Genomic DNA, 72,089 nt, shown 5'->3' on the forward strand with positions numbered 1-72,089 from the left:
GCTGGTATCAGCTTATTTTCTAACATTTTTCTCAATTAAGGAGAAAGTCTTTAGTAACTGGAATATAGTACAGTGTTGCTTCTTATTCTCAGAAAATATATGTGTGCATACATAAAAAAACAGTTCCTGAAAATGAGAATTAATTGTATTCCGATACAAATAGTGGATGGGGAACACTACACAACTTCTTATGCCTAACCTTATTACTTAATCATATTGGTTGAGCTGGAAATGCCTCTTGTGTATGTATTCAAGATGATTAGACTTGCAGCAAAATATTGACTGGGAAAATTACAATTTATGAGAAGTGAGCTTTTGCTGGTTTCTTTTTTCTTGTGAATGAACAGAAAGAGCTGGCCCATTCTGTTTGGATTTCTCTGATGCTGTTCATATCACATGGTGGAGAAGATGTCATAAGCCATGAATTTATCTGTATTAATTTAAGGATTTTTTAAATTATAAGACTTTAGTTTTCTCCTTTCCATCTGTATTAATGTGATTTATTTCACTAGGAACTAAAGCAAATCCTGCTTAAGAGATTTCAGACTATGTTCAGTCTGTTCCTTTGATCAAACTTCTGGATTCAACCCATACTTTGGGATTCTGCCAGGTCTAGCCTGCAGGAATCACAGAACGGTTTTTTTGGACTGTCTGTCTTATTCCCCAATCCCTGGTATCCTTCACTATCTTCTCCTGAAAAGAAACTCTGATATTTTAGGAGAGTTAGTGACTTTGGCTTACACTGTCCTCTTTTAAGTTTAACTTTAAATTTAGCAATGCTGTCCTGTGGAGGAACGGAGAGAGGACAGGAGGCACAGATAGGGACCAGCAGCCCTTGCCTTGCAGCGACCTGCTGTATGTCAGAGAAGCACTGAGCACATGAGCACAACTCTTGTGCATTCAAACACCCACCTGCCACTGATGTCACCTGGGCTGTTGTGACCAATGTTCTTGGGAGTCAGAAGCCCAACACTTGTGCATGTGAGTGGTTTTGAAGATATTTGGAGATTTTATCTGTCCTGTATGATATTTTGAGAAGACACCTATAGTTTAGCTCTCCATGCTTCCAACAGCACCAAAAGCCTAATTAAATTTCACCCCATCTCTGCCAAAACTCTTTATGACATAGAAAATATATGTTTTCTCTATGAAACACATATTATAACAAGTGCTAACAAACTCACACACACACACACACACCATTAGGCCTGAGTTGATATTCTGAAATGTTAACTGTTATGTTTATTTGCTATTACATATGATTGGAGCTGATAGTCACAGCTGAAGCTGAGTTTCAAAGAATGAAGCACTGCACTGGAACAAATAACAAGAATACAATATGGCTTGGAGTTCAGAGGGAAAACTAAGGCATGTAGGGGTTAGGTGTCCTGCCTAAAGACAGAGCAGGGTACTGGCAATATTGGAAACAGAGCATACTCACACCAGCTCCACATTCAGTGCTGTGACTTCTTGACTCAACTTCCACTTTTGCTCTGTGTGTCTCAGAACCCTGCATGAATCAGTACAACCTTCACTGTTTGCATGTCTCCAGGCTGAATTTCTGTCTCAAGAGAACAAATGCATCAGGCAGAATTGATTGGATTTCTTCCCTGCTATGAGATTTCTGTTTGTTTTTAATGTGAGGTAACAAATGCCTGATTGGGAGATTAGGGGCAGATTCTGCAATCATGAAATGTTTTATCTTCTCTAGCCCAGAGCATTGTCTGAAATAAAGCTCCCCAGTTAGATGAAAGCATATGTCTGAGGTGAAGAATTCAGTGTAACATCATTTCCAAGACAATTCTTTCCCATGCTTTTCAACAAAGGAGACTTTGGAAGGAGTAATAAAAAGAAAATACGGTAAATATGATTATTTAATCAATGTGAGGTTCAAATAGCCCTTTGCTTTCTTTTCTTATGCAGTAGGTAAAGAAGGTGCAGTACAAGGCAATAATGATGTATAGGATGGGGGGTTTTTCCCCACTGCATGTGTACAGAGAACAGATTGTCAAGCCAATCAGTGCAATCTTCACAGTGCTGTAAAGAGCACAGTGACTGGGATGTTTCTTCTCTGAAAAGTCTCATTCCTTCCATTTATATTCTCAGGAGATCCTGAGCTCAAATAGCTCAGTTTCTTGTCACACGTGTTAGATATTAGTCAGATCTGTGGCTGAAATTTTCCTGATGTGTAATCAAAGTTGTGAGTGACTTTTGACAATTTTTCAGAAGAACTGTTCTGAACAATTCAGAATTGTTCATCTGGAATAATGCAAACTTGCAGAACACAGAGTACAAATTCAAGCAACTGAGTGGAGAGAGGGCATAGACATCCACTATCTGTTGTCTCTTGCAGTACAATAATTATGTGTGACCAAATGCAGGTAGTGGGAGCAAGGTACAAACCAAGAGAATAGGGGACACTTCTTGCTCACTGCAGCAGATCTGTGGAATTCTTCCACAACTCGTATTGGCCCCACCACTCATTTCTGCTGTTGGCTGGGACACCTGCAACTTCTGAGCAGCCTGTAAACACATTGTCTTCCTCACTGACTCTTTCCCACCGGTTACACATCATCAGGCTGGTTCTTGGCCTGCCTTTCCACAGTAACACCTCTTGGATTACTGGTCACGTCCATGCATATGCTGATATTTATGAAAAACCATTTCACAAATTAAAATTTCAGTTGGGTCAAGAAGGTCAGGGAAATTTTAGTGAATTCCAACCCATCCTTTCCTCTAACTCACTTTAATTTTGCTTTTGAGATACAGGCAGTCTGTGAGTCTGTCCCTGTGCCCTTATGAAACCCGTAACTGACTTATTTTCATCAGATGCTATTTCAAAGCTGATATTCATAAGCACAGTCAGGTCCTGTTTGGAAGAATGTCATCACAGATCTTCAATTTCTGAAGTTCTTGGCTTTTGTAGATAAAACTCACCTCCTTGTGTTTAAAAATATTATTTTTCCACCTTTTTATAGGTGACACCTACATTTCAGAAAGCCACAAAAACGAATATAGATGAAATACCAGACCTAGGCTACATGAAGAAAGTGTAAACAAATAGGTTTTTGCCTTCTTAAATAGACCCTAAACTGCTTTCACCTGTGCTCTCTTCACTTCTGTTGAAATCGATTCACTGAAAAAATTGACCATTTAAATTCAAAATCCCTGGTTCCCTCAAGTATTCTCCATAATTTTGTATTTATGTAGCTGGAGATGTGTTGTTAAGCATTCTTTTAGGGCTTTTAAAACTCTGGCATATTTCTGGAAGCACATATTTCAAATACTAGTGATTTGTCTACTGAAATGCAAGAAGTTGTTATCTATAACTCTGAAAAAAAAATATTTTATCAAACATTCTGCTACTTAACATATGATTCAACCTCATAATGGAGATTATGTCTTTGATTAGGAGCTTATGTTCAGAGGATAAAATGGGCAAAATCATCCTGTGAGTCCCACAATGGTCAAAGACATATACAAGAACAGAGATTTTGTAAGACTTTCTGTTTGCTAGGTTGTCATTTGTACCCCTTTCTAGTCTGATTCATTTATGAACTGAATGTGGTATCTGGCGTGCGTGCCTAGTTTTACCTATTGAAGACAGTTGCTGGAGTTGTGAAGCTGATAGGAAAAATCATTTTTATGCATTTTTATGCATTCCTTTTTCCACCTCAAGCCTAAAATTCTCTTTTTATCTAAAAGTCCAAATTATGCAAGATTCAATAAGAAAATGAGAGAGTATTTTTCTGTGACTGCATTTTTTTCAGTGCTTCTAGTCTGGAATATCTCACTGTTTTACAGACCTTTAGTGCATTTACCTCAGTGACAATTGGAAGGCAAGGGGCTCAAAGCTGGCTGATGGAGGCACTCTGGGACTGGGGCAAAGCCATGTCGTGTTGGATATCACAAACTTTTGGAACATCTCCAGGCAATATCCATCAATCCATCTGTAGGTCTTTTAATACAAAAAAAGGTCCAGACTTCTAGTGTGGGATGTGGAGAAAACTGAGGATGATGGCAAATTTAGGAACCCTAAGGATGCACCATCAGTCAGAAATCAGCAGTCTGATTTGCACTACATCTAAGTACCAAATCAAGCTCCACAACCCATCTAAGGAGGACCGAGTTTATATTAGTCTTTTGTATATAGAGACTTCATTAATGAACCCGATGCAGTGAAAATCTCTGATACTGTCATGGCAGGAGATTTTGTTTTAATTATTATATGTGATTTCGTAATTTTATTTGTAAAATTATTGCAACATTAAAAGATGAAATTATATTTTAAGTCTCTTAAGAACTCAATTTTATTACATTTTTATTACTTTGTAATTATATGATATTTTATTATTCAAAATTAGAAAATATTAGAAATAATTTTATGATTACCCTCTTTTAAAATATGATCATTTTACTCCTTCATCACTTTATCTTACAACCATCCTACACATCCAGTGGAAAGTGAAAGACTGCAAGCATTTTGAGTGTAAGATGATAAGGCATCAAAGATGATGCTGGAATTTTTTCACTTTAGCTGTAGCCTGCCTTACAGAATTAACGAAGCAGCTTCTGATGACAGAAGTTAGTTCAAAGCAAAACTCTAGTTATGAAAACAGCTTTTGTGGAGGGCTCGTGCTTAATATGAGTTATGTCACAACTGTCTGCGAGATCAGGAACCGTGTGAGAGGAGGTGGTGAAGCTGTCTGGTGCTAATTGTTCCATTTGCTCGTAGCAACGTGAATCACAGGCAATCCTATTGAAATCAGAAGCAACACTTTTGTTATGGAGATCTGAGACAGGTTTCAAACCTGAGCAAGGCGCAGTCATCCATCTCACAGCACCCAGGGAAACAGATGTTTTCCTAAGTACAGGAGACAAGTGAAATGGTCCATGTTGCATATGAGAGCTTGAGCCACCTTAAATGACTAGTTTTCTCTCTTTTTTTTTTTGTTTGTTTGTATTTACTGTTTGCTTTCATGTGTTTTCATCTGTGTTTTTGTTAGACAAAGTGCCCTTGTTGAGTTATATTAACATTTTCCATTGTTCTTCAGACTTTGATATTATACATAAAAACATTCGTTCTTTGTCTCAACTCACTCCTGAGTCCTGTTACAATCAAAATAGAATAAGAAATCATACTTTGATCTACTGAAGTTAATAGAAATGCAAAGGCAGGGAAGCAGGGTGGGTAGGGATGTTTCCACCCTACCCTAAAGAGATACTAACCTGAAAGACAAGAGTGATTTTAACTACTGCTCTGCCACTGAACACACACACACTTTGTGATCAAGTGTATGATCTTTCTGATCTGTGAGACATTGCAATAAGGACAGAACTAAACCCTGGTGAGGATATCAGCCTTCATAGTTTGGACCTCACACTGAATGGCAGGTCTCAGAAGAAAGGGGACTTGCATCCAGATGCCTTCAACAGTGTGTTATCAACAATCAGATAATTTGTCGCACTGTACATTCATTCTGTCTGCCCCACATTCAAACAAGAGAAAGGTAGAATTTTAGACATATGGCTTTCACCTTAAACTACAAGCAATCACAAAAATAAGATCTTCATAAAAATCCAGCGTAATATTATATTCTGGTGGGCACAGACTGTTCCTCCTAGATGCAAAACACCAATTTGAAAATTCAAGTAATTTTTTACCCTCCGTTTCCCCTCCACTGTTTTCATATCTGTATTTTCACTCATGGCTTCACCTCATTTATAGATAACTAGAGGATAAACTTCAGTGGAACCTGATGTTTTTATAAAATCCTAGGTAATATTCCACACAAATGGTACTTCTTTTCATTTTGGAATGGATTGAATGAAAATGTACTATCAAAATTATTAGAAACAAAAAGAAAGCACAGTGATTTCCAAATTGTGAAACTGTTATATGCCAGTGTCCCTAGAGAACATACAACTGCTAGGATTGCCCTGATTGTGCTCCTTTTTAGTTTTTAACTGGCAGAAAATATAATCTCTGTTTATTAATTTCCTCGTAGCTATTCTGTGTTTCAGAGTGGTATCTGAAGTTGTGCAATGCGGTGCAGTACATCACCTGGGTATGAATACTTTTCAGGGAAGCTCAAATCACAGTGTGCAGTCAAAATCACACCGTCTCCAGCCATTCTTTCAAACCAAATGAGAATTTACCCATCAGGACCTGACATGCTGAGGTGGTTTCTCTATTTAGTGCCATAGCTGACATACATAGGAGGGCAGGAGTATTCACATCCATCAGAACTGTGCTTAAAAAGCAGAGAGATTTTGGCATTGCGTGTTAATGCTTTTGATCTCAGCACAAGCCAATTATCACTCTGTCTTGCTCTATCTTTCTTTTCCTTAGGTGCTGATGGAAGTGCCCCTTGCCAAAGAGGTTTGCCAAGCTGAAAGTGAAAAATTAAAAGCTCTCCTGCTATAATAGTATCGGCACTTGCATCACCATTTATTTGAAAGGTGGTTATGTTGCTTTTAAGGGAGAATTTGTTCCTAAAGTAACTGCTATATTTGCTACTATAAAAGGAGAGAAGTTGCTATATCCTGAGAACAACAGCAGTGGGTTAAAGTGTAAACTCTCAGTATTTTGTTTCATATCATCAGTGCAGGTGATGTTTGGTTAAAGGCGAAACACTCTGAAAACAACTGTGGTTTAATTTTCATCTCTCCTCACTCGTTAAGTTTTCTGAGATGGGATATAGAGGAGGGGAAAGACGAACTTTTAAAATAACAGTCTGAAAGCACTCGGAGGACTCCCTGTTACAGCTATGTCTATCTTTCTACCTTAAACATACATCTCCCACACACTAACCCAAGGGCTGCAGAGAACCCTACTCTGTCTGTAGACAAGCAGAGTTTCTTTGGATGACACAAGTGCTCTGCATGCACACACACATATACACAGATTTACACTACACTTGGTTCCATCCAAGTGCCTCCAACTGGTGCAGAGTATGCTTAATGGAGTCAAAGGGGCAGCCTATAAATTGATTCCAGTAAGTGCTGAATCAAATGGTCAGAGAGGGCTCAGGATATATTGCATGCACAAGCAGAAGTGAATTTACTATCAGCAACATGGATCATTTGATCACATCCAGTGTTACCACTTCTGAAAAGAGCAAAACAAAAGAAACCGACCCCCAAATCCCATTCCACCTGCAAGTTGTTTTCCCACATCCCTACTAATCCCATGTGGAGAAATCAGATGAACCAAACACTGAGTTTTGAATAAATAATGATTCACCCCAAAGAAATTATCTACCAGCACTCTCATGTTTTTTTGCAGATTAATCAACTGAAATTATGGGTGAGGTCTTCTAGTTGCTAGGACCATTTTGGCTTTTGGTGGAGGAAGGAGATAATTTTGTATTTTTCAAAAGATAAACTTTTGATTTTGACCAATTTAGTATGATTAAAACTGCAAATTGCTTTTGTATTGTATTCCAAAGCTGATTCATTTCATGCTTAATTATGTGTCTAAACTGGGAGTATTGCCAGTGATTGTCTTTATGTAAACAGAAGCCTATATGTTTCGAAAAATGGAATGAAAACACCACCAGTAAAGAAAGATCAATAATGTTCTCTTTTCCTGGTGCTCTGAAGACCTATATCTTTTTATAATTGAGTGTAAGGGCCAAATTTTCAATTGATAAAAATCAATACAGTGCTTGAGGCTTACAAGAAGTTCCAGGACTGTAGATATCTCGTGGGAAAAGAAAAGGACTTGAATGGCAAATTTAAGGTATTCTTAGCCATATTCTCCCAGAATCTCTAAGTACAGAGATTTCAATAGCTACTCTTCAACTTGCTGATGTCCATAAGATTACAAGAATCAAGTACGAATCATCCTGGGATCATGAATTGCAGGGTTAGTGTTATATGGTGACAAAATGAAGTGCTCACCTGCCTACCTGGTGGCATGAGTATATATAGCCCTGAATAAACTCATGGTCCAGAGCACACTCCTTCAGCAGAGCAGGCAAAAATCTGGAGAAGGGATGAGGTAGGAAAGTGATTTGAGCAAAGGTCTCTGTCAGTCTCTGTCTGACAAGTGTGTGTTCACAGTCATGGTCCAGATCCTCAGGAACTGCTGGGGCTCTCTGTGAAGCAGCACAGTGGCATAAAGAGCGTTGCAGTGATGGGGAATTTACCTGAGGAACAGTGGAGCTCTGCCTCTTCAAAGCCTAGAAGGCATCACAAGTTTAAGACTAAACTTCTGGATATCAGAAAGGTGATGGAAGCACCTTCCCAAATCTTCTTTTGGACAGCAAAAACATTGATCTGTAAAGCAGTGGTGCTTATCTCAGGGGGAAGGATGTGAAGCTGGATTAGGGGTTATTGATTGCTTGGCAGAAAGTAGGTGGGATTTTCAAAACCTACTTCTGTAGCTCTGCTTCGTCAAAAGTCATTGCAAGTTGGACATCTGCCTTCAGGATGAAATGAGCATGGTTAAGAGTGAGGAAGTCTGCAAATCTGCTTTGGGAAACAGTCTTTAGCACTTGGTGAACTAAAGTTGTCCTATTTTATTATATTCTTGGTCTTCTCCAGGAAGTGGAAGGCTAATGACCGATTATTAATTCTTTTCTCAATAAATCTGCAAAGTTGCAAGAACTGAGTGTATTTAAGAAAATTATTAATGAATTTAAGAAAATAACAATCCTTCTGAAAAGGATTTTGATCTTCTGGAGTTAGCTTTTTTCCCAAATAAGAGTTATGACTGAGTACCATCAAAAATACTTCACAGATGAACTGGAACTGCATTTCTGCCCCTGAACTATGACAGTATTGTGGTCCCTGGAGCCCCAACAGTCCTTGGGCATGTTGGGATTGAGTCATGGATCTAGGAAATGTGGGAACCACGTGTTTAGAGCTTAGTAGTCACCTTTCTCACCATGTCCAGGATTTCCTGTTTGTCTTAAACATCACAGTGAAGAAATTAGGAGCATTATTAAAATGGGTACTGGCACTGGAGAAACACAATTTCCAGCATCTTGTGGGCATACTGTGAAAGCAACCACTGAGCTGGGACACCCATATCAGCATGCGGGTGCCAAGAAGTCACCTGGTCAGTTGACAGGAAGAGTGGCTGCTTATATTTGCTTGCATTTTCTAAACAAACACTTCTTCAAAACATTTAGATGCAAATGATTTTGAATTTCCCACTTTAAAAAATGCTCCAGGAGTTTTTTAAATCAAATTTCAAAGTTATTTTAACCTGAAAGCCAGAAAAAAATAATTAAAAGGCAATGAAATTGTCTCATGTTCCATGTGAGGGAAACTCTGTTTCCAAGTCACTCAAGTACCGTTGGGTTGTACAAAAGCCTATTCTCTAATATTCCTTGTCTGGCCAGAAGAAGAAATGAATTACAATTTCATAAGGCACCTCATTCTCATGACATTTCCAGGCCCTCTTTGAAAACTGATTAATATACAGTGAGTGCCCTGCTGTTAAAGTTCACTGTGTTATGATATTGATGTTCTACTTTCATATTTAGAGACAAAACATTGATTTGGAGAGCGTAATGGTTTATAGTAACCTGTTCTACCTGTTGGTGAGAAACACAGATTTATGATTCTTTAACAGTTCATTTACAGACCCTGTGCTTAATGAGAGAGAATACAAAAATAAAAACTTTTGGTAAATGGCCTGATTTTACACCTTCCATGTGGAGAAATTAATACTCTTTTTGTTTTATTATAATACTTGGTGAGTGGCCCAGCAACTCCTCTGTTCCTAAGTTGTATGATTCTTCAATTGTTTACCTTTCTGTGCCCACAGACTAATCTGAATGAGCTGTACATTTTAAAAATAAACTCAATGTGCCTTTCCATGCTTCTTTCCAGAATTGCGACAACTTGCTCCTCTATCTGTTTCACTCAACTGAATAGTTTGCAGTGATCAATAATATTACTTTCATCTACCTTTTTTTTTTTCTCCAGCAATGTCTTTATCATTTCCTCTTTCAAGTTGGGGAAATAAATGTGAAATAATCTCAAGCTTCCTCTCCCTAATGTATTTTTTTTCTAATTTTCCAAATGAATCCCTGTTTCTGGTCAAAGTCTAGCACAGTGCGATGAGTTCATTAGTTTTCTGGTGTGCATTCTCTGACTCACATTAAAGCACTAAAGGTCTTTGAGTTAGCAATAATTAGATGAGGTCATTAAAGCTACAATGAGATCATGATTGCCAGAAATGGCCTCACATTGTACAAAGTAAGGTCAAATCAGCTATAACCATTACTCATTTAGGGTTTTTAATTCATTACATATGCATTAAGTAAGAGTAGTGGGCAATCCACAGCTTAAGTTGAGTGAAATGCCCTATAACCTGTCATACACAGTATATTGTACACTGAGGGGAAAGTTGCATGGTGACATCTTTTATAGTAATTGTCTCTTACACATAGAAATTGTCACATGGACTAAAAGAGACTGGAACAAAAAGAAATGGCGGAGGGTGTCAACAACATTTTGAAGGAAAAGCAAGGTCAGAAAACAGAGGCTGCATGGTTTAAAGTCACCAGGAGCATTTTCCAGGAAGACTCAAACTAAGAGATGAGGCTCCCGAGAAAGAGAGGCTCAGATGTTCCTCAGATCTACAGCTGACGTGAAAGCCATGGAAGTCCACAGTGTCTGTACAAAGCAAGACATTGCCTTGGTTTGTCTTGTTGGAAGGTACCAGCATTACTTGAGCAGTATGAGAGATCCACGCTCCTTCATCACATTTGCCTTTATCCCATGGACACCTCTCCAGACAAAGTGAACAGACAGTCCATCTGGCAAAAATAGATGGATTAGATTTCTTTTGCATAGGAATGGGTGCTAAACCCATTCTTTAAGGACAGGTGTTCATTGTGAGCACGTAGGAACCTGGTGAGGGAAGGCAGAACCTTTTCCATTTATTTCTCATTTTCTAAACTGCCAAAAAGCAGCTTTAAACCAAGCCTCTCCGTAGCAATAGATAACCCAAATCAAGCTGAACAAACAGTTAAGTGGGAGAATAGCCAGAAGAGGAGAAAATCAATATACTAATTAATGTAGCAATTGCTTCCAGAAGTGTCTATCACAGAAATCTGAGCTGGTTTTGTGTGGTTTCTGGTTACCTCTCTCCTCCTCTTTGTCACACTCTGCTGATTAGAGACACAATGGAAAAATGACCCTTCCAGCACTATAACACACAGTGTTCCTTCAGCACCGTGCAACAGGCAATGCGCTCAGTGAGAGCAGGACCAGTCACTGAGCACTTCATAGCAGCTCTCACCTCTGATACACTAAAGTCTGCAAGAAATTTAAGGCTCCATTTCATCTGCTTTCACTGTGAAATGCCTCCTCCCTAGATTATAAGTGACAACCTCACCTACATGTCAAGGCTGAGGAGACACATGAAATTACATGTCCGTTCTTGGCTATGCCAGAGGAAGGAAAAATGCCTTCTTTTACAGCTACAGTCCAGTCATGAGGTATAGACCAGAGCCTCTGCCTGAAAATCCAAATTAGCTGTGGCCAGGATGGCCAAATTAGCATGTTATCCAGGGAACTGACTCTCAATAAGTTGCTGTCTGCAACTTCTCCCACCCTCTGGAAAGACTTCCTGCCAGGAGAGGCTGAACTCCACTTGCTGGTTGTAAACATGCACAGACGCAGGTTTTGCTTTCAGGTGATTCCTAACTGCATTGTCCCTGTAACTGAAGTAATTAACGGTCCTAACAAGCAGTGACGTATGAATTTCCTTGCAGCTATACCCGTTTTATGAAAAAAAATGATAGTTACTCAAGAACTCTTGATTTGCAGAGGCCCTTTTGTCTGTGTACAGAGTCCCTCTGAATGACTGTGGGAAGTCACACAGCTCTCTTCTGTGCACTCAGGTTGAGAAGTGCTGTCCACACTCTAAACCCCCCTTTTTGCCTCTTGTTTTAGTAGAGGAGTACAGTCTTTTTCTGAAAATACTGAGACTGTTGGATGCAGATTCTAGAGTGTGCAGTGAATTTTGGTCCACCTAGGGATAATTTGGGACAAGTCAGTGTCACCTCCAGAGCCCTGATTATATGGCTCAGCTTGCACAAGAGCTGCCAGTGTCCCCAGAGAGTAAGCAATTAGAGTTTCACCAGCAATAACCTGAAAAGATGCTTCACAGATCTGTGTCTAGGAGTTTGCCCTTTTTATTTCCAAACTTGCTTGACTGATGATGAGGAAAGGACGTGGCAATAAAATTGCAAATGGAGGAGACTGTATATTTGGCATGCTAATGCTTTTCTGACATTTCAGCTGCCCTGAGGATCTACTTCTTTATGTTAGAGAGCCAAGTGTTGGAGTTTTTTTCCCTGAGTTTTTCTTCCTGTGAAGAGGTAAGTCATTAATGCTAATAGATCCTAAAATATCCACAGTGATGGAAAAAAATGTTTTGCTTTACTTTGTGTAGTAGAACTTACGTGCAAATAAATAAGCATCCAGGTTCATTAGCATTGATGTGTTAGCCTGAAAGGGAAAAAGAGAATATAAGGAGCTAATGTTGTTTGTCCTGCAATCCATCTTCCATGTCACTGAGGGGAAAGAAACCTTTCTTAAATTTCCAATCAATCTTCCTGACCTTTTTATATCATTTGCATCTTTAAACAGATTTTTTTTGTTGTTGTTTTGAAGTTTCCCCTTGATATTTCACTTACAAAAAAAAAAAAAAAAAGCTTTCCCTTAGAAATCTCTGCTTCCAAACGCCTCAGTTCAGATATAGGTCTTTACAGCCCCGACAGGAATACTCAGCATTTGCTATTTTGCCACTGTAGCAGCAATCCAAGGCTTTATTTAAAGTGAACCTGAAGTGATGTCCTGGGGTCAATCACAGTGCTCGTTCAGCCTAAAAGAGAAGCAGGGGCCAGGGGACCTGCGGACCCACACAGAGCTGGTTGCTCAGTTTTCTTCCCTCACACAGGTTGATTAATTTTTGGAGATACAAGTTTTACTACTCTGCAGGTATGACTTTTCTATTTTAGCTTGGGTTTGGCTTTTTTTTTGCAGAGCTATGCCTTATTTGCACAGTTAATAACAGATAGACCATGTCTTGACACTGTCACCCTAAAACAAAGATACACTAGGTACACAATAGCAGAGCAAATAGAGGTAGTTGATATAATAGAAAACATAAACACATTTACACATTCAGCATTTGTACACCGACAATTACAATTTGTGCACAGCTTCCAATGGCCCATGAAATTCTTCAAGTATGTAGTTAAAAGTGTAAGAGTATAAGGGCAAGTCGAAGAGACACAAAAGTTACTTTGTCAGCTGTGGCAACTGTCTGCTGTTACCAAGGGCAACGTAAGTAATATTAGTAAATAAGGCTACTGCAAGCATTGTTTTAATTAATCTGCTAGAACAAAATTGCTTAGTTTATTAGTAGTAGTCAAAAAGCAGATATGGCTAAAAGATAAAAGGATAAAACAACAACCATTGTACTATTATAAAACACGCCCACTACTTCTCTGTTTCTAGAAAAAAAAACCAAACAAGCCCGTCTTTCACCCTTTCATACCAGTTTCCATTTTTGCAGGAATTCTGTCAGAAAAGCAGAGGCGAGTTGCCCAACTGAGCTCCCAGAAACAACGCACCAGTCTTCTCAGGAAAGAAAGCACTCTGACTTGAAAGCTTTCAGAGCTGGCTTTGAGGATTTCACACCAACAGATAGCTATACTCAGATTTTTTGATCTCTGTTCTGCTTGCACGCAGTCGGCAGCAAATCCTCACCCTGCTACCCAACAAAGAGTTCATCTGAGTCCATATGAATTGCATTTGAGGCTGTAATTACTGGGGAGGGAGAGAAGGAGTGCAGAATTGCCCATAAAATCCAGCTCTTAAAATTACACCCCACAGAACAGTAGGAGCTGGCTGTAGAATCACAGGATGTGAATGAGGTGTGATATTAAATAATTCCCAAACCAAATTTCCGTAGGAAGCTGCAAAAATGAAAGTTTTGCCAGTTTTTTCTCAGGCTTCTTAAAAGTGAACACAGAAGAAGAAGAAGAATCTGCTGTATTTGTGACTGTTATCGTGACACTGACTCAGCATTCAGATCTTTTTGGTGATATTAAATGGGATGGAAGCAGGCAAGGGGACCTTCACAAGCAGAATTGCTGCTCCTGCTTCTTCTGCTTATCTCTCTGATTTCCTTTGCAAGAAAGGACACTTGGGAAGTGGCTTTAAAAACCTGACATACAAAATGTATCCCGTGTGACAGTGTGCTGTGGAAAATTATCATCAGTAGAATTATACATGCTGAATCTCCCAAAGCAGCTAAAGAGCCAGGAGAATATGAGACTGTCATTACTCTGTCTCCCTCCCTCTTCTTTGGAGCATAAACCTCTACCAGACACTCAGGCAGAACAAAACACTTAATCAGTGTTAAGGATGCATCTGGTACCCTCAGAGAGATGAGCTGTTCATTTATGCTTGTTTACAATATGTTTATAAACATTAGTGGACAGGAATAGATTACCCCAGTTTACTGCCACATAAAAAAGTCAGCTGCTTACGTTTCCCATCATATCTATGTGCTTTTCTTTTACATTACTCAAGTGGTACCTTATGGCAAGTAATCTATGTGAATTAGGCCAGAAATCAGGAGCGTCCCTGTAGAATTTATACTATTTTCCCTATAATAATCTCTAAGGCATTACCTTTGGATCAAATCCTTATCCAAGATGCTTAATTTTCCTTGCCATCTCAATTGTTTTACTTAATTTTATTTTTTTTCCCTGTGGTCCATGAAGAAATGACATTGGTTTTATGTTCTAGATGATTGTTTGGACAGTAATGGAAAAAGTGGTGTTGTGATGACACTCCTCCCTATGTCAAATGCTCATACCTAACTAAAGAAAGCAGCCTTTGTAAAGGAAATTTTTAATTTTATTTTCCTTATTTTGAAAGACAGATTATCCAGGGATGTTCCCTCTTTACACTTTGCACTTTACAGAGACGTGGGAAAATAGAGTAACTCTGCAGCTCTCGTCATGTACCAAACCACTGGGTCCTCTGATGTATTGTGAGAAGACAGGGCTGCTTCCAAGTCCTGGAAGGAACCCTGCTCTGCCATTTTATATCTCACTTCACCTGTTGGTTCTCTCTATTTTCTTCATCTTTTGTTATGACTATGAGATTTTTAGGACTATTGTGTCATTTTAAGCCTTTGAATTGTACATCAAGATCCTCGACTTGAGTTTAATAATAGAATCATATAATCATAGAACCATAGAATGGTTTGGGTTGGAAGGGACCTAAAAGATTATCTAGTTCCAACCCCTTTGTTAAGGGCAGGGACAACCTCCCCTAGACCAGGTTGCTCAAAGCCGCATCCAGCCTGACCTTCAGCACTGCCAGGGATGGGGCATCCACAACTTTTCTGAGTGACTCACCACTTTCACAGTAAAGAGTTTCTTCCTAATATCTAATCTAAATCTATTCTCCTTCAGTTTAAGGCCATTCCCCCTTGTGCTATCACTACATACCATTGTGAAAAGCCCCTCTACAGCCTTCATGTAAGCCCCCTTTTGGTAATGGAAGGTGCTATAAGATCTTCCTGGAGCCTTCTCTTCTCCAAGCTAAACACCTGCAACTCTCTCAGCTTGTCTTCACAGGGGAGGTGTTGCAGCTCTGTGATCAACTCAGTGGTTCTCTTCTGGACTCCTTCCAAGAGGACCACATGTTTCTTGTCTTTAGGGACCCAGAGCTGGACACAGTACTTCAGGTTGGGTATCACAAGAGCAGAGTAGAGGGTGAGAACCACCTCCCTCAACATGCTGGCTACACTTCTCATGATGCAGCCCAGGATGTGGTTGGCCTTCTGGCCTGCAGGCACACATTGTCAGGTCAATAATCATATTCAGGGTAAGAATACATATGGTTGCTAAACACTGATATAATGAAGGAGAAATAAATTGAAAGAAGACAGTGGAGCAGATTTCAAGGACAGGGAATGTGATGGGCCAGGTGACCAGCTGGTTATAAATCAATACAATTGCTTTGGGGGAGGATCTGCTTCATTGATGAGAGACTGTAACACCAAATATTTGGCCAAAGGTTGCTGTGATGTGTGTAAACCCATTTATAGGCCTTTTATAAACAGGTGTAGCCAGCTACAGCTTCTTCTCCCTGATCAGATATTTGCCACAGAGCCTTCCAGGATGAGGTCATCATTTTCATTTTGTTGGCTGAAAATCAGGTATTGTAAGGAGTAGCATCAAATCTTTTATTAGATCAGCATTTTAAATTATCCAGCAATCCCATCAATCAAAAATGGCCATGAGCCTGGTCTCCTCTAATGGGGTTCCCTGAGTTGCCATCAGGTAGTACTTGCTTAGCAAATCAGACCTGAGAGTGAGACTCACAGAGAACCAAATGTAGCAAATTCCAGAACAAGGTTATGGACCATATGGAAAAGGCAACCCAGGCAAAGTGCACAGTGAAATTCACAGCCATATCCTCTCTCACACGCACTTGCACACACACAGAGCCAGTTCTGAATCACCAGTATTGTGACAACTCCCCTTCCAATAAAGTGCACTGGTACCCTGGAAGGCAGACTTTTTCTTTCCTACCATGAATCTGCCTGTCCTGTTCACTATTTGAGTGCTTCACGTCAAAAATCAAATCCAATGTAAAGCCAACTAAAGGAATTTCCTGGCCTGTTTTCACTGACAGTAGGAAGCAGGGTTCCCCATGCCAATGGAAGAGCCTTCAACGTGCATATCTTCCTTATTTTCTGCATCACTGTATTGAGTGATAGACACAGTCTCCTTTCCTTCATTAAGTCCTTCTCCTTCTTTAGGTGGGAGATTAAGAAAATTATATTTGTTTGCACCTGTGTGTTGAGGGCTCTATTCTCCAAAGAATACAACAAGCATGAGAGAGGATAAAAGTCTCCTATATCAAATCATCCTATACACATGCAAATTGATTTGTTTGCAAGGTAAAATAGTGTGTAGACAAGATTAATTCAAAAAACTGTGTGGATAGATTCTTGATTTATTATTATTATTATATAGTACTAATATGTATGCAAAATAAGTTAGGATGATTAATGCACTGCTTCAAGTCTGACTCACTACCGAGATTTGCACTAAAAGAAGCCAAATATCCTTTCAAACATAGATTATTTCTACTTAAAATATTACTGTACTCTGCTTTACCACAGTAGAAATAATACTGGGGGAAAAAACACTTCAGATTTCAGACAAATTCATTTCAGAATTCACTAGCAAATTAAAAAAGGTTAAGGTACCAAAATGAAATTTTGAAAAAGGATGGAACAATGTTGGAAATGTTCCATTGGCATTTCATTTTACATTACCAGTGGAAGTGACTATTAAAACTGAAAAGAACAAAATCTGTGATGCTGTCCATCTGAAGTATGTCTGTTGGAGATAGCAAATTTAACATTAGACCCTAAGTTTTACAATTCAGATACTTCTCAGAAGCAGTCCTTGCCACATTACCAGAACAAATGAGTGGTAGCACATATCTTGCTTTGTAAGCAGAAGCTTCTGTCAGTCTTAATTTAGAGGCAGTTGCATTGATTTCGCTTTCGACTTTCATACATAAGAGTGGCAGAATGCAACTCTGAAGTTTCTGCTTTTCTTTTGCACAAGCTGACTCTGGACAAGATTCAGAGCAGTCAGATAAAATTATCATTCGAGATGACTCATGGATATTTTTACAAGAAATGCTCTGTTGGTCTAGAATTTTTCAGCCTGTAAAAGAGGCAGTTAGAGGAATATAGAGGTCTAGAAAAGCCTGAGTAAGCTGAAAAAGCTGGACAGTGACTGACTGTTCACTACCCCTTTCTGTACTGGACTGGTGGACACCAAAGGAAGCTACTGAGAACAGTTCTCCTTAGGGTCCCTTGCTCTGGCATCCAGACCCTTGTTTTTGCAGATGATGATGCCATATACTTCCTTTGAGGAAGCCATGAAGGTCTATCTTAAAAAACTAGCTCTGTTGTTTGCCCATCTGTGTTTTAAGCATCATCACAACATCTGGTTCAAGAGGATAAGCCCCACCCAACTATTACAAGGAAGGGTGTAAATAGCTGTTCTCAGGAGAGCCTTCCTAGCAGAGAGTGCCAATGGGTCTTCATGGGTTGCTGTGTGTAGTGTCCTGCATCCAGAGAGAGGCAGCAGCTCCCCATGCATTGTGTTCCCTCTTGGCTACTCCAGGCTCCTTCCTAGGCATCCAGATACCTTTTTTTTTTTTAATTTCTTTTACTCTGGGGCTGTCTAACTAACAGTGAGTTATCTCTAGTAGGCACAAGGACAGAACCCTCTGAATCAGTACTGCTTATTAAAGGTTCTAACTTCAGGGAGCTCTCAAGCTTTTACCAGAGCATCCCTCATCATGAGTGGTAGGTCCAGTGGGTAAATTCACATCTCCCAAATGCTGCTTCTGAAACTAATTTGAAACATGCAGGCATATCTAGGAATTCTAGTTCTGAAAACTTATGTTAGTTTGACACAGGCTTTTTTTTAATTAAGTAAAAAAGGTTTAAAACATTTTAATTATGGTAACCTGCTTCATGCAGTGTGCAGATAATTCAGGCAATTGGACTACCTAATGTGTGAGTCATTAATTCCTAGAAACACCTTACACATTCCAATCATAACAGCATCACCCATTAAAAAAAAATCCATATTCCCATGTTTGCTCTCATTTTCATCTAATAATAGCAATAGTGACCTCAGCACAGGGCATTCTCAGGGATTAATGACCAGCTGGGACTAATGGCACCCTTGGCTACACCTCTGGCCATAAATGCTTGTCAGACTGTCATCAATCCTCAGAAAATGCCCTATGCCCAGATCATTACTACTTAACCAGTAGTTAGAATGAAAATGAAAAGCAAATGTAGAGAGAGAGTTGTAAAGAATTTTCACATGGGAGAGTGTTTGCCCCTACCAGGAAGCTTTGCCTTAATAAGACAACACAGGAATCTGTATTGACTAACATGCATTGAGTGGGTTTCTGTGATTACTCCTCCTGCAATTATGCCCCTCAACCACACGTTCTGAGGCAGGAGAAGTGAGAATTCAGGCTGATAAGTGCCTCCAGTCCCCTCCCTCCTGGGGGTGGACAGAGTGCAATGCCAGCTTTGGTGCTATCACTAACTATTGTCCAAAACATGGTTCTGCGTGACCGACAACATCCAGCCAGGATACAGCCTTTCCATCCCAGTCTGGACAGGATGGACAAAGCTAAGAGCATCAGACTGGATAAATCATTAACATGCCATGGACTGAGCAGCACTAATCTCATTAAGAGAAAAGCAATAGGAAGAGTGGTCAATATAGTTTCATAGTTATTGCATACTGTCTTTCAGAGGAGGTGTATATTGAAGATTTGACCCAAAGAACTCTCTAGTTGTTGTGCAAATTTTCAACATACATCAGTAAAAGCAATCCCAAACACGTGCCACTGAATTGCTGGAAATGCCAAATGTTTGTGAAGACAAGTAAGAAAACATGTGTGTGATTTGACTGACAACGAACTGCTGCCATTTTTACTTTTTGCTGGCAGAATGACCCCAGGAAATATTTGTGCTGGCAAAATTGTAGGCGCAAAATTGGAAAATGTATTGAAGCTAAAGCTGGCAGGGAACTGCTTTCTCCACTCCCCTTAGGTATGTGTGGGTGTTCACATATTTAGAAACTTAATTAATAGCTCTCAGGGACTTTCCCTGGCTATTTTTCAATGAAGAATGTTGCCAGTTGGTGGGTTGCTTGTTTTTCTTTTTTTTTTTTTAATTTTTGCATTTTTATATCACTAATTAAAACCAATAAATTTTGACCCAGAAATAATCAAATGGGGAAAAATATTATTTTTCAGATAGCTGTTGTCAGAAGACATTTGAAGATAGTAAAAAATGCTGTATATTTTACTTTCTGATGCCCCTCATTTCACCTGTAGCTCCTTGAACTTCTGTGACAAGCCAACAGTGATCAGGTCTGAATCTGCCGCTTCTTTTACTGCACATGTTCAATTTTCAAGCAAGAGTGACTTCAATGGCTTGGAAATTAAACAAATTTGTAAGTATTTCTGGGGTTGAGAATTAGAGGAGACCGTGCCAATCTAGCTGGATTATTTATAAGTGAAAATCTCGTGAACTGTTATGGAGAGGTAACATCAGATTTAGTGTCTCAGTGGGACCAGACGCTTTGATCTACAGATGACTTTCCTCTTTCCCCTCAGTCTGCAGTGCAGCTGTAGGACACCCAGCCCTGGCATGTCACTGCCCTGTAAGTGCACAGCCAGGCTTGGAGGAAGGCAAGAGGGGATATCAGGGCCATAAATGATGCTACATGTGAGAGAAGGCATATCTCTCCATTCTGTTTGTCTTCTGGTTATTTTATATTTCTTCACTGTTTTCATGGCATTGGGAGGTGTTTTTTTTGTTTCTGCCTATAGATTTTTTTACTTGTATATGTACTTCCCACTGCATTGCTCATGTGTGAAGGAAAGGGGAGATTTTTCTAATCATTCATCCTAGGATATTTTCTTTATTTTGTCATTCCAATAAATGTTAAATATAAATGAGAGGGTGTGGGATGATGTAAGATACCAGTGCAGAGCAAACACAGAAGCTCTAATTGAGATGTACAAGGAGTGCTCTTGCTAAATCTGGCCAAAAGCCTCTGAATGGGAGTCCATCGTCTCTGTAGTTTGAATTCATTCATCTTTTCCTTTTGTGGGAAAGAAAAGAAAAGAGCTATCTAAATCACTGGGATTAAGCAGTATTTTGCCAATTTACACTAACACCTGGCTTCTTTTAGATAAGAACCAAATGAACATTAGCTCATGCCAAAGCACACACTCAGACTGTTGACCTAACTGTTTAAGTTATCATTCCTGAGATTTGGATGAACAAATGCTGGAACTAATCCTGTCTAGTGCATGTAACCTTATGCCCAGGCAGGCATTCATGAAATGTTATCAACATCATGCGTCAAAGGACTTTTATGTATATTTGTATTATTATTTTTAAAGGAAAAAACCAGAAATGAGTATCAATCAATCCAATCATAAGCCACGTGAAAGTATTGCATCCTATGTACATGACATGTCTTTAAAGTCATTAAAACTGATGTAAGCATTATATTATTCAAGAAGTAGAAAACTCTAGGGAAAAAAAATTGTGCAAAAATACCCCAGAAAATAAAGTAGTAATAAATGACAGGGGGAAAATTGGCACATAATAACCCGCTATAGTAATCTTTGCTATGCCTTGGGAACTCTTAGCCCCACTCTAATATAAACACTTTACATAGCCATTTACATGGAAAATGTGAAATAAATGCACCTGATCCTTTGGTCTTGGAATCCATTGGGTCCTTTGAGACCAACACGTCCCCCATGAGAAGTCAGGGCTCAGTTCTGCAGGTTCTACCAGCTAGGAAGTTGCTACATCAGCGTAAAATTAACATAACCCTCACTCAGCTCCACTTCATCCCATTTTAATCTATACCTGGATGGGTGTGCAAAGATGTCCTAATGGGCGAGGTGCAATGTCTCACTGAGTAACACCGAGCCAGAACATCCATGTCCTTAAACCGCAACAGATTATTGCTGGTTTGAATTGATTGGGATTTTGTCCAAGCAAGTGACAGCCAAAGGGGTTGTGAACCATATCTGTGCCTATGAATAGCCTGTGGTGGGAGGTGGGAGTCTGTGAGGAAAAACAGGGAATGCAGCAGTAACCCTCATAGCTTAGAGTCAAATAAAAACAAGAACAAGAGTAGTGTTAGCAGTCAGTGAATGTTTGTCCAATGCTTTTATTCTTCAAAGCACTGTGTAACTCTCATTGTCAACTGTTTTATTTCTCTGAAACTACATTTGCCTCCTCCCTGCTTCTCTTGCTTGCTGCCTGTGGTTGGGTTTGTTGGGAGAAGATGCTATTGCAGCAATGGCTAGATATCACAGATATATATATATAGATATATGCAGAAATTGTCTCCCTTGTAGTTAATTACTCCTACCAATTAGGGATTTACCGAGGGTGGCATTACTGTAGGAATAAAAGCCTTAGTCCCTCTCAATCAGACGGCATGTTCTCATAAAGCTAGGACTTTCACTGAGCAGCTGTACCTCAATTAGAAACTGGTACCCATGAAGAAAGCACCGTTGGCTAATTATGCTAATCATATGTTAGCCACCAGCTCTTCAAACTGCAGGCTTGTCACATCTCTCAGTGGTATATTATTTTATCACAAACTGCACTGAGGAGAATTATTTACATTTTTTGCCATGGCTCTCATGGGAATGCCATGCTTACCTGCTTATAAAATCTTATTTCAGAGGCCAGCCCTGCTGAGTTTTGGAAAGTTCAGGCTCAGGACTTGGTTTATCACAATTTAAGGAGATTATTTGATAGGAACTGCTTAAATGGAAATTGAAGAAAAAACACTTTCCTGAGACTGGCTTACAAGAGCCACTGGAAACTCTACTGCCTCCAACCCAGTGAGTACACCACTTACCCAAAAGAATGATTGAATGTTCAGAGGGAAGAAATGATGCTGCCCCTTATGTTAAAGAGCCCATTTTCATGTAATTCATACAAGAGTAATTTAAAGCTGTAACTCATGGATTTAATGTCTTATTTGTTGGGAAGTGGTCTTCAAAAAGTGCTTTGAATCTATTCTCTTGTTAGAGTCCATAGCAATTTGTTACCATTGATTAAAATAACAATTCCTCATTATTAACCCTTTTAGAATTATATGTGGAGAATTAATATGAAGTGTGATTAGAGTGGGTTTCTGCTCAAATCAAGTAGGACTCTGGTACACTGAAAATGAACTGAATATCAGGAAAATTGATAAAGCCTTTCCTTATTAAAATCTCTACATCCAAGTTGCACCAAGAAAAGATAATTTCAGACCCTTGTTCATTTGATTGCACTTTTCTACTTCAAAGTCTGTCTGCAGAGGACAAGAGCTAGCATTTTAGGGTGATGTCAACACGAGAGATCAGATCAAGCCCACTATGGGGTCGGAGCTTCCACAGGGCACCACAGCGTGCCCTGGCTGGGGAGAGCAGCACAGCTCCTCTGGAGCCCCTCGCTGCTGCTTAGTTTTCAAAAGAGGATCTACACAAAGGCCAAAGCTCAGCAGGGCACTGCCAACCTTCTCTGCTATGGCATATGTTTGTGGGTTCACATGAAAGAGGTGTGAAATTTGTTTATTATTGTTGTTGCTCTTTTTTTCGGACTCAATAATATATTTTTGTTATGGCTAAAGTAACTGTTCCTCTTTAATTAACTCATTTCAGAATTGCACACTTCTTTAAGTATCACCAAGAGATGTTTCTGCTCACTCTGTCTTCACAGGGCTCTTACAGCAGTTGCTAGTTTTGTTAGTTTAAGTGTCTACAATTTCTGATATCTTTTAAGCACATCCTATTTTTTTCCAGTTCACAAATTGCTATTAGGTTTGGGGTTTTTTCATGATGCTTTGACTATACTCTATAAAAAGAGACAACCACTTCTTTCAGAGCCATGGTCACAGGTCATCATTAATACTTGGCAGTCTAATTCCTATTTGTATGATAACTTCCCAATTATTTAGCAAGTTGTGAGGTGTATATAAAACTTCAAATAATGTGGATTTTTTTCCAGATAGACAACAGGCAAAGAAAGTGGATTTTCTAAAGCACCGAGACAGGGTAGGAGCAGTACCAGACCTCACATCACGTCCACCTGAACACACAACCTCTCCTAAGGCAGCACGGACTGCAAGATGTGAGTATTGCATTTGTGCCATGAACATGGTGCATAGAAGTTGACCCTTCAGAAGAATGTACTGCTGCTAATTTCCATGTTGATATGCTTGATTCCAGTGATGGCACTGGAGGTCACCTGTTTGTGTGAGGTGCACAAAGCCAGAAGGCACCAAAAGCTGAACCAACTCACAATGCAGAAGTGAAATTCCTTAGTGTCGCTGGACGTGGGCAGAGCAGCTCTGAGAACAAGGTCTGAGGGGAAAAAAACTGTCCAAAGCCCAGTTTAATCACAGTATTTAAAAACAGTGGAGGAGATAAGGGCTTTTCAATCCAGAAGTATTTACTTGAGGCAGGAGGCACAACAATATCCACCATGATTTTGTTTACCAGCAAGAATTTGTTCTTGTGCGTGTTCAGACACTAGCATGATAATGAATCTATCTCTTTGGTATCCACTTTTTCCCAGAGTCCAAAATATTTATGAAAACCCTTTTACAAATGGTGGCTCTATTGAAATCTGAACGCCACTGCTACTAAATGTAATGCTTTCAAACCTTCTGAGTAAGCTACACTAAAGTGCCCACCTGTATTGTAAATACAGAGAATAAAATTATTCCTGAAGGTAATTAAAAAAAGAAAACCTACCTCTATTTGCATTCATAAAAAGCTAACCTGACATCCCAAAAGCAGCTATTATATGTCAGCATGTCATGTGCATTGGGAATATCTGATCCAATTCGCAGCTCATAAATGTCTAATTAAAAAAATATATATACAACAATTTTAATTGGTTCATTGCATCATTCGTTTTTATTACAGTTTTAAACTCTTGCATAATAGTCAGGGCTAAAACTCTCTCAATTTGCAGGGGGAAAAAAACTATGAAGAAGGATAAAGAACAATATAAAGATAAGTAGGAGTTCAATAATCACCATATGTACAGGGATAGATAAGCTGAATGTTAGTTAGAATATGAATCTGGGGTTTAATACATCACAAAGGAGTTTGAATCTGTCTGTGACATGTTTTAAAAATGCCAAAAGGGTCAGCGTAAAATTAAAATATGAAGTTAAGTTTTATGTTCAACACAAAACTTCAAGCTGAAGAGTGCAATAGATATATATGTGAGAGCACATTGCTTCTGGTTTAAAAAAGACGAGAGAGAAATCAGAAAATTATTCTTATGGTTGGTTTTATCACTGTTGGGTTTTAGAATGCTGTATGAAACAAAAGTTGAAGAAGAGATATCTTATGGCTAACTCAGTTTTTATCTGATACTGGATAAAGAAAATTCAATTCATAATTATTTATGAACGTACATCAAGGACTTTATTACTTTGATTAGTCACTAATCATTTCCCGTAAATGCAGTGACCTAAAAATCCCATATAATCGATAAAGTAGTAAGTTTCAGATTTAAATCACTGTACCTTGTATTCTTGAGTAAACCTTTGGGTAATTTACAAAGGCTGTTGAATTTTATAGTAAGTGTTTTTCAAACCAAGCTGGATTCTAAACAATAATGACTTTTTAATGTGGATCTGTGATTACATTGTCATAGTGAAATACGACAGTCTTTGACTGCATTCGAAATGAGGCAGAGGGTGAATTACTCCGAAGGCATAGATTACCATAGCCCCAGGTAAAGCAATCTTCATAAATTAAACTCCAATCTAAAGTGACCTGTCACTACAAACCTGTTGCTACTCCCAGTAACTTAAATTTCAGTGTACAATTTGTAAACAAGTTCTTTTCTTGTAACCACAATGGGGGAGAGTTACTTTGCTAAAGTGCTTTAAAATGAATGTGAAGGAGGAGAATTATACAAAAGCGTTTTACGGGTTTCTTTTCCATAATTTCAAAAAGCTCTTAGTGTAGGAAATGCAACTTGTTGTCTGCTAAAATGTTTATGCTTTTAAGATATCTAAAGCTGTCAACTGAAGGAGCCTTTGGCATAAATAGCAACTGCAGTACTTTCCTAACTCATTTTTGACACCCTGATCATATTTGACTCTCATGCTCAGCAAGAACATCTACAGTTCAATGATATTCAAACATGTTTTGTACATTTAGATGCTTCAGGTAACATTTCCTAAGGGGTTTGCTGGTTTTGCTATACCTCACTCTGGGGAAATCTAGTTTATAAATGTCTTTTTCAGAGATTCCATAGCAACTGCCTTCTAAAATAATATGGCTTGTATGGCAAAGAGAAGCTGAAGGCTCTGCCTAGGGATGGCTTTGGACATCAACAGCAGAGACAGCAGAGTCCACCCACCACTGCAGGGACCCTCTAGGCATGGAAGTCCTGACCCTTGGCAGTTTTCACCCAGCCTAGGAAGGAAAACTAGTACCAAATTTAAATTATTCAGTAAATGCACTGCAAGTTGTTAACTACACCTCATCAGCAGCTGCTGCATGAGATCCATCCTTGCAGCACTAGGTGGGTCCTTCCAATCAAAAGATGGAGCCAGGCAGGATGGGCAGCTGAGGACAGGAAGCATTACATCTTGCCCCTTGTATCATCTCTGTGTGAAATAGCCCAAGTTTACTAGACTGCTAAAAGAATGTATGCCTACTTGGCTACTGCAGCAGCATATCTGAAGCTTTAAGCTCCTAGCTTAGGAGGTAGCCTAGGAGACAGCAGCTGAATTTTCACCATGGACGCTGGTAGTCAACATGCTGAGACTGGGCAGCTTTGAGACTGGAGGGAAACAGCAAATGCAGTCATGTTGCCCTGACTGGTTAAGGTGGGAATGGTGATTGAGAATGAGAGGAGTGAAAGCTGAACAGCATTTCTGCCATTCTGCCTTGAACTTTCACCAAGGAGTATAAAGGGCTTGAATTCAATACAGTTTGAAATTCTGGGTGAGTACTGTCCTCCTCAAGGTCCAGCATAGTGTTGTTGACTCTGACTTGTCAGCAGAGATAAAATCACACAGGGAAAACCTGTTCTTTCTTCATAAAGATTTTTGTTCCCAAATTCCTACCAGGGATTCAGTTACCCTGTGCCCTATGAAGACCTGAGCTAATTCACAGGAGTTGAATGTTTTGATTTTCAAAAAGAAAGACCAAAATATGGCTGTTTTTTTTTTTAACTTCATTTGCTGCTATCCTGTGGGCAGCAAAGAAGAAAGTTTAAAAGGAAGGAATGGAGAGTGAAATACAGTTTTGGTGACACAAGAACTAAAATGAAACATTTAAGGAAAATATTTTCAACTTGTTTTAGGCTTACTTTTAAAGCCTAAAAATTATAATCCCATGGTGCTTGGCAAAGCCCAATATTTTTTGCAACTACCTAAAAGAACAGCAGCTAATGGCTATCAACTGCAAGTTCAATTTATTTTGAGCAAGACCTTCATATTAATACAGCATGGCTCTCTTTTTTTTTTTTTAATTGGTTTGCTTTTTAGTTTAAGAGAAATCTCAGTCATCTTCACATACAATATAACATGATGGTCTCACAGTGTGGGGTCCGTGTTTGAGCCACAAGCTCAGTTCTTGGCTCCCTGGGATGACTGGTTTATGTATAGAAAGGTAATGAGGCAGAGAAAGGTTTCCCTGTTCTTCTCCCTCTGGAGGGGGAAGAATTCCTTATTAAGAATGACAGGCCTGGGTCATGAAGACATTTCTGAGGAACTGAGCAGAATTGGTTGAAGAGGACTGAATTTAGTATGTACTCAATTTCTTTTAATATCAAGTTATCAGATGGCTTCCTTTAGGATTAATATCTTCTTCCTCAGTCTAATTAGATATTAATATTTTGTCCACTTCCTGAGCTCTTCTTCCATTCTCTCGCCACAGTCATTGAGAATGCCTTAAGAAAACAGGTGTTATACAGACATTTTTTTGTCTGCTAGGCAGTTTGCATCTCATGCCCAGTTACTTTGGAGCTGGTGACCAATTTCAACCAAACCTGGTGTCTAAAAAGAGATCCTATTTTTTCAAGACTTGTGAGAATTCTTTTCTGTGTATCTTTCCACACAGAGAAAGACCCTGCAGACATCAGAGAATCTACCTTAAAGTGGTTGAAAATAAAAAGTGAGTCTAAAATAGAAAGCTGAGCAAGTTAGGTTATTAATATTGTATCACACTTTGAGGAAACTCAGCTGAAACTATTATGAAAAAAAAACCAAAAATGAAACTCATAAATAAAAACCATTTTCTCCTTCTCACAACATTGTCTGCATTTGTAGGGAGTTATAAATACTTCTAGATGCCTACAAAATTTTTTTGCATTTGGTATTTTTTCTAGGCATAAGAGCAGCTGTGAATGTCCTGATCTTGCTGAGTAGTTTGACATGTGGTTCATGCCAGATCCTGTCAGATTTCCAAATATTGAGGTTCTTCATAGATTTTTCCCCACTAATTTTTTCAGAGAGGCCACATACAGCAGCTAGAAGGAGCATGCTTTATCCTGTAGAAAAACACAGATACAGGTCCTGTACTTAACCACTACTTACTCAGAGGGATGGCTGGAAACACTTGCTGAGCACATGGCACTCATTTCACATCTTCCTTTACCTGCTTTTCAGCAACACTGCTTGCACAATATTAATTTGCTCCTTTTACAGTGGTGTCCTTAGTTGAAAGACTTAATTCCTCAGTACATCCTGCTTTTTTTACTGTATCTCAGACTTTGGGGAATGTCCACTGAAATCACAGAAATCACAGAATATTCTTGAATTGAAAGGGACCCACAAGGATCATCGAGTCCAGCTCAGAAGTGAATGGCACAACCTTGGCATTATTAGCACTGTGCTCTAAACAACTGAGCTAATCTCAGGGTCAAATCAGTGCCCTCACATTTGGTAAGGAGCAGGAAAGGAGCTTCCATCTATAGGTGGAAGTATCACTACTGAGCCTGTTGACACAGTCTGACTGCAGTTGCTGGCTTATTTGCTCTGCTGCCAAGAATATCAATTGAATACTACACTTGCTATTGATCCAAAGGAAGATTTTGTTGTTGTTGTTGTTGTTGTAAAAAAAATGTGAATGCATTATGCTATGTCATGTAACACTATAAAGCAAAATAAAAGGTACAGAAGTGAAAAAAAGCAGCAGAACAGAATGACAGCAACATTAGCGCTACAGATTTTCCAGCCTATAATGGCACATTTTTCGCAGATGGACAAAAAACCACATGACATATCTAAGGGTGTCTGAGCCTGGAGATGATTCAGCTCCTTTCTGCCATGCCTTGATGGGATTGTCTGCAATGACAATACCATCAGCCTGACTAATCACTCTTTGCAACACATTAATTGACAAACAAACCTACCTGGAGCACCACAAGGTGTCTGTAAGTTGCTGAGAGGGCTCTGTGAGCCCATTTCTCTCCATCTCTCTTCTCTGCCTCTCAAGTGTAAATCTTCTCCTCCCCTGGATTCACAGTGGGTCCATGGCTACTGGGGAAAAGACCTCACATACACATGATGCAGATGAGGCACCCACAAAGCAGTGAAAGATATGTCCTTTTGTGGGAGTGGATTTCTGGACGCTGGGATCCTGTTCTCCCTGCCAGCTGGCATAGCTCTTCTTCCAAGGGTGAGCAACACCTCTCTGATCAGACTTTAGTGTGTTTTGCACTGACAGTTGTCTCATGCTGAGATGGAGGCCATGAAAGCCAAGTTTCTGCACACTTTTAAGGCTGTATCTGGCCAGTTGTGAGCCACCCTCTTATGGTTTGGATTGTGTTTCTCTAACATGCACATCTGTGGCTGCTCAGGTCATATTTAGCAGAACTACCCATGGTGTTTAAGAGCTCTGATTTTCATGTATTAGTTTCCAGCTCAAAGTTGTAGGTTTGTGCCAGAGATCTAACTTCTCTCTCATTGGAAACAACAGGGAAACAGCAGACAAATCTTGATGCCTATGGCATACTGGTATCTGTATATTGGTATAGTGACCAAATGGGAAGGTAGCTCAGCTGGATGCTCACTCGCATGCAGAAGATGCAGCCCTTTACTATGGACCTGTGTGGTCTTGTGTTCTTAGTGGTCATAGCAACCTGTAGCACTGTCTGTCTATAAAATTAGCAATATGCCCTGAGCAAAGGTTCTCAGTCTGCTGCCCAGCTGGAAAAGAATTCAGTGTCAGGACTGACTGGTCCCATGAGGACCCAATAGTTTACTCTGTCTTTTCTTCAGACTTCCCACATGGATATTTTGTGTTTATGAAGTCCTTGATGGGACGTGTGATTACAGAAGGAAATCACTCTTTTGGCATGGCAAGAAATACAATCATGCGGATAGAAGACAATATAGCTCATATTCCTGCCTTATCTTTCTTGTGGTGCTCTTAAATCTTCCTTCTCCTTAAAGCAGGGCCTACTGAGTCTGGGATACCCTACAGGAATTCTTGGCTTCTCCTGTGAAACATGGAGTCTTTTTATTTCTCTCTTGCATAAAATCAGCTTCCTTTTTCCTTAGCTGTCACACAGTTCACCCCCAAACCCATTTTTTCCCCTCTGAACTTGCAGACCTTTCCATCCATTTTTCAGAGAAATACAAACAATCATGAGGACATCTGGCTATATTTGTAATATGTGCATGGGTAAACTTAGAGACAACAGAGTAATAAGTTGCGCACTGAATGGAAAATAAGTCTAAACGCTCACCAGCTTATGTCTAGCATAAGTATCAATCAGTGTGCTCCAGTGGATCTGCTCCAATATACCCCCGCTGTGGATGCAAGCCAAAATCTGAACAGCAACAAACAGCCCATTATCAATCCATTAGTACTCACTGACTGAACTATACACATAAAATCTTGTTTTACACGCATACTCCTGCCATTCCCCAGCAGAGATAATGAGATTACATGTGCCATATCACTCAGCCCAGAAACTTGTCACATTCTAATGAGTTCCTTCTCTATGCCCACAGACACAAATAAAATACCTGCTTTTTTCTATTGCTACATAAGAGGTAGCCAGCAGCCAGATGCTTACTTGGGAAAATGTAGGCACATGCTGCAGCACCCAGCTAACACACGTGTGATGACTATTGCTAGTTTTGTCTGTCACTTTGCATCACACGTGAGACAGACAAGCACAGAATGTGGCTCCCATGGCAGTGTTACATGCTGGGAAATTGAAAGTGGAGCATCCCTCTTACCTCTACAGGAAAGCTATTTTCAAAATAATAAAGATCCTTCCTTTCTTCCTTTCTTCCTTCCTTCCTTTTTTTTCTTTCTTCCTTCCTTCCTTCCTTCCTTCCGTCCATCCATCTTTTTTTATTGCTGAGCAACACTTTCACAGAGTCAAGGCCTTTTCTGCCCCTCACAAAACCCTATCATTGAGTAGGTGCTCATTCCTTCTCTTAAAGCAGAGTATTTCCCAGAAAGATGACTGATATTTATTGAGTTATGATGGAGTATAAAAAGAACAATTGAATAAGCTTTTTTTTTCAAATAAACCATTTTTTTTTCAATTAAAGCGACACTGCTTAATACTGGTGTCGTGATACCTTTGCCTTATATGTTTTTTCTGTGTTTGAGATGGATTTTTTTGTGTGTATATTTACAACTGACCAATGACCATATTACTGTAATTCTTTTATGCTTATTTAGAAGTGTGTTCTCACAGATAGTCATAATCAACCATGTACCCAACTGTTCATGTTACCAAAGACCACTTCAAAATCCAACTGTTTCTAAGACAAAGGGCTCAGCCTGGCTGACAAGTGTCATGGGTGGAGTGGAAGGCTTAAGTAAAGTTATTAAAAAAGCCTTGCCCTTGAGTCATGATGTGTAGAAAGGACTCCCTTGCTTTCTAAACTCCTTCTAGGAGAAGAGCCCGGGTGCAGCAGTATCCTAACTTAGCATCAGATTTCATCAACAGTTTAAATTTAAGGAATTATAGAGATGTGATTAAATCACTTTGCTCTGCAGGTTTTAATGAGGGCAAATCAGATATATTCACATAGAAGGAATTATTTATTATAATAAATGAACAGATGAACAGATGAGTGAACAGATGAAAGATTTTAATCAGAATTATTTACTACACAACATAAATGCTAAAACTACTAGTAGTATAGTATAAAATAAGATAGTGCACTGTATTAAAGCAATTATTGAAGCAATTATATGAAAACTAGCAAAAAAAAAAAAGAAGAAATAATTAAGTAGAGATTTGATGTAACTCACCCATACCAACACTGGTGGGGACATCTCTTTCTTTCAGCCTTGAGGAGTATCCTTCCCACCCAAGGGAAGAATCTACAACCTAAAGAAGGGTTATGTTAGCAGAAACTGAACATATGAGAGTGGACCGGACTTTTACAGTATAAAGTGATTGACTGCTAATCACAAATTTCTTGCTTCAAAAAGCAGGATGTGTTTTTGAAGTTTGGTGAACTGGGCTGGTTTTAGCCCAATTCAACACCAAAACAGCACCATGGCACCAGCAGTGACTCACTATAGGTAGCTTGTATTGTTTGCATTTCTCTGACCAGATTCTAGGCTTTATCCAGGTAGAATCGTCCTTCCACAGCAAGTCGGTGTTGTGCCTGCAGTTATAATCTCCACCTGACCCCTGGCACCAATGCACGTCCTCAGCCCACAGCAAATGTGAAATACTCAGTGCAGCCTGACTCCCTCAGACAGCAGACAGCCAGGTCTGAATGCGGCCAACATCACAGTGCACCTGAAAGAAAAGATACCTCCCCTTCCAAAACCCCACTTCTTTCAGAAAAGGCTTTTTTGGGAGAGACTTTTCTTTGCCTTTTGCACATCAGCCTTTTATCCCACAAAATGGTGGATCTACTAGGATCCACCGAGGGAACCCCATACAGAACCCAAATCTTGGGGACGAATTGATGGTATAGTGCCACGTGGGTAAATTTTCCTGGGTGTCTCACAGCGCTCCTTCAACACTACAGTCCAGGGTGTTTCATTTCAGGGCGTCCAAGTGGAGGGTAAGTGGTGCACATGCCTTCTACCGGTGCTCTGATTTGGAACAATGCTGCCTTTTGTGAAAAAGAGAAAAGATGCCTTTGTAAAAGTCACTGGGCTAAAATTATACTCTGAGCTGTTGCTCACTGAATGGAAAATAAGGAAGCTGTTGGCTTCCTTTGTTTTAGTGGGGAAAGCCCTTCTATAAATAAAAGGAGAATTTAGCTGTTCATTTTTACTTTTGACGTTGGATAGGTTTACATTTTGCTGAAGAGTTGGAAAGGTAAAAATGTGTACAAAGGGGTGGTCAATATATGCCCTAGATTTTAAAGCAGAATAGCTCATTGATCTTGTCTGGTAGATTTGCTTAAAATTCAGAGGTACAATATGTCTTAGAGCCTGAAGAGATGAGTGAGTATCTGTATAGCTTGCGTGAGCTGAGGAGGAAAAAAAAAAAAAATCTCCCATTACTGTATAGAGTGGTTGTCTTTTCAATTATGGATGAAAAGATGAGTGTGACCCTGAGGGGCTGGATTCAGACAGAATGCAAGGGGGGAAGAGCCCTAAAAACAAGCAAAATCTTTACTAAGAGATGATTAAAAGGGATCATAAATGTCTGGAAGTGTTTTGAAGAAGGAAGCGCAATGGAGTGGGGGGAAATGGCTATGGTGGAATATGGAGTAATGGTATTAAATTAACAAAAGGAAAAGGTCTGTTGAATATCAATAGAATCCTTTCTGTTTTCCTGTGGCATCATCTCCCAAGGGAATTTGCAGGAGCTCCATCATTTGAGTCCTGGCAAATGACTGGGGACAAACCACAAGAAAGTACGGTTTAAGGCATATTACTGTGAGGTTCAGGGACGGAATTACTGACCTAGTGGCTCATTTCTCCCAGCCCCCTTGCTTGGGAAACTACAACATTAATGAAAATAAGAAAATAAAAGACACCAGCGGTGGAATACGGTTCCTGTTTATCCATGAGTGGTACTGCTACAGCAGCAGCAGGAAGCACAAAGACATGTCCAAACAGATCAAGAATACTGATGATGGCTGCTAGCACACTGGGGAGGGAGATACACAGAACAGCTGAATTGCATGAGGACTGAGAAGGGGACAGGTGAATGGGCTTACCAGAGGCAGGTGGTGCCCTCAGGCAGGTACTACCAGAGCTGCATAAAGGTGCTTGTGCCCTTGCAAGATTTTTTCTGCAAGGGACTGCTTTTGGACACTTGTACTTCTGTCATAAGGAAATGTGTTCCTAGTAATTAATAAAGCACGTGGTTCTTGCAGAATGTGGTCAGAGTTTTCCCTGAGATCAGTCTGCTGAGGTCTGATTCCCTTTAACAGGGTGGAAATCTGAACGCCCCACTTTCAATCAAGCATCAGTTACAGAAGGTGGCACTCACACCTTATCAGGTCAGGTGTTCCACATCTCCCATCACCTGGCAGCTGAAACCCTGAAGGAACTGCTGCTGCTGCAGAATCCAGCTGCTTGAAAAAGCCAACTGGAAGACTGAAAGAGAAAAATGGATCTTGAAAACTAGATCAGTGTAGGAAAAGGTCTGGAATGGCATTGTGGAAATGACAGGGTGGAGCTCAACTGCAGTTAAGAATAAGAGTTTATAACAGCGTCCTTTGAAACATTGCAGGAAGGTCCATGTGTGCTTCGTAATGGTGATAATGTTAATTTTTCATCTATATCTTAATTACCCATTAAGGGTCTCAAATATACCTTGGAGCATTTTTTGGCTAAGCCCCACTTTACCCTGGTGCCATAGAGGAGACTCACCTTTTCCAAGTGCTGGGAATGCAAGATGAAAGGGGACATATCTTTTGAGCAAAGTCAAGAAGCATCAGATCTGGAATTACAAATGTCGTTCTTGAGCTTCCAGGCTGTTGCTCAAAGCCTGTATCTGGTTTTAAATCCCTGTTTACACGTGAGCTCTGCAGTTGTGTATGCACTTAAACTGCTTAAAGTTGTCACGGGCTCTGAAAGGTTCCTTGAACAGAGCATCTAACTGCAGAATGGCATATTTCACCAAGATAGCTCAATAATTGTTTTAAATTAAAAAAAAAAATCCTTTTCAAGTGGAATCCCTCAGCACTAAATTAGAATGACCTGGAGGTGGATGGTTTCTGAGAGGAGGTACTTTTATTAATCTGACCATTTTGTTTTCCTGGAAATTCAGTTGAAACCTTTAATGCTGCACAGAATCACTTTTCCACAAGAACAGGGGTCAGAGAAGGCACTCAGAGAAAATGCAACTGAACGGAGTTTCTCTGCTTTCCTGGGAATAACCTTAAATATAAACATAAATTTTGTTATAGAAGTGTGACCAACAGCTGAAGAATAAATCCACTCTTAAAAGCAAGAAGTAATACATTGTTTTAAAAGTAAAATAAAGTAGTCATAAGGCAAATTGCCCCTCATCAGGACAGCATAGAAAACTAATTTAATTTCTGTAATATAAACAAACAATGATTATTAAATCTCATGAAAATAAATTCAACCACCTTAAGAGCAGGCTATAAATGCTAAGTATATTGCATCAAAAATTAACATATGAACTTCAAATTTGTGCATCAATTCAAAATCTGATTTAACAAACTGTTGTTATTAAAGTCAATTTGAGAGAATTCCATTATAAAAACAAATGAAATCTTAACTCTACATGAAATAAATATTTTTTCAAAGCCTAAGCAGAATGCATTAACTTAACACGCAATGATCTAAATTATGTATTAAACTCAATTATTTTTATTACTACTTTTCAATTAAGGTGACATGATTAACTCCATTCCTATTAGTCTCAGTTCTGATCCTAACTGCCTCTCAACTTTGGTATCTTCTTGGGGAGAATTTGTTCACAGAGCTGTTGTAAACAAGTCTGTTCTCTGGAGTTCTACCAAGAGAGGTGTTTTGTGAATAACAAAACAGCACTGTAGTTTAACAGGCATACTAGAGAAGTGGTGCTTTCCATCAGCTTTGGCAACATTTTGAAGAGTATGAGCACCGAGGTTCAAGGACTCAGTTGTTTGGTTCTTGTCCGTGTTAATCTTATTTTTGAAATTAACACTTCATTTTTACACTTTCTCTTCCTTAATATTCCCCAAAGATCTGACCCATTTTGAAATGCAGAAGCTACTTCTAAAATGACTCTGAATCAGGCTCACTCACCCCAGTGAAGGAGATCTCATTCATGTTATCATCTGCAGTCGTTGGACTAATTCACTGACTTAATGCAGCAAGTTATCTCAAAAACATTATTTTCTTATAACACCATCTTTGTGCATATGGAAATCATAATTAATGGCTCTGATTTTGAAGTAATTTATTTGTGTGGGTTTTTCATCTTGAAGCTTCATCATTCTTCACATATTCCTTTTTCTGGTGTAATTTCTCACAGCCAAAAGTTGTCTTTGGTATTTATAAATTTTCTAATGCCAGTAAGATGTGAAAGTTCCTTGAGAATGTGCTTTTAGTCCTAGGTACTCATGAAAGCAGACTTCACTAGCACAGTGAAAGGGGGGGGGGGTTGCTGTAATTGAAAACAGGGCTTAGAAAATTTCTGAAAGATGTGGTATGCCCATCCTGAAAAACAAATACAAATGTTAGTTAGATCTCTTCTCATTTTCACTGGGGAATCTTCCCTGGATTCCTAGGAAAAATTTCAAACTTTTGCTTGGATCAGGACTATCAAATTTGATCCAATCTATCCCCTACTATTCCCTTCACACACACAGCTCCTGTCTGTAAATCAAGAACACTAACACTGATCCAAAATCCAACCCTTCATTGATTGAGTGTGGTGTTTGTACTCCATTTTTATCTTCTTTGAATGTCCCCTTCGAACCCAAACCATTCTGTGATTCTATGATTCTGCGATTCTACGATATTGAGTCTGTGCCTCAGCAAAAGCTTTTTGTTTATTCACTTGATAAATTTCTTTGAGTTTGAAGAAAGGAATTAATTTCACTTATTTCTTTATGTGATCATTAGAAAAGCTTTTAATGAACACAGTAAAACCCAACTAATTATCACAATGGCATTTAACTCTAAATAAAATTGACAGGAAGTAAGAATATGATGCATATAATTTTGCACAGTTTATTAAAACACATTTATCACTTTTTTTCTTCTAAAGTAACCTGATCATATTATTCTATGATAATTTAGCTAATATTTTTTCTGTGCATTTAATATTTAAGTGGCTTTTACTGATATTAAAGTCATAATGCATTTTATGGAAATTACCTTGCATTCTAATTACTTTTCTTGGTGAGAGATGGTAAATAGAATTATCTCGTTATGCTTGTTGTAGATGAAAGCAAAGAAATATTTAATGAGAAGAGACTGCTAAAAGAAAAAAAATCCATATTATGTTTTTTTCAAATGAGTCCATTTTGCCATCAATTTAGAGAAGCGTGACTCCCAGAGCCACAAGCAGGAACCAGGCATGAATGTGAACAACAAAAGGCTCTGAATAGCAAGCTGGATGGTTTTAACATCAGTAGTTCCCTTTTTTCTATGGTCTGCCTTTCCAAACCTAGGCTGAGGAGAGTTGGGAGTAAGACAATGCACTACCAGCGGAAAGCAAGAAACACAGACAACCGTGTCCTTGAGTCCAAGCTGCCCCATGCTTTTAGTAAATTAAGCTACTATTAGAAAGCTATAAATTGTACCTACAAAAATGGAGAAGTCAAGGCCTGTATAAAAGTTAACCCCTTGCCTTGTCCTTTTTTCTCCAGTTCTTTATATGAAATATACTTACTGATTGGAACAATAGAGGAATTAATTGCTGAGAAACTAAGTTTTCATGCCAGCTCTTCTCTCAGTTTTTGTACTGAAGTCCAAGTGACATCATGGATAAGGCTGGATTAGTTTCTCTTAAAACAAAATGGGAAAATTTTTTTATGACTTTTTATAAAGATGAAGATGCACTTTAGGACTAGTGCCATCCAAATGGGTCCTCTTTTCTTCCATAAGTCTTTTTTGGGGGGACATGAGATGGAGTCTGGTTACAGAGAAATCATGCTTCACTGGCCACTCTGTGTCTGGACATTTCTCTGAAAATCAAAATGCACCACGGCTCTTACTTAGTTTGTATGACTTTGTAATATCCGAAGGGCTGCCACTGGTACTGGGGTTTCCTTGTACCCACCAAGACCTACACACATGGTGGCAACAGTTATGCCACAGGTAATGTATTTTATTGGTGGTTACAATTGTGGTGGTTCCACCATCAAGTGGCCATGGAAACTTAACAAAACAATTAGATCAAGGTGCCTTTTTTCCAGTTATATATGCAGGTCTCTCAACAGGACTTTTCTGCTCGACTTAAGCAATGCTTTCCTTGTAGTTAGAGAGAGCTTCAAAGCCATACCCTGAGGGTGGGTGCAGATTTGAATGTCATTAATCAGTTAACCTCCCAGTTACCCCCTTGGGCCACGCAGAGATGGCATGGCCACCTTCTCTAGTCTGGCTGCCATGTCATGGAGGAAGGTCCTCCTGTAGATCTGGGTGGAGACATGGACATTTCTTGCCTGGTGAGTGAGAAGCAGTAAGAAGAGTGAGGATGTCCGCTGTGGAAGGACATCTCGGAGGCTTTCCTTTAGTCCTAAGAGATCTTTACATTTCTTTCTCACACGGTCTTAACTGCAAGGATCAGTATTTCTTGTTGGCATTTCCAAACTCACCAGCAAGACAAATATTGTAAGATTATTGTTGCTTGCACCTATTTTACTTTCAACCTTCCTGTTCTAGTAACTTTGGAGTATCAGGCATTAAAGGAAAGAGGATGGAAAATGTAGATTGAAGCTTTAATTCACAATGAAATTTCAAGTTTAGTTGAATTGAAATGTTCTGTGATTTTTTGTTTACACTAAGGAAATTTTTCTATTTAGGGAAAGGATATTAGAAAATTCTGTGAATAATGCCTAACTAGGCAATTATTTTAGGCTTTATAGGCTTTATAGGCTTTTTTAAAATTTTATTATGAGTGATCTTTTAGGCTTTCTTTCCACTAGAAATGACCTTTAAATAAAGTAATTTTAATTTACTTTTCATCTCACTTCTTTCCACCTTTTGAACAGCAAGCAAAACAAGGAAAGCAGTTCTTTATTCCTCTTTCATCACTGAAAATTTCACAGTAAACTGTAATGTAGTAGTCCAGTCTACTAATTATTTATTCATTTTTAGCCAAAACATCTTCTGTAACATCTACCATAGTTGCACAAATGATAATTACAATAATATTTCACCACTGTATTAAGGATCAGGTTGTCTGTGGAGAATATTTAGAAAGGTCAGTGTCTCATATATGACGAACAGGCAAAAATAAAACCACCAACGAATGTCATTGATATTTATTGCAAATGCACTATAACATTCTGGGTTTGCCATGCACATTTCTTCCTGTAATAGAACATGTTTCTAAAATGGATTAAATCCTGATTTTATTTTAGTACTCTACATATTACAAATGCATTTAATTTTAAGTGACAAAATAAAATGTAGCATATGACATCCTAATCTGATGTATAGCAGTTTCACCAGAAATTCCCTATGAGATATGTCTTTTTTTTTGTAAAAATGTCAGTGTTGCTTGAGTTAGCTCAACAGGGCCTGGTATTCGAGCAGCGTCACACCTCAGTCCCTTCAATTAACCAAATGTTGCCAAATTGAAAGGATCTCAGCAAGAGGGACAAAAGGGAGTTCAAGGAGTTTAATTTGCTTTACTAGGCACAAAGAGCACTCCCTGTTGCTGTGCTCCAGCTTATTTAAAAAAAAGAAAAACAGAGGAGACAAATGCATGCAGTGCTTTTGAAGGTCTGCTGGAAGACTTACCATTGGATTTTAAAGACTCGGGATGAGCAGAGAGATATGTCTGTGTGTCAAAGGCACAGTCTTGTTTTGGAGGTCACTGGGTATCTCGCTGATGGAAAACAAATAAATGAGTAATAACATTAACTGAATGATTGGGTTATGGGCATTATTCTCTCCAGAATCCTTCAGAGGCTTCAATGTGTTGACTTCAGCAAGGCAAAATCCTCTCAGGGCATCATGACCATTACGACCTCTCTTCTTTCAAATTATGTTAGTCCTGAATAACAATTATGGAAATTAACTTATTAGTGCAAATTGATACATGATGCTGGGCCAGCAGAATTGACTATTCTGTATGATTTTATTTATTTATGCTGCACCAGTTATAGTGTAATAAACAGAGACTGACTCTATCATTAATGTAGAGGGATATTTAAGTTATAAGTATAACGCGGAATTTATCTGTGAATTTTTACCTCAGAAACATCAAGGAGTATTCTGGTGTTACCTGCAATTTGCTATGGTTGAAAAGTGAAAAAAGGGCTTCCACAACACAAACCCCAAGAATTAAGAAATCACATTTGTTTTTTGAGCATCACAATGAAATCCTGTTTCTTTAAAATATTTTGTGCCACCTTAAAAGAGGAGCATTTTTTTTCCCTTGTGTATTTGTTCATGTCTTCCCTCATTCACCTTTTTTCCACTAAATTTTGTGATGGGGAAGTGCAGATTGGACATAAAACTGTGTACATAAGTCTCAGAGGGAGGAAGTGGAAAAAAAGACAAAATAAGTGAGGGCAGAGGCACAAGGCTGCTGGTGGTATTGAGGAGGTGGCCCTGGGAGCTTTCTCAGTGTCTCACAAGGACCATGTGGAAACCTTCCCATGCTAAGGCAGGAGATGTCCCATCTGCCCAGTCGCAGGGAAACCCCTCATATCTCCAGGAGGACAGTAGAGAAACCTCTGCAAGTGCCAGACCCCACCCCAGCAGACTTCCTGTGATGGAGGAGAGCCCATGAGCATAAACAACCACCTCGTATCAGCATAACCCAAAAACCCAGAGGGAGCTCCCACAGACACAAAAGCCATGGTTAACTCACTGCTGCTGCACCATCTCCCAGAGAGTCTGTGGGGGGGAATCTGAAGGAGAATTAAGCTTTCAATGTGGCCAGATGCATTCAGATGCAAATTTTTGTCTGCAAAGCTTGAGCTTATCACACTGCCATGGGACCAGAACGACCTGTCCTGAGCCTTGTGTACTGAACCTCAAATTGGCTTTGCCACCACCCATGCCATGTGGGCACATGAGCTCCTCTAATCTGGCCTGTATCTCTCCAATTAATAGGGGGGCAACCCCTGAGGCTTAAGTATGTTTACATCAACTGTTTGACAAACCATCACAGGCAGCAAGGAGAAAAAATAAAATTCAACATTTGTTTATATGGGGGGAATGAAAGCTAATTTTCTCAGGAAAAAGTAAAGATATTTCTTTCAGCTTCTTTCACACTAATGCATGGAAGTACAATAGCAGCAGTTGTAAAGCAAATTTTAATGATATGCCCGAATGTCACAGTTAAATCTCTGACAAGTTTTTACAATGGCAGCATTTTGATCTTTTTTTTTCTGTCTTTTTATTTGACCCTAGAGATTACAATCAAAAGCTTTCTTTTTTTTTCACATATCACATTAAAACCTTCAAACTTTAAAATGAAATCTTATCTGCAAACTGACAAAGCCTGTGATTCAAAATGAAAAAGGGAGATAACAAATACTGACACTATGCAAGGGAAAAAAAAATCCTTTAAGTTAAAAAGTAATTAATTATCTTTTACCTTCTTGTATTTACATTTTTCATGAAGTGTTTGGGGAAAAGTCTGGTTGTTTGCAATTTTGCTTGGCTACCTGTCTAATGACACCATTCAGCTCCCACTGGCCATTTCATTCATCGGAAAGAATTTGGGTGCAAAGGTGTTCTGTAAATGCTCATTTTCCTCTGGCTGTTTGAAAGCTTATCGGGAGGAAGTGAAGAATTTCCAAAATGGACTGGCTGGATCAACTTCCTGAGCAACATGTGCAGCTGGGGCAGTGAAAAAGATGGCTTTGCAGTAGAAAACTGGACCCTGCACTGGGATTAAACCAGAGCAAAATCAAAGCACAAAGGAGCCAGGGTCTGCTGGTTAGAGGTATAACAGATTCACAGCCTTAAAGCACAAGGCAAAGAGGCAGAGATGCAAAATAGCCTCTGGCTGGGAAGATACACAGTGGTTTAAAAGATGGGGTGTACTGTGCAGACATTAAAATGCTCAGAGGTTTGGAAAAGTCCCTGGAAAACAGTGAGCAGCTGCTCAGTGCCATGTCTGGACACACAGTGCCCCGGGTGCTCCAGCTGCCACAGAGGGCCAGCACAAGGACAAGGGATCACGCTGTGCCCGAGGCCATGCCTGTTCCTGGGGCAGATGGGGAAGCACTGGACACAGACAGGAGAGTGTGGGGAACAGACTGCAATGATGTCAGCTCAGTAAACAGTCTCCTTAAAACAGACTCCTTGCATACAATCTGCTTATATAAATACCCAGTACATAGCAACTCTTTTTTTTTCTGCTGGTATTTTTTTGTGCTAAACTCACAGGGGAGCTAGCTTAAAAATTCACCCATTAGTCCCAATGAGACATTTAAGGCTGATTCTTCATCCTCTCACAGTCTGTCTCAGGGACCTGGGGGCATGAGGAAAAGGTAGAAGCAGAAACCTGAGGCTCATCTTGCAGACACCCACAACTAACTGGGGCAGGAGAGCTGCTGGCAATTGCTGCAGATTCCCTGGGCTGCCAGCTGGCAAGCAATCCCATTCCTTCCTGTGTGCCATAGGAGGTAGTAGAGCTGCTGAAAAGAGCCCACCAGCAGCACTGAAACAGCAGTTGAGCAGCGGACTGAAAACAACCAAAATCCCCTTTCTTGCATGAGAAGAAGGTCTAGGAACTTAGCCCAATATCCAGCCTTCAGCATCTACTAGGTGCCACTGGGATGGGCTTCCACGAGGCTTCCCTGCCCCAAAAACGAGGGTGGACGCAAGTGCCTGTGTAAAGCTGTCCACAGAGATCCCTCCTGGTTGCAGGAGAGGGTTTTGGGGGGGACGGAGGAAGGGAAAGCATTTCAAACTGGTCAATATCTGCACAGAGCAGTGTGTTCACACCCAAACAAGGGAATGCAGAAGGGGTAGGAGTGCTGAGCGTTGCTATTGTGCAGCTCTCAGCTCCTTCTCTTTTGTCATAGCAAAGGAAAAATAAGGATGATGAAATTTATAGCTCTTCATGAGCACTTAAACCTGAAGCTATCTTGGTGCAGTTTAAATCAAGATAATATCTGAAATTTTCCTTTCTGAGCCCTTTATTTTTTCTTAAATGGCAGCTTTCTGAATAATTTTAGGCTGTCAGAGAGAGAAAAAAAAAAAGAAACAGCACCAAATACTATGGTTTTTCCTTTCTCAATCTTGATAAAGAGATGTGAGTCTGCTGACAAGGAATTACAGTGAGCTTAGAGATCTCTTAAACTTGCACTTCACTCCTTCTAATATCTCAAAGATTTCTGGACCCTCTCTGATCATGGCTGAAACACAGCCAAGTCCCATTGAAAAAAATAGCAGTATAAAGTGAAAGTTTGCCAGGAATTCCTTGTTGTGGCCTTAAATACAAGACTATTACTGTCTTCTCCTCTTCAAAGAGATTTATTGCAGTTTCGTAAAACTCTCAGTCTCATGCACTGAAGTGTGCCTTTGAAAAATCCTTGTTACTGTTACAAGTCTATGCCATCAGTTTAGTTTTATCTCGAGTGTTACAGAGAGGTCTATTGCTCTGTGTCCTTCTTTCATCTGCGGAGTCTGCAGTTTGTCTGTTTTAACTTTAGCTATACCACTGCAATTCAACAAAATCGGGGGGGGGGGGAGCATAAAATGTACTGTCTAGGTTGAATTTTCAGTCTTCTCATACCATGCAAATATAAATTTCCTCCAGGACTTCATTTCAGGGCCACATTATACCAACACTGTTGCGTTTCCCATCTCTTTCTCTACAACTCTGTATTTTTAAGGATGTGGATTGGGCATTAACATGCTTCAACAGAGCTGGCATGGCACCAAATGGAAAAAGCTGGTCTGAGTTCCTTGGGCTTCTAATCACTGTCTGTATATCACCCTTATGGTAATAATGAAGCAAAGTCTAACAGGACAGCAAATATGGATTACTTTGGGAGGTAGAGATGATCATTCATTTTCCCTTTATTGCTGATGCCATTGAGCCTGTATGAGAGGATCACATAGTGATGTTGCTGCCAGCACCCCTTGCTGTATGGAAGTAGGGACTGCCCTCCTGAGGTGGGGGAAAAGAGTCAAGAAGTTGGAAAATGAGAGTTCTGACCTGAGGACTTGACACTAGTTAATGGATTTAGTACTAAACGTAAATTATAACTAATATAAGAAAGTGGGAGACAATTTTAGCTGTTAATGAGAACAAGTATGAAGTAATTATTTCTTGTCAGTTTTAATGAGACACAGCAAAGAACGTACCAACGGGTTACCACTTTATGCCCCTGCCTTCAGTGGGATGAAACTCCATGTTGGAATACAAAAGATAATACAGGACAAGATGGAAAAATAACCTAAAAATCACTGCTTTGAAGACATCTGTAACAGTCGAGTGTTGAATAAATTTAAGTTATGCAAATGTTTGGCGTTGGCTTTATTTATACATTTTTAACACATTCAACATGATCTTATTTGAGAAGGAACAATGACATTATACGAAGTAATTTGTTGATAATAAGCTCTGTCTGGTTTTTGTAATTAAAAAAGTGATTAAGAAAGGCTAAGTCATTAATGCTTGAACTGCTGCTGCTGGGATATGCACGATTTATAAACTTTTGGCAGAAGGATTTATTTACTGATGTTTTTTCCAGAAACTTCTTTCTTTATGGTATTTATAGCATGTGAGAAATAATAGACTACTATTATGAGCAGAGAAGAGCAATCATCCTAGTGAATGCCAGCGAATTGTAAAACTAGACCAGCCTCATAGAGGATACAACTGCTGAATCTTGCAGCTCAGCAACTTTGTCTTTTCCATGTTCATTGTCGGAGAATACATGGTCAGACTTGACAGGTAGGTAGGTGAGCTACGGAGGAGCCACAAGTCTCCAAACCTGTAAAATGTTTCACATTTTTAAGGAGATGTGCATACTAGCCAGGGCTGTGATTCTGCAAGAGCAAGAGGATGCATCCCCTTCCCTGTTTTGGGAAGCCAGCATCCCAAGTCAGCTGTAGCAGTTTCAGTGCAGAAATACTGATTTAAGAAATCATTTGCACACAGAAGACCACTGCTCTTTGAAATTTATGCCATTTATAACCTATAGAAAACTCTTTTCAGATTCATTGTTAAATTTGTAGCAAATGTCACAAGGTTCACTTTCTCAATTGCTTTACCTTTTTTCGCAATGCATGAGAAAAGCGGAAAAGTCTGTACTACTTTTATAAAAAGTAAACAGCCAGGATGAAACAGACATCTCTCTCTCTGCAGATATATGAGTAGATTTAGATATTAAATGTATTATAGATATTTCTGTCACATAAACATATCTCTTTGTGTACATTTGCAACGAAGACCAAACCACGCTTTTTTTTAGAAAGCAAGGATTTTCATATCTAGTCTAGGTAGACGTAGATTTAGGCTCGGGACTCTGTTATGTTGGAACTATGCTGTAGTTCCCTATACCCACTTTCAGAGTAATTTGATGCAGATTTTTTTCATGAACTGGAGATGAAAATTATTCCCTGCTACAGTGAAATCGATTAAGATCTATCAAACTTCAGGCAAATCTCTTTCTGCTTGGTAATGCCACCTAAGAACAGCCAGAGGCTTTAAAATTTATTATTGCCTTTGCTGAGCAGCAGCTTGGATCCTAAGATCAGTCTTGTAAAAATTATGAAATTATGTCAATAGAGTTCTTATATTTTCCTGCACAAGGATAGTACAGGAGATAATGAAAGAATACCAGGAATCAAAGCTCTTGCTTTAGAAAGATTTACAGCTGCTGCTTCATACCATAAGTCAACACTGAATAATTAAAAGACTTGTAATTAAAGGCTAATTTAGTATTGATTGTGTCCTAGAGCAAGGGGGCCAGTTCACTGTTGTCGTACCATCCTGTGCAAGCTTCATCAGCCAGACATCAAGAGTGCAATTATCCCAAGTAGCCTTCGGCAATGGAATTGCATCTCCTCCAACCCATTCTGGTGTGCTCCACAGGTTAACAGGAGGATGGAGCAGGCTGTGGGGGCAAACTGCTTGTCTTGCAAGGTCTTCAGTATCTCACATCCCCTCAGAGGACTCCCTGCTCCAGAAGTGAACATCAACTCTGTTTCATTTGGGAAAGTGAGGGCACAGACTCTTCAGTCCAGTTTCCTCCTTGTTTCTGTGCTCCCTGCCTCCGTGGTTCCTGTGACGGACCATTTTGAGATGAGTGCCTTTCTCAGGTGTCTCTGATTGCTGCCTCCAGTGCTTTTCATAAGAATATTCAGAGTTGCTGTCTAACTAGAGGAATAAATGAGAAAAGGAGGGCCACGGGTGCCTGCCTTCCAGTCTAGGGACCTGCCTGCACCTGTGTAACCATGCACATAATTTAGCTAGACTTTCTGGAAGTGGAAAACTTCAGCTTGATAATGTGCACAGAGAAGTTATTCATCATTACACCAATGAACAGGAAAAGGTGGTGTTGTAATATGGCAAAGGTGGCTGTCAAAATTCAGGAAGTCGCATTTCTCTCTGTGACACCTTGATGATCCTCAGATTAAATTTCACTGTCCCTTAAGTGGTACATTGCCACCAATCAATTGATTTTTTTTTTTCTTCCAGGATCTCATATGCCTCCTGTATGCACCATATATCATAGAAATTAGGTCATATTTAATATACTGAATCATAAACATTAGAGATGGAAAATCTCATTAAGCCATCAAATTCATTCCTTTGTCAGTGGAAAAAGGTTCCCATGTAGAATAGAATTTAATTTTTGACATAATATATGTTCATTCCTCAAATGTTTCTTTTTTAGTGGGTATTCCACAGAACCCATTTGGTCTTTGCTATTTGGGATTTTTATGATTATCTGAATTCCACAACTTTTAATTTTATCTCTACATTGCTCTTCCTATCTCTAGAAAATAACATTTGCAGGTAATAATCATACATCTTCTTTCCAGCACTGTTCAAAATATGAAAAGATGAGTTTAAATATGGAAACAGTCCTGTAATATCCATACGCCAAGATCTCTAAATACCCTGTGGTTTTTTTCCAGTCATAAATTTTTTTCTTCAGAGTTTGGGAAATTGAAATGATCACTTTTAATTTGGAAACCAACTTTTGGTTAATGGAATTGATAATTACTTTTCAGTACTTATTATCATGAAAAGTCTAAGACTGTATTTTCTTATAAAACCTTCTGCCTTTTTTTTTTTAGCTAAGATTGCAACAGGAACAATTTTCAGTTATTTAGACAAATACATGTTTGGGACTCTTTCATGCATTAGAAATCAATTCTTTTAGCTGTCCTATGGCTGACCTGATGATTTCACATCAGATCAGAAAATGAAACAGCTTCAACAGTGGGAGACACTTCATTAGACACTGCTGCTTTTGAGGGTAAAAGAGACAGAAGTCTTACCTGTGAGATCCTTTGTGGTTTTTCTTCTCCCACTGAGCTCAAAGCCTAAAGAGAAACTTAATGCCAGAGTCTATTAAAGTGGATGACAATCTAGTTTTTACTTATATTTTAATCAGCATACACTAAAATGGGACAATGCTGAATCACTGGATGGGAGAAGGATCCCATATTTTTTCTGAGGAACACCAAGGATAGAGACAGGAGATAGAACCATATCTGATAAACCTTATCTCCTTTTTTCTGCTCTCAGGCAGGCTATTTCCTGATGTAGTTGGATACTGAGATAATGTAAACCAGCCAGAAAACACAGATCACAGGATCACAGACAGGTTACAGCTATAAGGAACCTCTGGAGTCATCTGGTCCAACCACCACCCTGCTCAGGCAGGGTCCCCTAGAGCAGGTAGTCCAGGATTGTGTCCAGATGGCTTTGAATAAGTCTGAGGTGGGAGGCTCCACAACTCCACAGCCTTTCTGGGCTGTTCCACTGCTCACCATCACAGTACAAAAGTGTTTCCTGATGTTCAGACAGCATCTCCTTGTATTTCAGCTTGTGCCCTTTTCCTCTGGTCCTGTCACTGGATAGCACTGAAAAAAGCCTGGATCAAACCTCTTTGTACTCTCCCATCAGGTATTTCTTTTGTTTTTGCTTTTTATTTTGTGGCCATTTAAAAGATCTCCCTGAACATTCTCTTCTCCAGTTGAAAAGTCTCAGCTCCCTCAGGCTCTTCTCATAGGAGAGATGCCCCAGATGCTCTGGAGTCCTTCTTAGGACTCTTTCCAGTATGTCCATGTCTCTCTTGTACTGAGGAGCCCAGAATAAACACAGGGCTCCTCGTGTGACCTCACCAGTGATGAAATAAGGGGAAGAACCCCCTTCCTTTACCTGCTGACAAAGCTCTGCCTATTGCAACCCATGATACCATTAACCTTCTTTATGTCAAATGCATGTCATTGCTCCATATTAACTTGGTGTCCACTGGGACATCCAGGACTCTTTCTGTCAAGCTGTTTTCCAGCTGTATTGCTCCCAGTATGTATTTATTAGTGCACAGGTTTGTTCCTTCTCAGGAGCGGGACTTTGCAATTCTCCTTTCTGGGCTTAATGAGGTTCCTGTCAGTCCATTTCTCCAGCCTGCTAAAGTTCCACTGCGTGGCAGCGAGACCTTCTGGTGCATCAGCCAGCTTTGCAGACTTGGTGAGGGTACAGTGATGAATGCAGATAACCTTTCTTTTTTTTTTATAGAGTGTTTGGAGTGTAAAGAATGTGGCCAGAGAGGACGGCTTATTTATGAATTTTGATAATAGAGATTGCATTCTCTTAAGGCTTCACAGCACCTTATTAGAACCTTTGGCTGCCAGCCAAAGGGCAATTTCTGACCAGTTTTGCTAATTTTCCCACTTGCAGCAATGTCACCATCCTGCCTGACCTTTCAAATCAATTCATCTTGAGATACATTATTGACTAATTTCCTGAAATTCAGGTGAAATGTGCCCATTTTTAACCTTGGTCCTTCCTTCTGTACTGAAATTACCTTATCCTCTGGTACTAACATTGCCATTAGTAAGCAATCAAAATTCTTCTCCAAAGGCTCTTCGATTTTATTTGCTCTTTCCACACTGATTTCAGTGATGTATTTCATCTAATCCTGGTGCTTTGTCAACTTTTTAATAGTACTGAGAGCTTTAATTGCCTTATTATCTTCTCTACTACAGTGAGGGCTTTTTCTTTAGCATTTCCATTCCCCTCAAGGAAAGCATGGACTCTGGAATATTACAGGTCCTCCATTTCCTGGGATGAAGAAATTGTTCACACCCTTAAGGATATCTACTTCATCTCTCAGCAACATTTAATCTATCATGGCCCCTCTTTATCTTCCTAATAAATTTGCTTCTCAGGCAGCAAAGGCTTCATCATCCATGCTCTTCAGATACAGTAGTGTCCTGCTGCTTGGTGTCCTATTCTTCTTTTTTGTAGTCAGGAAACCTGAGATTTCAAGGCTAAAAAGCCAGTGAGATTTTTGGGTCAGGACTCCAGTCTAAGGATGGCTTTCAGTTAGGAAAAATGAACCATTTTTGGTTCATTTGCTTGTTTTTCATAGAAAGGCTGAGAAGAGAGGAAACCTGACCATCTCAGGAGGATTTGACATTATAGCAAACTGAAGCACCTGTCAGCCTTGTGTGGATGGCTGGCATTGGGGATCAGGACAAAAAGGTGCCTCGTTTCCCAATCCCAGACCCTTTTGCAGAAAGCTTAGATTCGGGTGCCTCATTATGTCCTCTGAAGCATAGGCACAAAGTGGGTTGGGGTGACAGGGAACAGCACAGCCACTTCAGCCCTGACACTCTGGATTATTGTCTTTGCTGTAGCCTGTCTTATTTTAGATGGCAAATGGCTCCCTTGGCTCTTCTCATGTGCCCATTACTGGGATCAGTGGCAAGGCCCCAGCTATCACTGCCCTAATGCCTCCCAGCTGCATGCCCTGACAAGCCTTTGCTCTGGCTTTATCAAAACTGGATGAGCTTACTATGTGATGGGTCTGTAATGATCCCCCAGACCAGACACCACGAAAGCTGCAGACAGGGAACTGGAGGAATAACATGTGAGAAATTCAGGATTAAAATCTTCTACTGTCTTGTAAACAAGTGTTGTTTTATTCACGTGGCTTCCCTATCAGGAACTCCAGATTATACACTTGCTCTGTGTGTCACCTGCAGACAGCCCTGCTGAACTGAGAATAAAGAAATTAATAATCACTGCCTGAATGTAGCCATGAAAATCATACATAAAAGGAAAAAAATATGTTCCTGCTCAGAGCTATATTAACTGGAACTTTTATGTTATTTACGTTTTGCCTCAGATACACACATATACCATGAGGAAAAAAAATCTAGTACTTTGAGTAAATGTACTGCACTTTGTTGTAAGCTTGGAAAAAAGTGTGTTGATTGATTTGCTTGTCTGAGTTATTTAGGAAGAGCTGAAAGCTGGAGGACTGTTAGTTTCTGGTAAAGTGAGTACTTTTCCCCATATATATAGAAACATTTAAGGGCTCTCGGTGTTTGTGCATGCATTTGTGTTTCAAATGCACAAATTAAATGTCAGCAGAGCCAGACCTTCAGCTACATTTGATGGCAATACTGAAGTCAGTACAGCCACATTGATTTATGCTACCTGAGGAACTGACCCAGAGTTGTTGCTTTGCACTGGACATCACAGAAGAGCTATAAACAGATTTCTGAGCGCACAAGAAAGAAAATGCAAGATTGAGATTGACTTGAAATGAGAAGCTGTGTCTGAAAGCAATGTTCTGCCCTGTTGCAAACACACCAATCTTTTTCAGACACTTCCAGTGGAAATGATGTTATCTGGGCTTCTAATGTCCCCCTGTGTTCCAAAGGAAAGCTGAAAAAGATCCTATCGCTTCAAAGACCAGGCTTGTCTCTGAAAATTTTTCTCATCCTGCTATGGCAAGTGATGTCTAAGATTGCAGTAGCAAGAATAATTTCCATTTTCTTAACAGCAGCTTTACTGTGGGTTGCAGAAGAGCAGTTTCTGTGTATTGCCCTGTAGCTGCCATACCTAGGGCTCAATAAGTTATTCAACTACTTTCTGGGTTTTTTTCAGTAGCTTTTCAGTGCAATGGACAACCAATACAGGTACTGTGGCAGTGAAAAGACTATGGATTAAAAACCTAAAAACATTCCATGCCATGAAACATTTGAATTCTCAAACTAAAGTTACGGCTGATAGTTCAAATCTGCATTGGAATGGATGTATTTACATTCATTCTAGCAGAGCCCCCGTGGGTTGTAGTTGCAGGAGATTTGGTCCAGCTTGATTTGGTGAATTGCAAGTTTCCTCGTGAAACACTGAGATTTGACTGTCTCATTTTGCAGTGGCATTAAATAATCCAAAGAGATTTGTTTGCCTTTCTGTGTCCACAAAATCTGAGAACAGTCTAAAGCTGATTTTTCACTCTTAAATAACCTCAGTTAGATGGAAAGGATTGCACCTGCAGGTTCAGGTTAAATACCAGTTGAAACACTAGGGATCAAGTACTGTATCTCCATTTCTGATGAATTGGTTTGCTGTTTACAGATAACCTTATTTAATAACACGGTTTTTTCTTTTGTATTAATTAATTATTCTGCAGAATAGTCCAGACTGGTGGGAAATAACTTTTGAACACAGAAATAGGTGCACAGTTACAGTGGAGAATTTTTGGGGTGTGTGCTGCTGCTTCAGAGGTGACAGGCATTGGTTAGTTGCCCCTGCACATACATAGTGTGCTATGCAATCTGTTATCAGTTTTGCTTCCTGTGGTTAATAAGGAATAACATCCTTCAGTAGATATTTTTTGAATAAGCAATAATTCATGCTAAAATGCACAAAACTTTTGGGATTAAAAAATAGTTCCAGAGATATCCTAGAGCTATCTGGGTGTGTATAAATGATATGACCAGCAAGCAGGGATTTAAAGCAAACCAAACTCAGTGAAAAATTTTTACAAGCCAGCATTTCAGTATTTGACCAGTTGTGATCCTTATCCAGTGCACAGAGCTACTTCAAACCAAAGGCAGTGCTTTTGCCACATCGTCCAGCAGTTTGTTCATTGCTGCTGGGAACTGATAGCTGGGAACCAAGACTGGGGCTCAACCCACTTTAATACATGAAACATGGCACCTCCAGGAATTCTGCACGGGATTTAACTTGCTTATTGAAAGACACAGCTGATGCCTAATCTACAGTTAGAAACCAGCCTCCCTATCGTGGTATGTGAGTATTTTAACAGGTTATCTGTGTCTTGAAATTTTGGTGAGCCCAGCTGATCCAATCAGCACATTCACAGGCTGCAAACAGCAACATGTTATGCGACTCGAGATTCCTTATCATCCTTCATGGGGATTACTTTTGAGACAGCAAGAATTGCTGTTAAATAAAGGGCTAGTAACACCCGTGAACAGACAGAAAACATGCTTACTGCTTCAGAGGAAAGTGTAATGGCTAATGAGAGAGGCAATGACATCCACTCAAGACTTTCTATCTTCTCAATGATGTCTCACAATACAAAGGACATTGCAGATGTCAGCTGATAAGGAAAGTGTAAGTAAAACTGACATAGTATTAGAGGGAGGGAACACAGAAAGTGGCTGGGCTGTCATATTCTGATGAGATAAACCACCAGAGTTTCCTTTTCTCAGACACCTTTTCCACAAACGCATGCCAGGCATAGCTCCTCCTCACAACATTCTGCAGTCAGGAGAAGGGGCAGAAAGGGTAGAAAGGAGGTTTGTGCTTTGAAATTTTCTGGGGATTTGCAAAATACCCTGAGAAATGAGGAATTGGATGCAATATTTTTAATTTCTGTATTAAATATTTTTGTGTGGTTTTTGGTCACAAATTTTGCTGGTCATTGAAACGCCACCCCAAAAATCTAGAAAAACTTTCTTCTTCTCCTTGTGGAGAGAAAGATTCATTTATGTATCTGTCTCTGGCTTGTCTGACTGGACAAAAAAGGAGAATACTGCTATGATTATATAAATTACTAAATATGTAATCATATATATATGTTATCATTATATATATGATACAACAATTAAGCATAAATAAGACAGGTAGCAACTGCTGAAAGGTGAACTTTTGTATAATGCCAGCAATTTGATTGCATGCCCACAAATCCAAAATAAAGAATAGATTTCTCTCCATGTTAAGGAAATAAAAAAATTGCATGTCCTGCCTACCTGCACATCCAAACAAGGTCTGTAAAGCAGGGATGATACAAGTTTCCCTATAAGAACAAGTAGGTCTGATATAAAGCCAGTAGGTGGGAAGTTCAGAATAGAAACTAAAGGAAGCAGTTGTTCATAAAACATGTAGTTTAAAAGAAGAACCTCTTGTCACAGGACATCATGGAAACTAAAGTTTCAAGGGAGACTGGACAGAAAACATAACCCTTGCAGGTCATTAGATGCATAGAAACTACCTCTGACTTGCAAGGACTCTGAGCTGCAGGGGCTGTAGGTTAGGAGGGATTACTAGCAGAAACATTAATATTCTCTTCTCTGGGCCTACTGGTGTTTGTGGACTATCAGTCTGGCTTAGAAGAACCACCTTTACTCAATTTATCATGTAGTGTCACATTAATAATCACTTTAAACTTTTTAGTCTTCAGGGAGGCAGAGCACACAAAGAGGTTAAAGAGAGCCACAATATTTCTGAGCTACCTTTAATTCAGCCTGCTTGCTTTGGAATCATTATCTCATTAATCCAAATCATTCACTTAGTTTTCTACTGTGCACATAAAACAAGTCAGAAAATTTAGGATGTAGGAACAGGATTTATGAAAGCACAATTGTGTTGGCTTTGTGAGTAGTTTATTTTGGTTTGAAGTTTTGGATTTAGAATGGAGGTTTCACTCCATCAAGTAAAAATTCAACCAATATTCAAGAGTACAAGGAAACTACATGACAGCATTGCAGCCAAAGAGCAATTTTCCAGTGAAATATAAGGACAGGACAATAGCAACATCTCTCTTCTAAAAGGGACAGAGAAGCTTCTGAAGATTTCAGTTTTGTAAGGGGGCTCTATTCCCATCTGAAAGAAAGTGTGACAGGATTTGTCTCCAGGCATGGCAATTCTGAACCCATAGCTATCCCAGAAAGCTAATCCAGTGTGTCAATTAACTTGGGAAAATGTAATCTTGATGAAAAAATTGACTAGTTCTGTATTTCTTTGTCTCATATTTGGATATATGACCCCATGCTTCAAGATATGCCCCACTGAAGACATACATGTAGAAAACACCATGTTTAGCAGAGTCCTCTCAAGGTGCCTGTTGTCTTCTCACATACGCTGCAGCTCACATTACTGTTCTTTTTAAACGCCCCACTTATTCAGTGCTGAATTACAGCTGGACAATTCATCCTGGCTAAACTAAAGAGGATAGTTGCACACAGCCTGTCTCTCACAGGTCATCATTATGATATTAATGACCATCTGTAAGAAAAGCAAACAGGCAGGGTATGATTAGAGCAAGCAATTTAGCCACCATGCTTTTTGTCAGTGTGAACGCAGTTCAAATTAAACTGCAGTTGGCTGCAGCTGAAGAAGCTTTTACTTAGATTGTAATAAGCAGATTATAGTTTTCTTACAAAACCCTTTCCTTCAAGGATGGAACACGTCCTCACAAGACGCTTGCAGAGTTGCAAAGTCTCTGTACCTACATATATTTCTGCTCTGTTGGCTGGGAAAACTCAGCAGGTTCCAGATCAGACTTTTTCCTTTTCCCTTTCCTGAGAGCAAAATACAGTTTTTGCCTTTTTTGTAAATCAGAGTTCTGCCTGTTGTACTTAGGCTATATTGATTTGAATGGAAGCATTTCACCATTTAATTTTTTTTCTCTTCTGAATCCAAGAGATGTTTTCTTTTTTAAGCTGAAAACCTGATTACTAGAATACAGTTCTCCCCCAGTAGTGCAAATTAGTTGTCCACTGTGCAGCTTTGCAGCCAAGGGAAGACATAAGACTGTCTTAGGGCCAGTCTCCAGGGATGCAGTACTCCAATTCATTCTGTTGTTTGTGTCTCAGAATCCTCCAGAGTGCAATCCAATGACCATTGAAGCCAACTGGCATTGAACACTGTCATAAATCCCAATCTCATGATCGACAGGGTTTAAGAATCCCTTGACAGGGGAAAACTGGATGATTCTGCTGCAGTGGAAAAAAAGGACTAACAAGAGCCATGGCTCTATGCACAGGAGGAGAGAAGTAGGAGCAAGGGGGTGGTTTTACCTCTGCCTCTGGCACTGGTCAGACTAATAGTAAAGACAAGGTACAGTTCTGATATTTGTAATTTAAAGATAACCCTGGAAAATCAGAGAGGGCACAGGCAGAATCAGGGCAATTACTTAAGGAAGAATACAACAATGATGAACTACTATGGCAAACACAGTGTCTTCACTGCATCAGGACAAACCCAGATGCCTTTGCTGAGCATAGGAATTAGCAGAGGTATGTAAGGGGTATCCTGAATCTATATAGAGGGTGAGCCAGATTTGTGCTCATGGCTTCAAACTCTGTGAATCTGAGAGGTGTGACAGCCTTGTTACAGGTTTCAGGAGCAATAAACCTATTTTCCCAGGTTTCTGAGCAAATAGTATTCTGATTGAATCCAAGTGTGCTGGCTTGCACAGAAGCAATGAGACAGCTGATTTCAGTTACAAGAGTACTGCCTTGAAGTGAATTTGGATAGGTTGCTAATAGGCCTCTGGGATACTTGCTAGAATAACATAAGGAGTTGGGGATTTTTATAGAATTAAAAAAAGTATTTTGGACACAACATACATTTGATTGGGTTTTTCAGCATGAGGTAATTTAAGGACTGTAGGCCAATCCTGGCTTTTTAAAATTTCTTATCTTTTATTTTCTTTTTTGACTTCTTTTAGTTAGAAGTAGACTTCTTCCACTTATTTCATTTGCTGTTCCCAACCTGTTCATTTTCATGGATGCTGATGTAGAGTTTATGCCAATTTATAACTGTCCTGTTTCTTGCCTTAGCATATAATCCTGGCCATTCCTGAAGGCACTGTTGAGCTGGGTGGATTTTTATTTTGACTTGTTATGGAAGTTCCTATGCTATCATATTGTTGGCATATGCAGTATGATGTTTCCAAAATCCGGAAGACTCTGAGTATTCCCACATTTCTTAACTGCGGATGCCTGTTACCCTGAAGACTTTAACATCTGTATGTTAAGCACAATAGGCAAAATATTTTCTCTGTAATTGTTATAAAAAAAGTTCATAATTTATATTCAGAATCTAAATATGTATTGATGCTATAGTACTAGATTAGAAAGAATTAAATCGAGCCAAAATATTTCCATGCAGAAGACAGGGGGAAATTATGAATATTCTCATTATGAAATTCCTTTATTCTCTGACCAGCTGGCTGGAATTTTTGGAAAGAGCATGCAGATTATTTCTGGTGTTTGACCAGCACTGCCACATATTAGAGACACTTATCATAAAGTGGACCCAGCGGGACAGCTGTTAGAAAGCTTCCAAAATAAATGTCGCCTGGATTTCTGGCCAACTGCTCAGTTTGACCATGATCAAATCCCTTCTTATTTGATGTTGCTGATTGTGTGTGCCACAAGTCTGTTTGCTTGGCGTTATTGCTCTGGAATACTTATTCTCTAAGCAATAATAATGTTTGCTTTCACATGTGGAAACATATTAATAAGTGAACTAAAACATAAGCTGGTTATTATATTAGGTGCTTACCTTGTGCTGTTTATTCTTCTTGGATCTAAAAGTCTGAATTGTCTAATTGTGAGCCGTGAGGGCTGTTCTTAGGTAATCAGCTACATACTCCAAATAATTTACAGGAAATAGATCACGATCAGTTTGTAGAGGAAATCTAAACTGGTACTTGTGCATATGGCAATGTATAACAGCACATTACCCGAAATCAGGACTTGCTCTGATTGGCATTTTGACTGCCATCTGGCTTTTAAGTAACACATTATCCCATTCTCCCTAATTTGAGAATAGCTATTTTTGCACTAGTCTACTCACGACAAATGTCTTACACTGGAGCACGAAGGGAAGTAAGGGTGTGATTTTTGATGTTCACTCTCCCTTGGTGAGTACAACTGCCTTGAGACCTCCAGGCCCAAAGTTCACTGTTATATGGACTAGACCACCTCCATTCAGCATTTAGGGAATTCAAATTCGAGAGACTGTCAGGGCAGGAAGGAATTTCACACTGATTGAAAGCAATGAAACAACTTGTGTTGCCCTTAACCATGGTATCACCACATCATTCTTTCAAAATTGAAGATCCCAAAATTTCTTCCCATTTACTTATTCTAGCCATGTAAGGAAAAGTTTGTGGGAAAACACAATGGGAAATGCAAAGGGAGAGTACAGTTTGCCATCCCATAATATAACATCATTTGGAATTCTTGTTCAGAAACAGATCATACTCTAAGTAAATTCAACAGCAGGTCCACACAGCTGTTAATATCAGCATATTGTTCCAGAGGCTAAAAGCTTCCTAATAGTAGCTAAAATAAAATTGTTCACAGTTCATTGGTCTTTCGTTACCATTGTCCTTTAGCTAAAATAACCTTTTTTTTTCCTGGAATTTTTATCGTCATGCTACTGCCCTGAGTATCTCTTGGGAGAGTGAATTTACTCCTTTTACTATTCTGGTTTGGTTTATATAGATCTACAAAATAAAGTTTATCTCTTTCAACCTCCTCTCATAAAATATATTCTGCGTTATCTGATCCAATCGGTATATCCACTCCTTAAATCCATTCTTCAGACTGAGTTCTTTTTGGTGCCTTGCATAATGACACTCTTACTTCCTCCTTAATGTCAGGAATATCTTCATAGATACCATCTATTATTTCAGCTGCTCTTCTTACTCAGTCCACAACACTCTAATGACTAATTAAAGAATGTTTTTGTCTTCTGAAATCCCTGAACATTTTTCTCTTTGCTGTGTCCAGCTCATGAACTTTCTAATCTGCTCTCTCATCAGTCTCCATATGCATGACATGCTTTTTGGCTACGAAACTGCATTCCATTTCTAGCATTTTTCATACTACTACAGTTATTTCTTTGTTTTCCAATGTCTCAGTGATGCCTCTCAACCCTATGTCATCAGTAAAAGGCTTGCACTTTTAGAGCTAGACCACCTAGTAAAAAGCGGTCCCAAGACTTATCCTTCTGCAGCTTCTCTAAAAACTTCCTCTAATCTATTGCCATATCCCCTTCAGTCAGTTCCTCACTAATTAAATGATTTGCTTTCATCTCCAGCTTGCTCATTTTAACTATTAATTTACCAGGTACTATGTTGAGGGGACATTTCTTCCTAAAGAAAAAAATAACTGTCTTACTGAGAGAGAAGCCTGAGTTTTATACAACTTACCTTAAAAAAACTTCTTCTGTGTTTCATTTTGCTTTTCTTCCTTTCAGAATTTACTCTTAACCATTGTACTAGATCAGAATATCTGGCCTATAGTTACTAGATTGCTTCTTTCCTTCCTCAGTCTCTCTCTTTCTTTATGTACAGGGACTCACAATCGTAAAGGTACATTAATTATAAGTTACAATGTTTGTTCTCAAAATTTCATATTCCAGTTCTTTGAGTTCCAGCATGGGAAAGCATTCAGCTCACTTGAATTAGATCTCCAGACGTTGCCATTTCCAGTAGCTCAGTCCTACCTCTTTAGAAAGTCCATAACTTCACTTGATAAAATCACAGAGCTGGAAGGGAAGGTTCCTCACCTAATGCCCCAAGCAAATCATCTATAGCTGCATTATTCTTAACTTTTGGTTGTCCAACCTTACCTATAAACATTATTTTGAAGATTCATTAACATTGACAGACAATTTATTCAAGAGTTTTTCTATTCTTACCATTAACATTTCCCTTGTGTCTAATATGAATTTTCCTCATCTACAGTTTAGACTCATTAGTTGCTCTTCCAGCCATTATGGGCATGGGAAGCAGACCATATCTCATCTCTAACAGCCTCTAGTCTTCTTAAGTGCTCCTACGTACCTCTCTGAGGCCTTTTCAGTAACACAAAGACCCCCAGTTCTTCACTCACACATAACTAGATGTGTTAGTTTAGATTGTGACCACCTTTACTGCTGCCTTTTGGACAGCACCTTTCTCAGAGCACTGTGCTCCAACAGAGCAAAAATATCAGAGAATATTTCTTAGTGCTGATTCACATATATGAATTACTTGATGTGCTTTCTCACAGTGCTCCTTCCTGAACTAGAAACGATGCCACTGGCTCATGGCCACTATTGATCAGGTACAACCCAGAGGTCTTTGTCCATGAATTGTTGCCTAGCCTATTGCCAAGCAACTCAGGTAGGTGCAGTAGGTTATTCCTGCCAAAATATTGTTTACTTTGCTTTTTATTCCTAGCAAATGTCATTCCATTTATCTTACTGCTAATTTTCAGAATGTTCCTTCAATAGACAAGTTCATTTTGAATTTTCAATGAGCCTGTAGTCTCTCCTTTCTCCATATCCTCTGCAAATTTAATAAACATACTTCCTATTCCATCATCCCCGCTAATGAAAATATTGAATAAATGCAGACTTAGGACAGACTCCTGCAGAATGTCACTCAATACACCCTTCCATTTGGATAATGAACCATTGATAAGTACTTGGTAAGTATAGATTTCCAATCACTTTTTCACCCCTCCCATACCAATTTCCTCAAGACAGTATTTGCCTAGCTTGTTAATGAGAATGTCATGTGACATAGTGTCAAAAGCCTTATTAAGGTCATATATGCCTATTGCTTCTCCCTCATTCACACAGCCCTTGCTCTGGTCGAAGAAGGAAGTTAGATAACTTTGACACATCTTGCTCATGACAAACCTAAAGCATCTGTTGTGTATCCACTTTTATCTTCCAGGGACAGTTTGTTCCAGACATTTTCTAGAAACCAAAATGAAGATTGGTGACCTAACCCCTTCACAGGAATTCTGTTTTTTTCTTCCTTAATAACCTGGAATCCCCTGACTCCACTTCTTTTTACACACTCATTCTTTGCTGCTACTGTTTTGTGCATTCAGTGTACCTTTTATTGCCTACTTTCTCTTTTGCTTTATCACTCAGTCGAAAAGATAAGGCAGCACATTTATTTGTTGCAAAGCTCCTTCTTGTATTTTCTCTGTGTCATGGAAAATATTTTAATATTTTTAATGACTTCTGTATTTTCCTTCTTTCTGTTCTGTGAGGTTTTACTAACTATGGTTTTATAAGGGAAATGGAGGGCAACAGGAAATGTACAACAGAGGCCAGGTTCTCCAACATAGCAGTTTTCCTTTGTTGGAGTCATCCACTATACTTGGGAATGATCTGCTTATCTACGGAGCAGAGAATGTGCTGTGCTGGTACTACTCATATGCCCCTAAAAAGACACTGCAAAACAACAGGGTTGTTTTTTTTCCTTTTTCCCTGTTGAAGATATTGCAGTTTTCTGAACTCTAAGAGCTTGCAAAGCTGCTGGTTGTCAGCCCAGAGGACCTGCTAGCAGGAGTACTTTCTAAACTCTCTGCTTTATTAAGCTAATCCATGCACATTTGTTGTGTTTTAAAATGTTTAGACTCCGTGAATGTGGTTTATTACACCATTGAAATACCTTTATTCTTTTTTAAAGGTCAAACAAAATCAATCAAAACAAATCAATTTACATTTTAAAAACTGTGTTAATCTGACACCATTACGGTAACGGAGATTGAGAAAGCCCTAGTTTCAGGGGTAAATTAAAATAGATTTAGCAAAATAAATTAACTGCTGTAATTGTGAAGAATAAGAACATAACTGATTCATCAAGTGAAGGCAAAGGGATTTAGGGCTGCGTCTGCATCTGATGTAATTCTAGAGGGTGATGCTGATTTTAAATGAGAACTGATCCAGAACCATTAATCGAACAGCATAATTAGTTTCTGTGGGATTATCATCTGGGGTTTTTTTCCCTGTCACAGAATTCTTCTAGCCACTCCCAAGCAGTGTTATTTGCAGTATATACACCTCCCAGCTGAAGCTTAGCTCCATATGAAACATCCAGAGTGAAAAATGGCTGAACATATTCATGAACTTTGTTATCTCCAACAGCTTCTCTCCTTCCTTTTGATACATATGTGCTTAATTTCAATTCATCATAATATCTGGCAATCTTACTCACTACTGCTTGTTTAAAATTCAGACACTCAAAGAATATTACAGGCCATGCTCGCACTCTTGCACAGCTCTGTCCTGAGCGGAGACAGAGAAGAGCGAATTGGAGGCTGAACACAGGGAAAAGAAACAGTCTACCACTTGAACTTTCCTGCTCTTTGCAAATTCTAAGGAAACTTGGGTGAGGCAGCTCAACAATCTGGTGGCATGTCAAAAATGTAAGGTCTTGCTGCAGTTTTTTCCTGCTTCTTTCCCTGTCTACTTAAGAGGCGGAACAAGACTCTAATTGCTAAGGTGGTGACCAATTTTGATACTTTGGCCAGAATTTCGGGGGCAAGTGGCAAATTAAGCATTGACCTTCCAACATGTGTCTGTGTCTTTATGACTTGTTGCCTTTTTTTTTAATTGCTATCTAATCACACTCGGTCCTGTTTATATGTTGAAGAGGATATGAATAGCGTTGTTTTTCACACTCCCTCCAAGGTCAGACTATAACTCCATTTTATCTCTTCAAAGGAAAAGAAGTCTATTTTGTGCAGAAGTTAGAGAGAAAGAAAAAACCCAAAAAACAAAAAAACCCGCAACACTTTTTTTCCTACTATATTTCCAAATTCCAGCTGGATGAGTTTCATCTAAAGTATGCAATTGGACCATAGTGGCACCAGTATGGAGGAGGATTCAGCTCAGCATCTGAGGGTAGTAGCCCAGCAGTATAAGGACAGGGCTGAACAAACCACTTGGAACAACATATCCTGCATCCTTCTGTTCATTTTTAGAAGCCAAAGCAACTTCAACACTTTAAGGAGCTGTTGGAAAATCTGGGAAAACCTACTTCTTTATTTACTGCCTTTTACCTTTACAAGATGTACTTAGGACTAGGACCAGAAACGCTGATGTTTTGATCAGAAGTTGCTCTAAATTTTGCTTGGGATTAGCAGAAGATTTGCCAGAAATCTCACGAACAGACCCTGCTTTTGTCAGTTTTACAGCCTAATTGCAGTGGCTGCAGAGCCTTGGATACACCTCACCCTCTGAACTTGTAGATGCTTTTGACAACCAAGTCCCTATTTTTAAAGATTTTCACATTAATCAAGGCCACCTTAAATATTTCAACTGATAATATTCAATAGCAGTCTGAGTAAAATTTAACTGCCTAAAGGCTTCAGCAGTAGAAAATATTCTATTTACTTCTTAAAGTGAGCATTTCTGAGTTAAAAATCCTTATAAGCATAAGGAATAAAAAAAAGATGCATCTTGGAACTAAATTAATAAGCATTATGTACATTTGATTTGGTGACAGCTTGGAAGGCTTTGTGAGCAGCAGGGCTGCATGGCAAAGCCTGGAAGATTTCTGCTACCGTTTCTTGGAAGAAAAAAAAGAAACTTCTGCTGTGTCTCAGAAGGAAGGAAGGTCTGGTGGATACAGCACTGGATGGGGTGTCACAAGACCAGGTCTTCCTGCCTGACCTTTTAGCTGCTCACTTAATCTTACCACATACAATTAATAGGCCCGTCACTGGGGATAGCAGTCCTCCTCTCTCTTGCTCTCTCATCACATCTGTCATGTTTGTTTTACTCTTTGGGTGATAAACTTTCTCTTTGGTAGTGCCCTTTTATAATCCCCTTTTACAACCCTCCAAGCCCTGATCCAGGCTGCTTTAAAAGAATAGATAAGAGTGTTGGTTCTGAGCACTGAAGATGAAGTTCTGCCTCAGGAAGTTGGGCACCTGGACAACATGTTCAGTGATGTGCTGGCACATCACAGCAATTTCGTGGCCCCAGCAGAGTAGGTCTTGAGAGGGAACAAAAGTCAGGGGGACGAGGTGAGACTGTGGGTAAGTGGGAGGGTGCAGCCCTTCTTTCCTCTCTTCTCTTTGGCTCCAGTTTTTACCTCTTCATGTAGAAAGTATACAGTCCCCTTACCCTGGGCACAACCTATATTGCCTATACCGTGAGCTGGCTCTGACTGATACAGTTTCCAAGCATGTGTTGTTTTCAGACATCTGCAGCTTCCCTTGCTAATGGAAAGCAAACAGACCCCTGATATTGCTATTAATGGGTGGGGTTTCCCCCTCTCCTTTCCGTCTTCAACTATCCTAAAATAGCCATTTCAGTTTTGGTCATCAGTTCTTCAGGGGGAAATTACGTTAGTGAGTGGAAAACCTTTTCTAATGCCAAGTTTTAACAACTATTGTGCCAGGTTCCAAAATCTCCGGAAAATAGGGTTTCCTAATGGAAACTGACCCCTCTCTCACCCAGATAACACTGTCACTGTAGTTGATATCATGTGTCTTGTGATACTGACTGTCAACTTAAATTGATTATCCAGGATGTTCCCCACACACCCTGCTGTAAGATGTCACTGCTCATATTTATAACTGGCCTCTATCTGCATAAGTAGCAGTCTGTATATACAAAGCCTTGTCCTCATTCTCTTCAGAAATGTTTATTGAAAAAAAAAATACAGTAGTCAATATTTTTCCCCTCCCATCTTTTATGCCATAAAAAAGATTTATTAGTATCATAATATAATAATTTGTACATTCGAAAATTAGTTGTAGTTTTCTGAACTTCATCTCAGTTCTACACTACCACATTATATAAGTATATATTTATGATCTGGATAGATTTAATAAAAATGATACAAAAATTCAGCTGTATTCATGTGTCAATTGCTGCTTAACATCCAGGGTTATATTTATTGTAAAGGTTGTTTTCTTGAATGCTAGAGATGAAAGATTGAAGTCCTTAGTTCTAGGAACTGCATTTTTCATGGTTCCTGGAGATGTGTCCCTGAGGACCAACAGCATGATGGCATACTGTGGTAAGGAAATAAAAGACCATCTACTTAATAAGCATACTGTCTTTTTATATTTTAAGATATCTAAACAATATTTGCATTTCCTAGTCTGGTAGAACTTCTGACAAACATCTCAAGCCATCAGGTATATAAGAGAAAAGAATGGTCCCTTACTTCATGAGAAAGGTGGGTTTTTTGATGTGTAAAGCACCATATTCTATTTAAGGAGATCATTATGGCAATGCTGGACAGACTTAATGAATGTTTTACTTTGATCCTTGAGATTTGATGTTGGGAATGTCAGATCGCGAGAAAAGCGGTAGGATTTGGATCTGTATTCATCACATGTTTGTAAAAGGAATGGAGGATGAATAGCTGTGCCTTTGAAGGAGAGGAGCTGAAGAAGAAAAAGACGCATATTTTAACTAGCAGCCCTTTGGTAAAACACAACCACGAGTTAATGGAACAGGTACAGCCATTCCAGCTGCCATGTTCCACCTCTGCTGCACTCAGCAGATGGATCTGCAGTGACTTGGATCAGGCTTCAGAAACAAAATTAACCTCAGCTGCAATATACAAATATATACAATATACTTTCTTTATCTCACAGGCTCCCCTTCCCATGTAGTGTGTTTTGCTGGTTGAAGAGGCTCTAGTCCATAGGACAGATATTTCTCCTGCTTTGGAAAGTCATTCATGCAGTGAATAGCTGCAGTCATAGCTGCAGTGCACTGGGATCTTTTAATGTTCTGACAAAGAAGCTGAATGGTTCAGCAGAAGAGATCTTTTCCTGTTCTTTCATTAGACTGTGCAGCTGAATGAATGGAGTGGGGTGGACTATGAAAGGAGGCTGAGTGTACCTGCCATAAGCTTCTCTAAGCTGACTTATTTTCAAAGGAAGTCTAAAATTTTCAATTGCTTTAGTTGTGGTGCATTGTCACACAAGTAACTCAGTAATTAAGGTTGTTTAGATGGTTTTACCTTTTGTGCCTTGTCAAATCAAATTACTTACAGTTTATCTGCATGCATAGAAAAATATTTTTTAAATTTTAGAGCTGGAAAGCAAGGAAGTTTCATTAAAAATTGAAATAATTTATTATATTTCACAATAAAACCGTGATGCCCAGGAAATCGTGCCTTTAAGAAATTTATTATTCTAGTATCTTTTCATGTTGATTGCTGAAATAGTCTAGCTTCACAAAAGTCTCCTCACAAAAGAAAGTCAGCCCTCAAATTACTATTAGGAGCCTACAAAGAACTTTACCACAAGCTGTTTTAATAGGAAGATCTCAGAAGCAAGCATTCACTGAAGTTGATAATAGCAGTTAATTACTTTGAATGGAATAAAATGTATTCCTATTATGAAAAGGATCACCTTTGGAACGTGGGCAAACAGCAATTGTGGGAAAATGATATTTTTTTCTGAGGTTTGCTTTTGCCATCTTTGAGTACTTTGCTACCAAACTTATATATCTTCCAGATGTGTGAGTGTCAGGTGGCTTTTTTCAATGCTTCTATTTTCATCTCACTTAGAATGGGGGGAAGAGAGGGTGAAATGCCTGCTTTCTGCTGACTCTACATTCAGACCTCTTGAACTTTCTCAGGTCCTTATCTTCAGGAATGCCCCATCAGAATTTCTTCATGAAAGAAACAGATATGCAAAGAAATGTATGTTGATTTATTTGTGAAAGATTATTCAGTTGTGATCATAGCAAAGCCTGGAAATGGTCGAGTCAGTGCTCATAGCTGAAGGTATGTTTCCATAATAAGATATGCCATACTATTTGTACTCCATCCAGCTGGCCCACTGGAGCATAGTATTTTATGTAATTATTGCATAAATTTTAAAAGATAAAACATGTAAATGAACCTGAGTGGTAGTAATAGATGATTTTAATTACCCAGACACAGACAAGATTGCATTAAGTAGAGGAAATATATTTCTAAATCTGGAATGAGAGTGGTTTCTAATTCAATCTGGACATCAGCTGACAGGCAAAGAAACAAGGCTGGGTTTGACTATAACTTGGAAAGGAGGTTGATAAAATAATGTTAGAGGACAATTTGGGCTTTGTTATGTTAGCTGGGGTCACAAATACACTACAGAGGGAATTAAAATGATAATCAAAGCTATGGAGGGGGGCAAAAGAGAGGACCCCAACAATCAGCTTCAAAATAGCAAACTGGAATACCATGTAAAGCAAATTAAATAAAGCATTAAAGAGAAAGATGATACAAACTAAGAAGCCTAAAATTAACACTGGAAATTCTGTGATATACAGACTTGATAAATGGCTTGCCTTACACCTCGTTGTATTCTCATTTGTCAGAGGCTGGGCAATTAACCCCTTCTTCAAATGTAAGATGAAACTCTCGTGTGCTGTTTAAAACCCATAGATCTACTGGTCATTGAAGGCAGAAGGGTAGTCCACAAATTTTTGTGACAATCTATAAAGACGGACCTTCCTCTACCCCTTTGTGTTTGAGTTAGACTCATATTTGGAGGAGTTCTTCAGATTCTCCTGCAGTGTTTGGTTCAAATTTATTTAATTTCCTGTGCCTGACCCATTTCCCCTTTTTTTGTGTTCTCTGCACATTTCAGCAGTGCAGGTGCTAAAAACCTTTAATATTTTAAAATTCATGAACTATTTGTGGATACAGGAGCCAGACCTGGAAGGGATCATGTAGGATGCCAAGTCTAAATTTCTAAAGTCAAATGTAAGCATGTGATAGATGCTTATACACTCAAAGGTTTTCTGGAACATCTGTAAACAGTGTCCTATTCCCTAAGCCACCAAACTCTCTCCAGCACCCTATAGCAAGAGAAGTGGAAAATTCATGAAAAGAGCCTGAAAGTCGCATAAACTCTAGTATTCCTTTGAAAGGAGGTAGAAAGAGATCCCAGAGATTGTGATGTCACTGAATAGATAATATTCCCAAACGACCCCAAACAGTTCCATCCCCTGAAAATGAACCTCATGAGAAGGACCTGGTTCTCATGCTATGCTTCATATGACTGCAGTTCTGTAAAAATCACCACCTCCAACTTCAAATTTCCTTGATATTTCAACTGTTTGATGTGCCTGCATGTTGAATGTCTGTGCCATTAAAAGTCTGGAAAGTGACTGGCTTCTCCTCCTGTTGCTTTATGGGGAGGTCAAGAGGGATCTTTGACTCCACAGCTGTTTCTTCAGAAGCTCTTGATCAACTTCCAAGGGGCATCTGAATTTTGAGATTGTTCAGAGTAAAACTGAAACATAGATCTGGCTCTGGATTAGTATAGTTGTTGAAGTACACGTTGCAGGGATTGGTTTGTTTTTTTTTTAACCTGTATAGAGGGAAGCTGTTTGTGATACTCAGATATTAAATTTTGCCTCTTACCAGAGTTTGGCTTTGAGAAGAGGCAGAAACTGAGGGAAGTACAAATGGTTAGCCCAGCCCTAAGGCCCAAGGTCTGCTCAAAAGACAGAAACCTGCAGAAGGGTTACTGGGATTGCTCACATGAAACAAAAATGCCAAGGGAATTAAAGATAAGCTACCTTATTTCTCAGTCCCAACAAAACTGGAGAAAACAGCAAGGTAATGAGGTTATCCAGCTATAAAAGAGCATGACTGGGAAGTTAGTGACAGTTAGGTTGATAAAGTTCCTGACAGTCTGAATAATTTCTTCCCTTCAGCATTCACAAAAGGAGCTGAAGGTCGCATTTATGTGACTAGGATACATTTTCCTGGGGGGGAGTGAAATGTTAAAATGCTCTATCATTATACCAGAAAAGGTAGGCAATTAGAAGTATTAAAAGTTACAGACAGCAGGTCCTTATGAATTATATTTTAGAATGCAGAATTCAACAAGAAGTGGCAATGGAGATAACAAAAACCTTTTGTTGCTGAGTTTTGATAGGTCACCAAAGACAAAAGCAGAGAGTAGGGAAAACAGTAAAAGGCAGATGGTAGGTTAAATGCAACAATACTGATTAAAAATTAACTGTGAGAAAGAAAGAAGCAAGCCAGGTCTGTGTTTGGCTTGAGCAGAAGGTGTGGGAAGTGCTGTTCAGGGATGAAGGCAGCCAAACATCTGGTGATCTTGGGCCTGTAATGGAAAGACCTAGGAATGGCTGTCAAAAGACAGAGGAAAGCATAGTGGCTGGGAAAGCAGTGAAGACGGATCAAGCCAAAGAATAGCTTAAGTTTTCCTGTCCTACACATTCACTCAGTCTCAGCACAGTCTGTCACTGAATGGATGTGACAGCAGAAGGATGGTACTCCCAAAGTACAGCCTCCAATTCAGAAACGGTCTTTACCAAAGAAATAAGGCAAATCCCTGTCCTCTTCTTGCCATTGTTGTCCATAGTTTCTGTGCTGTGTTCATTCTCCCACTCCTCAAATACCTTAATCTAAAAGTGGAATGAATCTCAGATGACTTTGAATAACCATATTTTTAGATACTTGCACAGTTTCTATGTCTCAAAGTGTGTAGCATCCTAAGATTCCTGGGGAGGCACTGAGACAGAGGAAAGAGTGTTTTGTTCCCCTGGGAGAGCAGGGGAAGGCACTGCCAGCATTTCTTGATACTGCCTCTGTTTGAGAGCTATTTGGAAGAATGACAGTTATGGTAAAAGCAGAAGATTGAATTGATGCAATTAAGCATGCTGTCATAGAGGATCTAATGATGGAGAAGAATCATCTCTTTCCCAGCATTAACTACAAATAGTACAAGGGATAATGACCAGTCCTCTAGGCCTTTTCTACTGTAATGTATAGCCTATGTTCCCTTTACCCTTTCATTAGCTTCCATTTTTTAAAGTCTCATTATTGCTGTGTTATGGCAGCATGTAAAGACTCTGCTGAGATACCGTGTTCTGTAAAAGAAACAGGGAAGAAACACGTTGTCTTGTAGTCTGGACGGACAAAACAGGGAGGAAATGGGTCCCCAAGGCTAAAACAGGGATATGCTGAGGTACAGAGAGAGTAAGTGATTTGCAGATGTCACAAAGGGGTTAATAGAGGAGCTTCAGATAGGTAGGACTTGGCAGAAGAGCTCCTTTCAGTGCCTTGTTCAGCAACAGGATTCAGGCTTATCCAGAACTTCCATGAATAACTAACACAAATACTGTAATAAATAACAATGACAAATAAAGCTATGCAGCAATTTATGGAAATATTTTTCCTATTTGCATTTTGATGTGTTTTGGAGAGCAATTATTTTTTATTAAAAGAAAAAAATGGTAAGAAAATTCGAAGTGTATTTTGTTTGGTTGAAAAGACAGAAAAAAAAGCTATTAGCAGGAGGTGAGTAGTTAAACTGCTTTTAAGACAAGAGAATCCTTCATTCTAGTTCTACCTGAAGAACTTTCTTTGTGACCTTGTACAAGTCATCTGATTTCCTCCTGACTCCACCAACTCTAGGGAAAAATAGGAAGAAAACTCAGGATCTTACTTAGAAACAGGTTTCACAGCTGATCTGTTTTCTCTGCAAATGTGAACTATGGAAATAAGAAAGATTACTATTGTTTAAATACTAGGAAAAAAGGATGGAAACAAGATGAAATAAGGGAAATGGCTGCATTCTGCAACCCACTTTGACAATGATTCAAGAGTAAACAAACTCCAGGTATCCAGCAAGAGTGAACATGGCCATTATGAGTTTAAACACTGGGTACAGTTGAGTACAGTTGTTACAGTTGTGTAAGCATCTTTTACACTCCAGCTCTTCACAGCAATCATCCTCAGCAGAGACAGACTATGAATCTCAAAAGTGTGAGGCAAGTCATCCTGGTTGTAAGGTGCTGAAAATCCAACCACTTGATCTGGATTCCAGGTTGTGCAATTGAACTGCTCTGTTAGGAGGGAATTTTGCCTCATTTTCCCTTTCAATCTTTTCATGGTTTGTCTATTGCAATTTAAACAAACAATTTATTTTTATTTTTTTTAGGAAAAAGAATTTATTGTGCTTACTGTAGTGAAGTACTGATCTTCTCAGTAAGATATAAGCACTGTTTACACCTATCTTTACTTTATGGAGAAATGGCCATTTATTTCCTTTCCAGTTATTCTTTGGCATGTCATTCTGTAAAGACCATAAAATCCTGAATTCTAAAAAAACTACTCCAGGAACCTGCTTAAGAAATTTGCATATATTACCCAGTAAGACCAGATAAACCACTATAATTTATTTTATTTGTGAACAAGTTATTGATTTATACGTCAGTCTAAACTATGGCCATCAAATACTGTAAATAGAACCACTTGAAAATGCTGTAAAACTCTCAAATAAACTGTAGGTTCACCTAAGTGTTTGAGGAAGACATTTTGATCAATTCTATATTCAAAAGCATTAGGTATTTAAAGATAACCTTATTTCAGCTGAGAAGCAGGGCAAAACCAAAGTGAAATTCCCACAATTTTGCTGTCATTTTCACCTAAATAAGGTTTTCTTAACTCAAAATGAAATCTATTTGTTCATCATTGGCTAAAAGCAAATCAATTCTTTACATATTTTTTGCCTTACTTACATGGTTACATAATTGATCTGGCTACAGCAAAAACCATTGCCCACTATTTTGTTTATTAATTTCTTTAAAACCAGAAATATTATTTTTCTGGCCTCTAGCTTTGTGCCAGGAGCAATAAATAAGAATAGCAATAAATCTATGAGCCTTCCACTGCTGAGTGTCAACCATCAACACAAAAAAACCAGGTCTGACTAAAATCTTGCCAGGTCCCATCACTGTTCTTGTTTGTCTGTGAAAAATCAGTTATTCCTCTTCATCCTTTTCGGCATCCATGGACACCCTTGGTTAGAATACAAGGACACTGAGAGCTTCAGCAGCCAGGTATGTTGCATGTTTCTTAGCACAGGCACTGTTCAGTTAGCAAATTATAAGGCATCAGAAAGCAGCGAAACAGTTACTGGAAACCGAAAGCTCCACCTGTCAGGGAGCAAACAAAGTGGAAGGGGAAACAGAATTAGTAAGCTTATCTCCAAAATTTAGCTCGATCTATGTTTAGACAAAGAGGAATTCCATTGTGGAAACATTAATCAAGATAGTTTAGAGATTGTATCAAAAGGTTAAGTAATCCTTGGATTAGAAAAGTCTGAGAAATGATGAGCAACACTTTCCTTCTGAGGAAGGAGGACATGCAGCTGAATTATGGTGCTGCTGTCCAGAATGTGTTTATGTTCCTGCTGCAGATATTAGTGAAAATATACCCCATGCCATTCTTTTGAGACAGCAAACAACCAGATCACATACCTGCAGGCAACTACTGGAACAGCAGCTGTCCTCGACTCCAGTTTCCGAGAGTTTGGAGAGTGCTGTGTCTCAAATGAAGGGCACTGTCTATGTCCAAAACTCCCAGATATGAGTCAGTATGAAGCCAGAGACACACAGTTTCCTTTCTATTGACCCAGTTGTAGTCAGAGGGATTCAGACCTCCCTGCAGTTATGTACAGGCCAAAGAGAAGCTTCTCTGGGAGAATAACAGCATGGGATGGCTCCTCCATTTCCCTCTCTCCATTTCAGGATTACTTAGGTGATTCTTCCTATCCTTTGTCAGATCTGACTGTAGGAAAGTCTCTTGGTTTGAGACTTAGTAATGCTCAAGAAAATAGAGTCAAGTAAGAACTTCTAGACTGATTGATTCTGCAGCTTCAATGTTAAATGTTCTTCAGGCTTACTCTTAGGTGACAGTCATTGTGGATAGTTTATTTTTTCTTTTTTACTTGTCCAGATTTCAGTGAACTGGAAAACATCCTTTGAAACTTGATATCACCATAACCACATCTTGGCTGAAATTCTGCAGTTCTCAGAATTTAGTCTGGACAGAAGGTTTTATAGTTTTCTATTTAAGACTCAAAAATAGTCGTAGTCTTTGAGAATTCATGAAGTTCACAGGGAATTTGGCCTGAATTTTGAAATGTAAGGAAAAAAATCCCCAAACACTTATATACCTTGTTACATGAAACTGTATTCAGAAAAGCTTTTTCTAAACATACACAAAAGATTAATAATTGCCCCTTATATTTATATATCCTGCTTTGTTTGTCTCACTTTGCCTGCATATGATATTATTGTTACTGTGAATACTGCTGCTTCCTAGACTATGGCTTTTATTTCCTGAGAAGAGGTACGGCCAGCTGAACTTGAGAAGGTGTGGAACAGCCTTGCGTGTGGATTCTGGTTCAAGCCTTTCTTTTTCCTGCTACGTTTGCCAAGAATTACACAGGCAGAAACGTCACTCATGTTGTCAACAAGGACAATCCTATTACAGTTGCAAAGAAGAAAAAAAACTGCCTGCTTTTCTTTACATGTGTCAAAATAGAAATATCAGAGAATGTTTCCTTCCTGCCCCATGTATTCACTACTGTGATGCTATTGT

This window comes from Pipra filicauda, unplaced genomic scaffold, assembly GCF_003945595.2.
Source record: "Pipra filicauda isolate LSUMZ 115617 unplaced genomic scaffold, ASM394559v2 scaffold16_size7369187_pilon, whole genome shotgun sequence".
NCBI classification, from domain to species: Eukaryota; Metazoa; Chordata; class Aves; order Passeriformes; family Pipridae; genus Pipra; species Pipra filicauda.